Source organism: Humulus lupulus, chromosome 4 (assembly GCF_963169125.1).
Source record: "Humulus lupulus chromosome 4, drHumLupu1.1, whole genome shotgun sequence".
Taxonomy (NCBI): domain Eukaryota; kingdom Viridiplantae; phylum Streptophyta; class Magnoliopsida; order Rosales; family Cannabaceae; genus Humulus; species Humulus lupulus.
In genome coordinates, this window is record NC_084796.1 from 199,833,498 (window position 1) to 199,905,586 (window position 72,089).

Below are 72,089 nucleotides of genomic sequence, written 5' to 3' on the forward strand. Positions count from 1 at the left end.
CAGCCAGGTAGGCCAAACATGTACGCGTCACTCCATGCCCTCCAACTCATGTTTCGTCGGGCTTTCCTTTGCCATTACCTGCACCATAGAGCACCCGTGCGCTGAGGCCCAACAAAAAAACTTCACAGCACAACATACAAGAATTTTATTTCAACAAATCCATATTTAATAAAACACGTGAAACAATCTACAAGTTCATATTGGAATTCACAATTGCAGAATACGCCGAGCAGGGTGCGTTACCAGGCACCAAGTTCACGGTCTGCACCGAGCGGGTGAGTACAGCAGCCTTAGACGGTCTCGCCCTAGCAGCTTGCATTTAGCATGCTTAGTGCCGATCCCGACCTTTGTATTTCTCAACCTTTGCCATTCCCGACCTCTGCCGATCCCGGCCTTTTACGTTCCCGGCCTTTGCCGCTCCTAGCCTTTGCCGTTCCCGGCCTTTGTCGATCCCGAACTTTGCTGCTCCACCACAAACACATGTATGACATAATAGTTACAAACAATAAATATAACACTAAGCACAATATAGCTCTTCGGGTACAGAAAAATTTCTTACTTGAGTCACGAGCTGAAGGTATAGTTCAGTCCCGAGCACGATCCCATAAACTCGAGCCTGAACGGTAAAACCTAGTCACAAGGCAATAATAATATATATCCATCAAACCCTAAACCAATTAATAAATTTAGAAAAATATTCTAGCCTCCGCGACCTTGAATTCTACTAAACTGGGTAGTAGAATCATTCCCAAGCCCTTAAGTTTGAGTTCCCGAGCTTAAAAATCTATTTTGGCCATTTCCCTCAATTAGAGCCGTGGCCCAGCCCCCTAGGGCCGCGACGAGCTACAAGTAATTTCCCGAGCCCTTAAGGCTCTCTTTCTTGGGGGACACGGGCCACGCCGCTCCCTAACTTGTGTAGCGGTGCTTGGGCGTTTCAGAAATCCTCCTAGGCCTTTTGGGTTTCTTCCTACATTTTCTCAAAATCACCTGTTCACACCCCAAACTTGCTCCAAACTCAGAATTACATATCAATCTTATAACAACATAATATAGCCAGCATATAACCATTAAAAACTAAGCTAAAACCTCTGCATAACTTAGAATCCCAACCCTTAAGTTCAAAACTCTAGAACACCCGAAAGACTAGATCAAAGCTTAATCAAAACAACACAAAGGCTTACGTCAACTGGGATTACACCCCTGAGTCGAACCTACACCAACCCTAGCCTCCAGTCTTCAATTCCTAAGCCAATTCCTCCAAAATGATGCAAACCCCATGCAAGGCTCAAGGAAGAGAGGGGACCGAGAGAGGGAGAAGAAGTTTTTGTTTCTAGAGTTATTTGAAAGTTTCCCACAGATTCGAAGTCTATCTATGGTTAGGGGAAAAATACTAAAACACCCCTAGCCTCAATCTTAGTTCTTTAATGCCTCCAAGGGCAAAATCGTCATTTTCCCCATTTCCCGTTAATTCCTCGACTATTCCTATAAATCCCCAATTAATCTTGGTATACCCTAATAATCGCTAAATAGCTTCCTGCTACCCAATATTTCCGAGTATGTACTACATTCCCAAAATACTCCTAGGCTCACCCCGAATCGGGTATTAGAACCTCGTTGTGACTATTCCACTAATTCGCTCACTAGGATTGCCTCCGACCACACATCTCAAATAAATCCCCATAACACTAAGGTCTCACTCATAACACATACGTAATTATATTTATTCCCTAAACGGGCCAAAATTGCAAACATGCCCCAATTTACATAAATGAGACCACATGCATATCTAGCCACATTACCACAAAAATCATTTATACCGCATAATCACACATATGTTCCACTAATCCCACCTATAATTTCGATTATGCCCTCCAGACACGGTAATCAAGGCACTTAGCCTTAATAGCAAATTCAGGACGATACACTAACTTTCACTAATTAGAAATGCCATACATAAGGATAGCACAAGTTCAAAAGAGACATGAAAACAAGAAACTCTAGTGTTTACACAATGTTATAAGTATTTAGGTACAATAAACATTTATACATTGATATAAGTACTTAAGTAAGACAGTCTAAACATTAATACATTGACATAAAACTAAATGAACTTAAAAACAAAATAGGCTTTTTAATAAATGCATGTCATCAATCGGCCTAGCCAATCGTGATGGATTGACAAAAGGTCTGCAATCTCATAGTATTCCTTTTCCCCATCAAATTGTAAAATTAACGAATGTAAATTAATAACAATATTGATTATTTTATAGTTTATACAATACCTAAATAAGTTAGAGTAAGTACTCATTTGGTACCGTGAGTTTTATCGAAATACAAACTTGGTACCCTCTGTTTCTGATAATTATCAATCGATATCCTCTGATTGTAAAAACTACATAGATTGTTACCCTTTATGCGTTTAAATTTTTAATATTCTCATATTACCTATCATTTTAGTGATTTATTTGATTTCCAATTGTTTTATTATTTTAAAATGATTTAAATAAATTATTAGAATTCATAAAATAAAATAATTGTTTAATTAAAACTTTAAAATAATTGTAATAAACAAATTTAAAATAAATTTACTTAATTAAAAATTGGAATTAAAATAATAAAAAAACTAATTTAAATCTTATTAATTAGCTTTAAATAAACATAAATTTTAATTTAATTAATGAAAAAAACACTCATAATTTTCCCAATCTCACCCTCACCATTTCAGTTCCCCACTCTCTCAAACTCACCCACATTTTTTTGTTTCAAAGTTGGATCGATTTGCTAATTAAATTAAAATTTAGGTTTATTTAAAGTTAATTAATAAGATTTTAATTAGTTTTTTTAATTCCATTTTTTAGTTAATAAAATTTATTTTAAAAATAATTTTGTTCATTAGAATTATTTTAAAGTTTTAATTAAACATTTTTTATGAATTCTGAAAATATATTTAAATAATTTAAAAATAATAAAATAATTGAACAATCAAATAAATCATTAAATGAGGGGTATTCTATGAATATTAAAAATCTAAACGCACAGAGGATACCAAACTATGTAGTTTTTGCAAACAGAGGGTATCGATCGATAATTCTCATAAACAGAGGGTACCAAGTTTGTATTTCGATAAAACACCCGTACCAAATGAGTATTTATAAAAATAAACTTACTTTTTATTTTAGGGTTTCTAATACATTTGATACCCGTACAAGATCTCTAATGTACTTCAACACATAAAAACCACATTCATGACTTTGTGATTGTTTTGGACATGCAACACTGAATAACATTGTATGATTGCCGAGTAATTTATTGGAAGAAGCCTTATAATATGCACCATATAATTTTTTTTTTACAAAAGTTATTAAAATGTAGTCACATGTAATAGTTGTTGTGTATTAAGAAATATTATTTCAATTTTAAAACTTACCTAATTATCATTGAATCAATTTCTTTAGGACATTTGTGTGTTTTGAGTGGGTCGGAGATTAAGATTTTTCCTTTTGGCATAGCAATCACCAACATTCAATGTTCATTAAAATAATACGCATGTTAAATATAATAATTAAATTTTTAATATGAATAATCAAATAAGAAAAGTTTCAAGTATTCCAAGGTATAAAGTATAGTTGACCAACTATATTCATAGTCATCAACCAATTTGCCAAGTCCTTGGTTGATTGTTCTATATCTTGTTGTAAAACGCCCTAATCTAGTACTTTATAAAATATTTGCATACTCATAAGTTTATAGATGAAAAGCACTTATTATAGAGATTCTAGTGGGGCCTTGCTAAAACATGCAAGTTGGGCCCAATAGTTTTAAAAGGAAGAATAATAGTTTTCATGCAACGTTTTAAAAATAATTAAAGTTCAAGTCTCACTGATAAGTCCTGAAAGTTAAAAATAAATATAACATTATTCTGTAGAAAATGGCGTTTAAACTGATCGTTTCTCATCCATAGGATGCCCCCATGCCATACACACCCTGACGATAGAGCTCCCCACATCACCACGCGTGCCAAAGAGAAATCCTATTTGCTACCGAGAAGGGAATCACTACAAGAAAAAATAATATTCATAACACTTAAAAACTGCTAACCGGGACTATTGATAGCACTTCTGAAAATGCTAACATAGCCCCTGTTATTAAAAGTCCAGTCTTTTCTATAACAGTTTTTGAATGTTATGTTCGGTGTTATCTTAAACTATTCAATAACACATTTTTAGGTGCTATAATATTCAAATAATAACATTTAGATAGAGTTTTTGGTTATAAATTTGAAGTTTAATCCTGTACTTTTTTTATAACACTTTTCAACTGTTACATTTGATTATTTTGATAACATTTTTAGTTTGTTATATTATATAAACCATAACGATTTTTTACGCTTATAATATGTTTTTAAATCATAACATATAGTAATAAAATTTTAAATTTTATTTTGATAAGTATACTTATATGGTTTTTTTTTAATTAAAAGATTTTCATTATTGTATTTTGATAAAAAAAAAATTCAAAATTAATCATAAAATGTAATTCTCAATAGATTGATAAACCATAAGTATTACATTAAACAATAACTAATTCAAACCATGAATGTGTCTACTTCATGAGATCTTAGTTCTAACTTAAGTTTGAAAGCATAACATAATAAAGTTATATAATCTTGAACAATTTTTGCTTCAAAAATGAAAAATAGAAACATTACAAGATACACAAAAGTAAACCATGCGTGAAACTTGCTCCATCCTTCAATTCATCATCCTTTGTGCACTTGTCTTTGTTGTGAGTCCATTTGTTTAGCTACAACAAAATTTAAATAAGTAATGCTTCAACTTAAAGTTATAGTAAACTAAAAGAGTACATAAAAAAAGTTAATTACCTAATTATAACTTTATCAGCTGGCCATGCAATTATACTACCTACAGCATCTTCTATAGTAGACATAATTGTTGAAGGCCTCCACAGAAATGCATCATTCTTTCTCACAAGATCTATCCCCACTTTCATAGCACTAGGCCCAAGAGGAACATGGTGAACCTCATCCTTTGGGTCACTTGAGATAAAATAACCTTCTGCAATAATTTCTCCAGATTCAATCCAATCTAATATTTTGCATTTTGAGCCAAATGTGTGGTTATTGACACTCTAACAATATATCAATATAACAAATTCAGCAGCAGTAAATGATTTTATATTGAATATTATATGTTTTACATTTTATCATTTTCATATAATTAGTATCATAATTACCTGAGTGGAATTAACATGAGAATTTGATTGAACATTGACATTTGATTGCTCCTCACTCTGAGTAGATGTATTCTATTTACAAGTAAGATAGAAAGACATGAATTCAACATCAAAATTTAAAAAAAATACAAAAGTAAAGACTAACCAAAAAATTAAACATGAATCTTAGTTATTATTGCAATTCAGCCACATGAAAATATAGTTTCAGCATCAAAATACTTACTTGATTTTTCATTAAAGAAACAATGAGTTGCTCTATGTGTTGCATTTTGTCTTTCAAATATAGTACCATAAATGGGCCAGTAAACAATTAAAAATGATAAATAGTGTTATAACATATATCACTTTTTGAATTATATGATTTTTTTTTTCTAACAAGTACTAATACGTATACAATAGTACAATAACACCTACATTGTTACTCTGTTTTTAACCTTTAAAACAATTTTTTGTTTGTCAACCAATAAATCGTTAAACAAATTTAGAATGAGTAGAATTTGCCTATTTTGATGCTAATTATTACGAGTCAAATTACACTTATTACTCTTTAGAAATATTTTGTTAAGAAAAGTATTTTATGTGTTTTATGATCAACTATTAAAGCTAATGTGGCAATATAAATAGTGTTGAAAAAAATATAAAAAATAGTGAGAAAAAAAATAATGAAATCTTCTACGGAAGAGGTTTTCTCCAAGCTCATTTATTTAGTCATTAAAAATTGGGAGGAAAATTAAAAAAAGAAAAACTAACAAAGAAAAGTCAAGAAACACTCTGTTTTCCTCTTCTCTTTTCTTCTCTTCTACATCAAAGAGAAGACAGAATTCAGTTTTCACTAGGCCGAGGGATTCATTTGATAGTTGAGGTTGTTTGTGACCAGTTTAGCTTTACTGGGTGTGTTTAAGAGTTTAGAAGAAGTACTCATCTTAGTTCGTTAATTCTGTTACATAATCACTCCATTTTCAACCAAAAAATGCAAATAAATCTTAGAATTTTTAAATTAATTCATTTTTTTTCCAAAAACATCAAACAGTGCATATTTTATATTCAAACTAAAAAATTTTATGTACTGGCCTTGCACTAAAAAATGTTTTACATTTTATTACCCAAGTTTTTGAATTACAAGAAGCTATTTCTATAATTATTCTAATATATTTCCCCACATGGGTTTCAATTCTACTTTCAAATTTCTATGGCTTTTGAAGTTTATTAGATATACATCAAATAACTAACAGAAAATCAGAAAACATTCCAGCCATATTTATTAACCAACCATCAATCATTATCAATTCAAAATATTCAATCAACACACAAGTTTTCTTCCTTATCTCGCCGCAGCACACAAATTTCTCAGAACCTACTTCACTAATACACACAAGTTCTCAACCTTCTGTTATCACCGCAACACACAATAATAATAATCTCATAACCTACTTCACTATGGATGAATATCTAAGATATTCAAACTTCTCTAACATTTGCAAAGTATTTTAACAAAAATAAAAGAAAACATACCTCTTGCAAGTTATGATTAAACGAGTTTCAAGTATGGTTCATAGTCTCTCTCTTTGTTTCTTCTTGGCTGGTTGTTTATCGAATACATTTTAGCGCCCCCTACTATTTAAAAGGTTCACTTTCATGAAGAATAATAATAGTAGGTTATTTTTTTAGCTTCAACTGTCCACTGATGTTTTTATTTTCATGTCATTTTATAGAAAGAACTAAATCAATAGTTTATTGGCAATAGGGATGGAGGAACTGTCAATTTTTTTTAACAAGAGAAGGTAATATTCTGGTAGGAAACTAATTTACGGTCATGAGATATTGTTTCTGTTTTCTATTGTTTTGAAAGCAGATTTTTTAAATGGATTTGGTTAAGAATTAGCCTTAATATTAGTACTAGTTGGAATTGTTTTAGTGGGACACTCTAAATTCCAATGAATAATCATTCCAGAATCCTTGCTTTAATTTATGCATCACGTGTAGGACAAATCATGATGACTAATTATATATATGCTATAATGATAACCAGATGCTATAGTGATTCAATGATAAGATCATCTCAGTGATTCATTCATTCTAAAGTTTATATATTCTCTTTTTCTTTTTTTACCTATTAAAATTCATTCCTTATTGCTCAAATGGTTTTGATTGTTCTAGTGCTGAGATTTTTAATTGTATGTTATAGCAGTTACTTGATTTTCTAGTACCATGATTCTTAGTCCCACTAAAGATTTCTTGGTCTAAATCTATTACTAATTTCTAGTACTTTAGTTTCATTAAGCTTTCAATAGATTCTAGTGTTGTTTTTAATTTAAAAATCAGATTCTAAAATGGTAGCCACTAACTAATTGGGTTTGGATCAAAGACAAGATTTTAGCTTGGGTTGTGGCAATTAAATATAATCTATACATATGGAAATAATGAAAACAATATGACTAAATGAAAAATTTAATCTATACGTATAATGAAAAATCTAATCCATACATATAAAAGCTTACTTAACAATCTATCAATACCAAGTCAAAAAATTCAAACAACACACAATAAGTTTTCTTCCTTATATCACCGCAGCAAACAAACAAATTTTCCAGAACCTACTTCTCTAATACACACAAGTTTTCAATCTTCCGTTGTCACCGCAGCACACAATTTTAATCTCAGAACCTACTTCTCTATGGATGAATATTTAAGATATTCAAACTCCTCTAACATTTTAAAGATATTAATAATAAGAGTTAAAAGAACAAATTCCGTACCTCTTGCAAATTACCTTTGCAATGCTCCTTGCCAATTCGATCCCCAACCTAAAGAATATAATCAATACTTAAAAGATTAATACAAAATTAAAATTTGTCAATAGATATTAAACAAGCATGTATGATAAACTAACAAACTAAACAACATGGCAAGCAAGCTCAAACAACCAAAAATAAAAGTTGGAATATGGACAATCAGAATAAGGCTTAACTGTACAGTGGATGGGTTTAAACTTTACAAGAGTGATATTGCATTGAAATATTGGGCTTTCTATTTTTCTTACTGTTTTCAGAATCTGAAGAGATTTTTCTTACTGTTTAAACTGTTCAGTGGATGCTTTCTATACGTGTTTAGTGTAAAGCAGACCCAAAGTTGGGTTTAGTCTAGATCAGCATTCCTATAAATTAAGATTAAAGGTACATATTATTTTGTATTAAATTTTCATGACCTTTACCACTTCCTCAGCCTATCAACTCTATTTGGTAAGATTGCTGGTTTTTAGACTTGTCAGTAATAAATTGTAATACTAGATGGAATACACTGTTGCTATAACGAGTTTTAAATTAACAAGTGCTCCTCATTTATTTATTATTGTCAATATTTATAGGAAGATCATTTAAAGCCTAAAAATAAATAATTTTTATTTATTCAAGAAGTAAAGGAATATTTTAATCTTAAACATTAGATTATAATTCATGGTTTAGAAACAATGTTGTTACACGATTTTTTTACGATCAAATGACCCATATATAAAAATAAAAATGTGTAATATATTCAAGAAAAATTATAGGAAATAAATAATTTTTCTTGAATATATTAGTAGCTGGCTTCCATGCCATTATATGAGATTAAAATTATAATTTTTTTGGAGTTATCCTCTCTATTTTATTAGTTCTTTGGATGGAGATCTGGGAAAAGTAGCAAAATGTTGAGTGTTTGTGCTGAGTGTTGTGTTTTGGGATTCTTGTACAAGTCTGGAAAGACAGGTTGCTAGTTTATGGTGCTATTGAGACTAGGTACTATCTGTGGTATATTATGACTAACCTTTCTTCTGTTTCTTCTTAGTGCTATTGATTCATCTAGTTAGTGGTTTTATTTGTTACCTCTAACTTAGTTATAAACATCCTAAATTTATTTGATTTCAGTCTAACTTAGTTATATACGTATATTGTCTTTTGTGCTGCTGCTTAATTATATATTGGTTTCATTGGCTTGCTCCAAGTGTGCTGACTCTAACATTTACTGAATTGTTTTATGCCAATTTATATGGACAAAAACAGTAGACAAAAAATTAAAGTGATGAATTCAATGGTTATATGCTCAGAGTGGCCATGTCATTATGGTTTGTTTATATATATACACACACACAAACATAATGGCCAACTATTGAGCTAAGCTAGTCATTTACTCAAAGTGATGTGTATGTGAGATATTAAGCACCATGGTGTCCATTAATTCTTTTCTTAGTTTTTATGATATTAATTAAAAAAGTTTTGAGAAAGTACTGCATTTTCTACGTTTTTGGATTATATGTGCTCTGTAATTGCATTATCAACCTGTCATGAAATTAATATAATCCTAATACATATTTAGTTTTAAATAATTAGAATACTATCTTTTTAACATAACTAGGAGGAGCCTTTATATTTATTTGGTACCAAATTATTTCAGAGCTTGTCTGTCTGCTTATTTTACAGTGTGTTACTTTATTTTAGTACCAGTTTTTTGTTGGTTCCTTGATCTGTAATGGAAGTGAAACAAGCACTTTTGTTAGGAAAGGTCATAAAACAGTAGACATGCCTCTTGACAGTGATGTTTTCCAAGTTTTTCTTGGCTACAATGATCCTTAACAGGTATATGCATTTGTCTATATGTATATTTTTTTTAAAAATGAGTTTCAATTCTTAGTTATAAATTTTGCTTGTATAGATAGCTATTGGTTTATTCTACATTGTTCCTGAGATCTGAAGCAATCATGATGTTGGGTTTTCTATTTGGTGAAATTAAGTTAAAGAATTTGACTTGAAATTTATGAAATTGTTCAAATGGTTTCATTGTTTGATGGCCTGAAATTAAGGTTCATATTGCACTAGGATACTAACTTGGGAAGACATAAATAGTGTTCATGAGTTACAATGGCCTAACCAGGTTCAAGTAAAGTGTTTTACTGCATGTAAGTTAGCAAGAAATAAAAGGTTGTCGAGAGCAAATTAGTAACTTATAAATTCATCAACTGTACTTCTGGTTTATAAGATAAACATGTGTCAAGTAGACTTCTGTAACTTGTTATATTTTAATTGCTTGGTTATTATTTATGTATACATTTGTTGGCATTATGTGGTCATTAATACATGAGATATACAAATACCACTATCTTTATTCTAGACATAATAGTAACTTACAAAAACTGCAATATTATAGAGTTCCAATTCTAGTGAAAAACAAGATTAGCTGTACCAAATTTGCAGAAGAATAATGAAACAACTACTTGATTATATGCATATTATTCATATGTTTTTCACAATTTAAACACTATACTTTCATGAAGTCTCAATTATATTCTCTTAGAAGAACTGTATTCTCGTCACATTTTTAACGCCTAGAATCAAGACATAAAGCATTTCTAGACATCTTTTTCGATGAATTATATGGTAGAAGTTTTAATATCCTTGCAGCACACACACACACTCACATGCATCCACACAGTTGGAACTTTCCTCACAGTGCTTGTGAAGCAATAAATATTATAAGTTCCAGAACTTACACTCCTGCCATTCGTGGCTGGAATAAGATTTCTCTTGTTTGAAACCGCTCTTTTGATAGAGTGAACTGACCTTCTCCTGCTGCGTCAGATGATGCTCGTGTATCTTTGAGTACCTCAGCCTCATAATCATAGGCAACATAACAAAGATTCTGTATAGAAATAAGGTCATAAATAGAACTCAGCTTCAGCAAGGTCTCCTTACAAAAATGAGAGAGAAGAGCAGTAGAAAACAAAATTGAAACATTCCACTAAAACACAGGATACTAATGGTATTAGTAGTTTAATGTACCATGAGAAAAATATTTTCTTTGAGGGTGCAAAGCTGATAGTATTAAAACAGAATAACTACAGTCAGGAAAAACGAGGATAAATATTCAACAACAATATTCTGCACTCAAGAAACAAGCAACACTTGTACCTCTTTCAAAGTGCGAACGGTGTATAGTGTTTCAAAACTAATATTGTTCTACTGCATCAACTCCTTAAGAAACCCGGTAAGTTTTAGTGCTCCCAGTCCCACAACCTCCACACCCACTTTGCGCATTACTTTACCAAGTAAAACTAGAAGCCGAAAAAGAAAAGAAAAGAGTATATTTCAGATCCCCAAACATTGAATGCAACCAAGATATGATATAAAAGAAAGCACTGGAAAATCCATAGAATGAAAAATAAAAAAGAAGAATAAAAGCAGCAAGGCTGCATGGAAAGTTAAAACTGTAACTTATACTGCAGGGCTAATCAGTATATATCATAGGTAAATGAAACCTTGTTGATAGTTTAAGGAAGCATAAAGCATATAAAAGAAAAAAGAGAAACTATCACTCCTTACTTGGAACAACTGATGTGATTTGAAACCCAATATTTACAACAATTCCTAAAGTTCTTCTAGTAGCATACAAAGCTAAAGTTGCCTACATTTTCAAAAGCAGAAAATGGATAAGATCTTACAAATAAAAAACATCTATCAAAGAATCAATCGAACATTTTAAGCCAAAAGCAAAAGGTCCAAATTACTCATAAACAAGCATAAGTACATAAAGCATCTCAGCTTATAGTGTTAATAAGTAAATTTGGTGCCTGTTCAGGATTGTCAACCACTCAAGTCACAGAAGCTTGCTTTACAAAAGGAAAATGAAGAATGAAAATTGGATCAAGGCCTCGAAATCTATATCCAATGGTAAATGTCATTTTTTCATGAAACAAACTAATCTTAATTCTTTAACAAAGAGGGGTAGCTCAAATGATAAGGCATATGGCTTGCTATATCACAAGGTATGAGGTTTAAGTTTCTCTTGGATACCTACATAGAAATTGTTAACGGAATCCTAGTTTTAAAAAAAAAAAATTACTCTTATTTCTTTTAGTATTAAATATTTTAGAATATTAAACAACAACGGAAAGTTAAGGCTTAGAGAAATTTACCTGATTAATTGCACAAACAGCAGGAACATTCATGTTAAATAATGATGTATATATAGCTTCCTTGAGTTGCCGTCTTGATGCTTTTGCAGATTCAGTATTTGCAATAAAAAGACAAAAACCACATCATAAGGACAGAAAGTGTCTCAAACAAGAAAAACACACAATTCTCAAGTGTCTCACTAAGGAATTACACGACCAAACTTCAAAAAAATTGAACTATCTAAATTACAGAAAAGGCAATGAATATATAGAAGCTGACCATCATAATGCAATATTGGTGTAGACACAACCACTGGCTGTGATGGTGCTCTTACCTGCATCCTGTAAAAGACATATCAAATATACATATGTGAGTAAAGAAGTTCATTTCATGAAAGCCAAAGCAAAGAAAAAGAGAGGAGCTACTTGCTATAAATAGTGGAAAAAACTGTCTAAGTCTGGTATACATTGGAGACTCAATGTTACCAAATTCCTGCATATGAGAAAGTGACAATTGGGATTATACACAGTTGTGGTTAATGAATGAATGAATGATGAAACTTTGAAGCCGGTAGTTAAAAGGTGACCAAGAAAGTAGCAGAGCGCACAGAAGGAGCAGCATACTTGCTCCAACCGTATTTGCAATAGCCAGAGCCACCTGGTCAAAGGACAGAGAAGAACATAATAATAGAAAACAAGAAATGGGTATTGACTAGTGTTCCTTCCTATATAATAACACCACAAGGAGCATATAGTTATATTTTAATTGCCTGGTTATTATTTATGTATACATTTGTTGGCATTATGTGGTCATTAATATTATTGATTAGTTGTAGATATCAGACTTAAAGGAAACCAAGAACCCGTGCACACGTGCCTTACACTAGAATATCATGTATACATTTATGAGGTGCATGTACCAACACAGATTTAATACATACTTTAAGCATAAACCTTCCCCTGTTTTAGCAAAAGACTGAATTGTTCGATCACATCTTAATATTTTATTAGGATCTGGAAATGAAAAGAGACCATTTTTCTTCTAGACCAGATTTAAAAAGGTCAAATAAGAAAAACCTAATTTAAGAATACCATCATATGATCAGTCATCATATAGCAAAGCAATTACGACACGCTACTAAATTCTGAGACCACCTGATTCATTTACAAGAGTGCAATTTTCTTTTTCCATTCAAGTAAGACTGTATTCTATCATATACAAGATTTACAACACCAAAGAAAAATGTGAACAAAGTAAAAAAAAAAACATAAAAGAAGTTAATTAAGCAAAACAAACATGAAAACAGTAAAGGTGCCTAATTTGTGTACCTGAGAATGAGTGAAACAACTGGTGGGTTTGAGGTATTTCTCAGTATAGAAGAGGCTCCTCCATTGATAGAGCAAAGGAGAACTTGGTACAAAGAGAGGGCTGACCTGCAAGAGCAAGCTACGGGACCTGCAAGACTGAAGAAATGTAGAAGAAATGCAGATTAGAAACAAATGTTCGATAAAACAGAGCAACAATCAACACAAAACCCACACTGCAATAACAAAAACAAAACAAGCTACGGGAAGACATGCAAGAGGGCTGACCTGCAAGAGCAAGCTACGAACGGACCACGAATGGAAACCGAGAGACCGAGAGAGAGACCGAGTCTACGGGAAACCGAGAGAGATAGACCATGAACGGACCAGGAACGGAAAGACAAAGAACTATTGAAGATTGAAGGGACGGAGAGACCAGGAAGGGGAAGACCGAAGAATGATTGAGGAAATGGGTATAGGGGAAATGGGTACACGGATCAAAAAAAGTTAAGTCATTTGGCATTTGGGTACACGGAGTGAGTCTTCGTGAGGGCGGAGAGGGCGTAGTGAGTCTTCGTGAGTGAGAGATGGAGGTTGAGAGAAAGGGTAACTTAGAGAAAGGCTGAGGAGAGAAAGGCTGAGAGAAAGGGAATTTGGCAGAAATTCATTTTGGCGCCTGAGTTTTAGTCTTATGGCGCCAAAATATGTCTTATTCAGACCGTGTGTTTTTAATCCCCCACTATTCAGATCCGTGTGTTTTTAATCCCCCACTTAACAATAGCACTTCTAAATATATGCTATTCTTTAATGTAATATATACTAAATATTGTTGTAGTGAATGTAAGGGGGTGTGTTAAAAGCCTAGTAAAGAAGTACAAATAACACACAAGTAAAACGCAACAAAACATATCCATATTCATACATCGTCATACATCATAAGCGTTATTATCGTAACCATCACCATCATACACATAAACATAATCATCATAACACAAACATCATATACATAGTCATCATAAACATAACATCATATCTTTGTGAATATAGCCCGCTAACTTGTCCATGTCATATCTTGAGGTAAACATGATTCTGGTCCTTGAATAACCTCAGCACATCCGCCCTATGAGTTACGTCTTCATATCCTTAGTAACTTGGGTTACGTCTTCATATCATTAGTAACCCCTTTGTTGTGTCGAATTCATCGCGCTAACAACCATTACATAACACACATCATTCAAATCACATACCAACCAGTCATATCAATACAGAATAGCATTTTGTAATTCATATCGCAAAATGTATCATCATACATAACTTTAATATCCTAAATATTGACTATAATTGTAGAAAATAAAAATGTTGGAAACTAAATGTACTAAATCGTAAAAAGTGTTGTCTTATTTATTTATAATTTAAAATAAACATAACCCGGGTTTAAGAAAAATAAATAATAATCTTTACAATAAAATTAAATTAAAACTAGGCAACATTTAGTCATAAAATTCATAATTTCCCAAGAAAATAACACGCGGCTATACGGCCCCCACATATTCACACCAGTCTTGCTATCGGGAATCCGCTCGCCACCGGTCATCTAAGGTTAACGTATTCTGAAAAAATAAAAGAAAGGAATGAGATTCTAAGCCCAGTAAGGAAAATAAACAGAAATTCATACATAAATCAATCATAAACTCACAACAAATAATTTCACATGCAATACTATATTCATAACAGAAACCAAGGTCATAATCTATCCTATATCACCGTCATACTAAAAATCACACATAGATCTAGATCATAAATTATATCCTGCAATCACAACATTAGTCATAAACACATCATCAATAACAAATCATATAATCACATAGTCATAACAATCATACCATCAGTTCATACAAGGGTTCATAACAACGCTAATTTATACTATTCATAAAAGATCAAAATATATCCTAGGTCATAGGTCATAGTCATAATAACAAGACAGATATAATAAAAATATTAAGTGCTTATACAGGGGTGGCAATTAAGCCCCGGAGATAAGCCCGTCATACAAGTTTGGCAACCGAGCCTATCGGACACAACTTAGGTCCATCATACAAGTTTGGCAATTGAGCCTACCTGACATAAGTCCATCATACATAATTGGACACCTTAGGTCCAACCACACTTACCCCTTTATTGTACCTGAAATGTTAGGTCATACAAAACATAAACTATGTCATAAACTAAGCTACCTAATTTTCCTTACCTTGAGTGTGGTGCACATAAATTATATGTTAATCCCGCTTAAAAACCTAATTCATAAACATAATATCATTAATAAAACATAAACAAATAGATCTAAAACTCAAAAACAATCAAAACTTAACTATATCTCAACCTTGATCTTGAAGAAAAACTCTAGATCCTTAAATGCTTGCTTGTAGGTTTTTGACAATAAGAAAGATAACCTTGGTCGTGTGGCCTCTTCGGGTACTAGGGTTTCAAAGATATGAAGAGATGATGGTGATGATGATTTTGGACTTAGGGTTTGCGTTTTGATGGTGGTGCACGACAATAATATGGAGAGAGAGAGAGTGTGTGTGTGTGAGGGTCTCAAGAAGAGCAAGAATGAAAGAAAAAAAAAAGAGAAGGAATAAGCTCTATTTACAGGCTCTCAAAAATCTTAATTTCATTCTAACTATAATCCAAATTTAAATTTAAATAAAATAGAATCCTAAGTTCTATAGAAAATATCTCTAAATTATCTTATTAATATTTTTATTAAATAATTAAGGAATAATCTAACATCAAATACCTAGGAAAAATATCTCAACCTCTAACTACCTAAATCTCGTAACTCTGGGCTCACCTGTAGTAAAATCAACATAATTGAAGCTATAGAAGTCCAATTTAAACAATCTTTATATCGTTAGAAAGCTAATTGAATTATCTATAACTTTTTAGAAATACTTTTTTTTTTCCAAAATCATAATATATATTTGTCAAAAATGGGTCCGAAGTTATAGTATCCTAAAGTTACGAAAATTATATTTAATTATATAAATAACAACCTAATCCACAAATATCTTAACTAACCATAAAATAACAAACTCTAATTCTCTAGCCTGATTTTGAATTTACTAAGTCCAAAATCTTATTGGGCTTTAGGGCTTTATGTAGACTCGATTCATAACAATCTTAATAATACTATAATTAATTTATTCTTACACAATCACCCATTTTCCCACAAACAAGGCTTCTAATATCATAAAGTTATACTATACTATAATAATGATAACCACTAAATATTAAAAAAACTAAACCTTATTCTATCACCACAACTCAAGTTAAATCTATTCTATGGAATAAAGACAACCTATAATCACATAAATAAAGAGGTCTAAGAGAAAGGTAACCTCGGTTACTACAAATCTCCCCTCCTTAAAAAACATTTCGTCCTCGAAATTTGACTTACTAAATACCTCAGGATACTGTTCCCTCTTATCACCCTCTAATTCCCATGTTGTCTCTCTTCAGTGCTATTGCTCCACAAGTTTTTAACTATAGGGTAACTTTTGGACCTTAACTCCTTAGTTCCCCACTCTAGAACGCATATTGGTCATTCTTCATAACTGCGATCTTGTTTCAACTCTAGAGCCTTGTACTCGAGCACATGGGATGGATCTGATACACTTTCTCAACATAAATATATGGAATACATTATGCATTTCAACTAATGATTGTTGTAAAGCCAAACAATATGTTATTTTCCCTACTTTGTCCAATATCTCAAAAAGAACCTATAAACCTCGAGCTTAACTTGTTGGCATGTAAGCCATTTTGTTGCAAACTCTACTATGTCTTTCTTCATTCTCGGGCACCAGTACATTGTCTTGATATCGTTGTACATATTGGTCGATCCTGGATGAAGTGAATACGGAGTGGTGCACCCTTCTCGCATGATACTTTCTCTTAATACGTCCTGATTCGGCACACACACTCGGTTCCTATATCATAGCATACCTTACTTTGTTATCGAAAAATCAAAATTTTCTGAGCTTTGTAGTGCTGCCTTTTTCTTAAGAAGAAACTCGTCCTCTTGTTGTTTCTCCTTAATTTCCTCCATAAATGCTGACTTGATTGTGAGATCAACTAATCGTCTCGTTATCAACTCGATTTTAGATTTCTTAATATCATCTTGTAAGGGTTGTGCAATCCTCTTAAGCGTCAATATGCTACAATAAATCTGTCTACTAAGCACGTCTGCCACGACATTAGCCTTTCCCGGATGATACAAAATCTGACAATAACAGTCCTTAAATAGCTCAAGCCAACTTCGTTGCTTCATCTTGAGCTCTTTTTGCGTAAAGAAATACTTTAAACTCTTGGGGTCCGTATAAATCTCGCACTTCTCTCCATACAGATAATGCCTAAAAATCTTTAAAGCAAAGAACACTGCTGCCAAGTCCAAGTCATGGGTTGGGTACCTTTGTTCGTACTCCTTTAGTTGTCTCGAGGGGTATGCGACCACCTTTCCGCCTTGCATCAAAACGTATCCAAGTCCTTGTTTTGATGCGTCGCAATATACTTCATACTTTCCCTTGTCATTTGTGATGCATAGAATTGGGACTATTATGAGCTTTTCCTTTAGCGTTTGGAAGCTTTCTTTGCACTTCTCCGTCCATACAAATTTACGTTGCTTCCTTGTCAAATTTGTTATGGGCGTAGCTATTTACGAGAACCCTTCAACAAATCATCTGTAGTATCCTGCTAAGCCCAGAAAACTTCTCACTTCGGTGGTGCTCTTAAGCTTGGGCCAGCCTTTCACAACTTTTATCTTGATTGGGTCTACTTCTACGCCATTTTTGGATATAATGTGTCCTAAAAATGTCACCTTCTCTAGTCAGAATTCGCATTTCTTAAACTTGGCATATAATTGGTGTATCTTGAGCCTTTCTAATGTTAGTCTCAGGAGCCGTTCATGTTCAGCTTCCGTCTTTGAGTAGATTAATATGTCGTCAATGAATACCACCGTGAACTTATCGAAGCAATCCTTAAATATTTTGTTCATAAGGTCCATGAATGCGGCTGGTGCGTTTGTCAATCCAAATGACATTACTAAGAACTCGTAATGTCCATATCGAGTCCTGAAAGCCATCTTTGGGATATCCTCCTCTTGTACTCATAGTTGGTGATATCCTGACCGTAGATATATCTTTGAGAACACTGTTGATCCTTGCAATTGATCACAAAGATCGTCTATTCAAGGAAAATGATACTTGTTCTTAATCATCACTTTGTTTAGCTCTTGATAATCTATGCACATCCTCATGCTCCCATCATTATTCTTGACAAAAAGCACCGGTGCACCCCAAGGAGAAAAGCTTGGTCTAATGAAACCCTTGTCTAAAAGCTCTTGCAGTTGTATCTTTAATTCCTTAAGCTCTGTTAGTGCCATTCTGTATGGAGCTTTTGATATTGGTGTCGTTTCTGGTACCAACTCTATTTCAAACTCGATCTCCATACACAGAGGTAATCCAGGTAGATCTTCTGGAAATACCTCTGCAAATTTGCATACTATGTGCACATTCTTTGGTTCGAGTTGTGTCTCTCGTGACTTGTCTACTATGCTAGCTAGAAATGCCTGGCAACCGCTATAGATTTAACATTGAGCTTTGAGAGCTGAGACTATCTTATGCGAGTTCTAAAAATTACTCCTCTGTAAGTGAACTTCTCGCCATCTTCTGTTCGAAAATTGATTGTCTTACCCCTTACAGTCAATTGTTTCCCCATATTTTGCTAACTGATCCATTCCTTATACCGTAGTCCTTAAGGCCTAACTCGATCAAATCTACCGACAATTCTCTTCCTTCGATTCTAACTACAATGCTACGCACCCCTCTACTAGATAGCATTCTTTCCCCTGAGGGTAATTCCGTGACAAACTTATCTCTAAAAAGGTCGCATGGCTTATCTAAGTTATCAATCATATTCATAAAGACAAATGAATGTGTCGCTCCTGAATCGAATAAAACATTGAATTGCTTGCCAGAGATTGTGATCTGACCCGATACTTCTGTATTGCTAGTTTCTACCTCACCTTATGTAAGAGTGAAAACTCTGGTTGGTATTAATGTTTCGTCCTTCTTGAGATGACCTTCGTTTCCACAATTGAAGAAACCTCTAGTCTTATATCGACATTCTCTTGAATATTTTCTCTACAGATTGGGCATTGAGGATATTCTACGTAAGGCTTCTTATTCCTATTTCCTTTCGACATAGTTTTCCCTTTCTTGTCTGCCTTTTGGTCATGACCACCATCGTGTTTCCTTTTGTGGTTGTTTTGTTCGTAATTGCCTTTCTTGGCGTCTTTCCGACCGCTCCTTCTTTCCAGATTTTATCCTCCGCCTGCTCGGCTTTCCGAGTTATTCCCAATGTTTCTGCGTATGTGGTTGTAACGCCCTGGTTACCCCAGAATAGTTACGGTGATCGGTGAACTGGAAATTTGACCCGCTACCCGAGTCCTTTGGTTTAAAACGTGTTCTAAGTGTTATTAGCAGGTTAAGGTGAAAAACAATAAAGAGGAAAGGATATATTTTATTAAGTATATAAATTGCTCATGAGCCTGTTAAAACATTTACAAGTTGTTCATTATACAAAATTGCCACTACTGTTTCAAAATACATAACCCCGCCGGCCTAAGCGGCAAAAATAGGGTAAACCTCCTAGTCCCTTTGAGAACTCCTTGGCCGTGGTGGTCAAGCGGCCGCATATGTACACATCACCACCTAAGCTCTCCACTCAAGGCTGGGTGAGCTTTTCTTTCCCTTTACCTGCACCACATAGCACCCATGAGCCAAGGCCCAGTAAGAAAACACAATAAAGCATGATATAGTATCAACAATGATCATAATAATCATTCAGGACTATCAGTCCAAAACAGATAGGTGATAATCGCAAAAGTGACTAAGATGGGGACAGTTCCCTTTAGCCTTGTGACGATAGGGTCACCGGGGCTTAACAGGTAAGTAAACCTTTCATTAGCTTAACCAGGACAGGTGCATGGTGATTGGTCACCAACATAATCTTCCTCATGACCGTAGAGTCATAACCCTGGAACATCGTTCCCTAGCCATGTGACAAGCTGTCACCTGGACCTTATGCCCTGGCTCTCAGTAACTAGTCTTAGAGTAGCCAAGCGCTTATAAGTTCATCGACCTTAGGGTCGGTCCAGTGTTAATGCCTTAGAGCCATTCAACACTAATATCAATTAGATCTAATCTTCATTCGGCCCTGTGTTAAGGACGCTTATGCCGTTTCTGACACTTAGGTTAGTGTCCCTGACTAGTCAGTGCCATATACAAATAATCAACATTCACTAGTATTTAATATGTAATCCCTGTCCACATTATCAATCAACATGCCTCAATAGCAAATACGCATGTCATATATACACAGGGTGCAGTTTTATTACCTCAAGTTCGAGCGAGGAATAATATAAGGATGACCCCTGAGAACGATCGATCTTTTAGTTCCTTAGTGGTTACCTAATCACAACCAATTATAACCTCCATTAATGAGAATCAACATAGATAGGGTCTTAACCTAAGCACCACTCTCGGGACCTTGAAACATGCCCACACGGTGAGTAAATTCGATCCCGGGCCTTAAGGATTGAAACCCCAAGTCAAAAACCCTTAAAAACACTCAAAACGGGACTTTGAAGGAACAGGGCACTACTACAAAAATGGGATTTCCCGAAATTTTTTAACTATCGCTATTGAGCAACGACGACAGTCGACTAACTGTCGTATTTGCCTATGCCGGCGTAGGGGTTGCTACGCCGACAGTTATTAAGTGTCACCGTTGCAGGCTATGCCGACAGTTATTAGGTGTCGCTGTTGCTGGCTACGCCGACAGTTATTAGGTATTGCCGTTGCTGGCTACGCCGACAGTTATTAGGTGTCGCCGTTGCTGGCTACACCGACAGTTATTAGGTGTCGCCGTTGCTGGAAATGCCGACAGTTATTAGGTGTCGTCGTTGCTAGCAACGTCGATGAATTTTTTTAGTACGCACAATGCGTGCTCTTAAAAGTTATACTTTTAATTTTTAGAAAATTAATTTATATTTATTTTAAATTAAATATTATGATTTAAATGTAACATTTGTATACAAATCTAAAAAATTATAAATTATAATAACAAAATTTTTACAATGAGTTAATTATATTAACAATTTAATTGTCTTCCTTTTAAAAAAAATCTAACTTTTACAATTGAAATTAATCTATCTATTACATACAATGGTAGAACACAACAAAAATATATACATAAATAAAAACCTCACTATACATAATTCTTACATGCATGAAAGAAAATAATACCCAACAACTTGAAGAAGAATTTCTTGTTGCCTTGGTTCTCTTATATAATTGTCTTGGTTCTCTTAAATATCAAAGTAGAGTTTTAGCCTACAATACAGAATAAACACCATTAAAGTCAAACCGAAACTAAAATAAATAGAAAACTTGAGGTTGTTAAAGAAATAAAAAGGATGACTATGGTTTTCAGTCACAAAAATGATTTATATAAAAGTTATATTTTTCTTATCAAATTGGATAGCCTTAAACATAAAAGACCAAAATTTCTACATTTCTATTAAAAAATAAAATAAATTAACAACATTAAACAAAAACAAAAAGGATCGGACAGAGTTAACCTATTCAAAATTGAGTCTTACATTCTAAGCATTTAGTGCTAAGAATATCAACACTTTCTCATGGCTTAAGTAGTTAGTCTTAGTTCTTTAAACTAAGGAATACATACTAGGAATGTAAATGGGGCGGATCTGATCTGTCTCAGTAGTGATCCAACCCGATCCAAATAGACTCTCACCCCACCCCAATCCGACCCGATAGGTGTTTGGAGCGGATCAAATCTGATCCGACCCAGTCTATCCAGGTCGGGTCAGACCCAATCTGACAAGGATTTTTTTTTTATATATAATCACATCATAGTACTATTAAAAAATCCTAAAATCAACATCATCCACACAATTAGACTCGGTATCATCTTGGGTAAACATACTTATAGTTTGATTTAACCTACATTACATCCACATTATAAAATATATCAAAATAATGATGCATGCAAAACTTTTAAAAAATGATAACTAGATCTATAAAACACCGGGCACCATTTCCCCTATTTTATTGACCTAACCATATGTCAATATCAATTAAAACAATCAAACACACAAGTTTTCAACATTATGTCACCACAACACACAAATTTGTCAGAAATTCTCAACCTTCCATTATCACCGCAACACACAAAAATCTCATAACCTACTTCACTATGAATGAATATGTAAGATATTCAAACTCTTCTATATTTTATAAAATATTAACAAAGAAAATTAAATTATAGAAATAAAATCATTTAAATCTCCATAATAAAATTTAATAGTAAAATCTCCATAAAACAATACAAAAGCATAAGATTAAGACATAATGGTATCTTAGCATAAGACAATTAATGGGAATATGACAAGAGAGCATGAGTTAATATATCAAGCATAACACATAGACTTTAATGGGAATATGTCAAATATCAAGCATTTGAATCAAGCAAATAGAATATCAAGCATATCAAGACAATTAATGGGAATATGTCAAATATCAAGCATTTGAATCAATATAATAATAAAAATTTCAATGGAGGCATAAACCTTTACTTCAGATGCATGCTATCATGTGAAAAGCAAGTACTCTTTGAATATTATTATAATCCAAGTACTCTTTGGATTCCAACCCAGTTGCTGGGCACGACAGAACTTCAAGAAAGTGTTGGAAAAATAAGAATTAAAACCCATCAAGACATGCCACAGAGCATGACCCTGGCAGTACTATCATTCTACAATATATACACTCCTTCTACAATATATACACTCGCAACCCATCAAGACATGCCACAGAGCATGACCCTGGCAGTATTATCCTTCTACAATATATATAACCACTATTAACTAAAACATCTTTTTAAGTTATTTTCTTGCATGGCAACTCATACCAGCTGAAATGAGTTGATCAAAAGGTTTAAAAAGGAATGAAAGCCTTTTTTATAAAAAGTTTTGGTAGTGATTGATCATAACAAAATCAAGTTTTAGATTCTTTAATGTGGTAGAACTACAATATTCAATTCAAGAACTAAAAGTTACACCCAAAATTGGGAGACTAAAGTTAGACAGTATACTCTTTTATACAAAAACATAGTGTACAAACCAAGGTATTTTGTCTATTCAAATACAATCCAGCAATAGATTTAATATATATTTATATCAAATGAAGAAATATCAATCTTGGGAACACAATAAGAGTTGAAATAAAGATCAAATATAACCTAAACAGAAACCAGAAAGAAGAAAAGTGATGAAGTGAATGTCCAAAAATCAAATTCACAGATCATGACATGGAAAATTCTTGGAGTGAATTGAATTCAAAAGCATAACAAAGCTAATAATTAAGAGTGGGAGAGTTTATTACATAACTAATAAATGTCTCAACTTAACTAGATTCCAAAGAACTCAACTCATCGGTCCGATCCGCTTGTTCTTTCTTGAACTTTTCAATCTTTCATAACCACTACATTCATAGTATATATAACCACTATATATATATATATATATTAGTATGCAAGTTCTCTCTTATTATTTTTATACAATCAGATGTAGATGTAGTACATGCAACAGCAGCGGTAGCACAGCAGCAGGGCTGAGTTATTAGAACACTATTAATAATTGCAGAGTAGATATTCAATATATTTATATTAAATGCATTAACATATACTTCATTGAGAATTGTAAAGAACCTCAAAGAACTCAAAAGACTATAAAAGATGAAACTCCTATCATTATATTGGCTACCTAAAAGACTATTATAAATAGACATCCTTGCATGGGTCTTTGACAGTTTCATGGACTATGGCACAAACTCAATAAAATCATATTATATATGGCATATCTACATGCATTATCATTATTTACAAGATGTAAAAATAATTGATCATCAGCCAAAACACTTGCTTGAATTTTCTACAGTAACAATGTAAAACAAGGACATATCATATATGGCAGCAAATAAAAGTATCACAGATTCAAATAAAGTTCATCATATCCCTCAAATTATTTGTTAATAAATTTATTTATTCTAATCATTGATTTATAGATCTAGTACTGAATGTGAGAGATTTATTTATTATAAAAAAAGAAGACACATTATTTAAATTAAGTTATGTCACAAGATTAAGATCTGCAACAAATTTAGTCACATCACTATAGCAATTTAATAATCACTGCAATAGAAAATGATCAATATCCTTAATGGATAAATGAATGAACGAATGAATCAAGTCTATATGCGCCAGGCCTTCATATGATTATATATATTAATCAAGTGTACCAGCTTTAGTCTTTTCTTTCTATATATGCAAGTCTTTTATATGATTATATATACATATCATATGTACATATCTAATTCACAGTATCAAGAATTGTCTATGACTACAATATTCTAATAAAACATAAAAGAAAGAAAAATCACTCATAACAATCCATCAGCAGTATAAACTAAATTAAAATAGTGCATTAATCATGTCAGGTCAAAATAGAATCTATTACCCCTTAAATTCAAATTAATAATCTCCCTTGATGATATTTGTTTTCCAACATAATAATTTGATCATTGAAGTCCAACCCAGTTTCAGTTGCCATCTTTTGAACCTACGAAATACATAAAATTAATCATGCTATTGATTTCCATCAAAATTCTAGCAATGACCACAACAAGACAAAAGAATATAGTCCTAAAACGTACCTAGTTGAGAGAAAAAAAGGCTGACTATGGTTTACTACCATATGAAATTTCTTTGCATAAATCCATTCTCTTAAAAAATTCTGGAACCCAGCAGAAGCACATAGAGGAACTTTGGTCATGGTGAGGCACAAGTAAATTTCTTAAAGGGTTTTTCAACTCTTAAATCTTAGAGAAGACCATAAACAATGGTAATATATAGAAACATAAACAGAGGGAGTGAGGGAGATGAAAACCCCACATCGAGTATATTGAACATCTCAGCTTAGCTATATTACATTTATTTAAGTGAATAATAACACCCAACTTTCAAAATATATATACGAATATATATATATAATAAAAAATAAGTTGTTTCAAGGGGTTCTTCAATTGTTAAATCATAGAAAAAGCAATAAACAATGGTAATACACATGAAATATAAACACAAATATATATATGGAGAGAAAGATGAAGACCTCGCCAGTGTGAATAAAGCAGCTATTCACGTAGTTTTCGTCGACTCAATACTGCAAATCCCTAATCCAAAGGGTTCTGAAAGGTCGTTGTTGTCACCATTAGAGATACCTATTATACTTTTTTTAAACTTAGACCCAGAAAAACCCATTACTCAATATCGTAGATAAACAATAGTCAGATCAAAATAGAAATTTTATCAATAAAAAAAATATTCAAAAAGTAATTTGCATTAGATTGCTTCTTAACCCAAGGCCATCATCACCTACGAAAAGCTCGAGTCACCGCCGCTGAGAAGTCGAGACGCCGTTGCCAGTCTCGCGTCCATGCTTTGAACCGGGCCTTGTCAATTTCGTTGCCGCTGGGAGGCGAGAGGAGAAAAGAGAAGTCATGAGGTAGCAGAAAGAGATAAAGAATCGAAGAAAGGAGGTTGAAGGGAATCGGGAAATGAAGAAAAACAGAGAAGAGTCAGAGGAGGGGAGGCTAGCGGCTTAGGGTTCTTTCTCCTTTACGGAAGATAAAAAAAAAAGTTCAAGTATATTTTGGCGCCTCATTTTTGCCCTCAGCGCCTTTTTTTTTTTTTTTTTTCATTTTCACACTTTTTTAATAATGTATTAATAAATTATATATATTTTAAAAATTTTCAATAATGTAAAAAACCAATTTGAGTAATTTTAATAATATAATTTTATAATAACATAGTAATTTTAATAATATATTTCAAATATAATATTATAAATTTATAAAATATAAAATAATAAAAAAATTACAATTATTAAATTTATACAAATTTTAAAATTATTTTACAATATTTAACCAATTAATAAAATAACTCATTTCAATTAATACTAATTTTATAAACATGTTAAACAAATTAAATTTAATAAGCATTATTTTTTATATCATAATAAGTTGAAATTTTAATATAAAAATTATTATAAAAACATATAAATACAAAAATTAATAATATTAAAAATTTAGAAACAAAAGAAAATCTAGTTTTTAATTAATACATAATTGTTCTAATATATTAATTTTTTTAACAATATTTTTCCAATTAATAAAACAGCTCTTTTTTAACTAATACAAATTTTATAAATATGTTAAAGAATAATATAGTTAATTTTATAAATATGTTAAAGAATAATTAATTTAAATTTTAATATAAAAATGATTATAAATACAAAAGTTAATAATATGAAAAAAATTTAGAAAAAAAAAATCTAGTTTTAAAGTTTTGAATAAATACATAATTTTTATAAATATTTATTTACATAATTTAGTTTATTTTTAAAATAATACTATTCATTAATTATAATTTTAGATTTTTTATTTGAATTTTGGTGACATTTTATGACTGTCGGCATTTGACTTTTATTAACTGTCGGCATTGGGGTCAATAGTGACAATATTTAACTGTGGCATTGGTCTTGAATTAATTGTCGGCGTTGGGGTCAATAACGACACATTTTAACTGTCGGCATTGGGGTTAATAGCGACAGTCAAAAGCAACGATGACAGTTATTAGCTGTCGGCGTTGGTCTCTATGCCTACAGTTTTTAACTGTCGGCGTAGAGTCCCGCTAAGCAATTACGACAGTCAACAAAGTTGAATGTCGTGGTTGGGTGTCGGGAAAGCCTAGTTTTGTAGTAGTGGAGTAGCGCTACAGCTCTGACCCCTAGCGCCCCAGCGCTATTCTCAGAACCCCCAACATGCCCATTTGCCTCCTGAGTAGCGCTGTAGCGCCCTAGGGTGGGCGCTATAGCGCTACCTCCAGACCAAAACTCCCCTGAACCGACCTTCTTCATCTCCTTCGATTCCAACCTGATTCCAAAGCTTCCAAATCCCATTCTTGATGCCAAATGAACCCAAAAACCATCCTAACACATTCCAAACATCCCAACCATAGGAACCCTAGCCAAAACTCCCAACAAAACCAAGTTCTCAACCTAGAAAACTCAACTATAAAACAGAACTTAAACAGGGCAAACCAGAGAATTCTATGGTTAGAAACTTACCCATTGCTCAGCTTATGATTCTCTTCAATGGGGAAACACACTCCCAAACTCCCAAGGCTTGCTTCCCAAGCTTGAATCCTCAAGAATGGTTCAAAAATCTCAAAGAAAGATGAAGGGGAAGATGGTATGGGAAGGCTCTCCAACAATGGTTATATCTATCCTAGGGGTAAAAAGACCAAAATACCCCTAGGTCAATTTAAAGTTTCTAAAGGCTCCCAAGGGAAAAATTGGTATTTTCCTCCTATCTTGTTAATCATAATTAACGCTCTCCAATTCCCGCTATTCTCGATAATCTCAAACACCAATAATTCATATCCCGTTACCTGTTAATTCCCGGTAACGCTCTAATCATTAAAATCACCCCGAGACTCAACCCGAGCTCCGAACTTAAACCTGTTGTGACTAAACCGCTAATCCATAATCCAAGATCGTCTCATGCCGAATAGCTCGAACAAACCCACATTATAATGTGGTCTCAAAATATATCACCGACATGCATACAAATATACAATTATACCCTCAATGAGCCAAATTACCATCATACCCCTGTAATTAAAATGTGGACTCACATGCATGCATTTAACATCATATTATAATATAATTCACACATACATGCATAATATCATTTAATGGCATGATTAAAAAAATATGGCCCTCCCGGCCTACTAATCCCGCCATTAAACCACATCGGAGAATTCGGGGCATTATAGTGGCTATTCCCCGAACCAACTTTACATCTTGGGCTATCATTGGCTTTATCCCTTTTACGAATCTTTGAATTCGTAACGTCTCAGTGGGTACCATGTCCGCTGCGAACTTGGCCAGTCTGTCAAATTTTCTGGAGTATTTCGTCACAGTCGAATTCCCTTGAGTAAGCCCAATGAATTCGTCCACCCTTGTGGCTAGAATCGTAGAGCTGTAGTATTTTTTGTTGAACACCTGGAAAAACTCGCCCCATGTCATAATGTTTACATTTCGGGTTTGCTTCACTGTCTCCCACCAGATGCGGACATTTTTCATGAGTAAGCTTGAGGCGCAAGAGAATCGGTCCTCGTTTCCTAAGCGCATATGCTTCAATATGGATTCTACCGAACGAAGCCATTCTTCGACTTCTTCCTTGTCCTCTTTCCTGTTTGATTTCTTGTTCGTTTAGTCTTTAAGATCTTCTTAGTTCCCGCTCCATTTTATTTTTTGTTTCCCCTGAAAGAGAAAATTGTAAAAACTAAGACAAACAAACAAAAAAATATAAAACCTAGCCTATTGTGCTAGTGTCTATTAGGTTCATCTATTTATTAAAACTATCCTATTTCAATTAAGTCCAACTCGGGTAAATGGTCCTTAACAATTGAATCTTCCATGGAGGAGGGCTGGGTTTAGTATGTCGTACCCACTACTAATGACCCCCTAACTTCCACTTCGACCCAAAAGACATGAATTTGAACCCTCTTCTTATTAATTGTTATTCATTAATTAAGCCTAATCTAATAATGCAAAGCAAATGGGCCTTTAAAAATGGGCTAACCCATAAAAGAGGAATTTAAACCTTGCATTTTCAACTGAGCCCAAAATAAATTTTAAAATCATATTAATATTATAAAAATTCATAAATATCCAAAAAAAAAAAAAAAAAAATTCAAAATTTATATAAAAAATAAACACTTTATTTAAAATAAATAAATATCCATAACAAACTAAAGGAAGTTATACTAAAATGTATTATTTTATGAAAAACAATATCTACTAAACTAAAGATCTATTCTTCTATATGAGATATGACTCTAATCACATTATGATTCATTGTTCTAGACCCTGAAATCAAAATAAACTTTAAATTACTAGGGTTATAAAATAATATAAACAAAACACGATATTTACTTGGTAACGAGACGACCCCTTTTTCTGACTTCTATGAATATGTGAGAACATTTTGGACCAGTATAACCGTGGCTCTGGTACCACTTGTAACAGCCTAAATATTGACTATAATTGTCGAAAATAAAGATGTTGAAAAAATAAGCATACTAAATCGTAAAAAGTGTTGTCTTATTTATTTATAATTTAAAATAAACATAACCCGGGTTTAAGAAAAATAAATAATAATCTTTACAATAAAATTAAATTAAAACTAGGCAACATTTAGTCATAAAGTTCATAATTTCCGAAGAAAATAACACGCAGCTATACGACCCCCACATATTCACACCAGTCTTGCTATCGGGAATCCACTCGCCACCGGTCATCTAAGGTTAACTTATTCTGCAAAAATAAAAGAAATGAATGAGCTTCTAAGCCCAGTAAGAAAAATACATAGAAATTCATTCATAAATCAATCATAAACTCACAACAAATAATTTCACATGCAATACTATTCATAACAAAAACCAAGGTCATAATCTATCCTATATCACCGTCATACTAAAAATCACACATAGATCTAGATCATAAATTGTATCCTGCAATCATAACATTATTCATAAACAAATCATATAATCACATAGTCACAACAATCATGCCATCAGTTCATACAAGAGTTCATAACAATGCTAATTTATACTAATCATACAAGATCAAAAACTATCCTAGGTCATAGGTCATAATCATAGGTCACAGTCATAATAACAAGACAAATATAATAAAAAGATAAGTGCTTATACAGGGGTGGCAATTAAGCCCCGGACATAAGTCCATCATACAAGTTTTGCAACCGAGCCTACCGAACATCAACTTAGGTCCGTCAGACAAGTTTGGCAATTCAGCCTACCAGACATAAGTCTGTCATACATCATTGGACACCTTAGGTCCAGCCACACTTACCCCTTTATTGTACCATAAATGTTAGGTCATACAAAACATAAACTATGTCATAAACTAAGCTACCTAATTTTCCTTACCTTGAGTGTGGTGCACAGAAACTGTACTTGAGTCTGTTATATGTTAATCTCGCTTAAAACCCTATTTCATAAACATAATATCATTATTAAAACATAAACTAATAGATTTAAAACTAAAAAACAATCAAAACTTAACTATACCTCAACCTTGATCTTGAAGGAAAACTCTAGATCCTTAAATGCTTGCTTGTATGGTTTTGACAATAAGAAAGATAACCTTGGTCGTGTGGCCTCTTTGGGTACTAGGCTTTCAAAGATATGAAGAGATGATGATGATGATGATTTTGGACTTAGGGTTTGTGTTTTTATGGTGGTGCACAGAAACAATATGGAGAGAGAGAGTGTGTGTGTGAGGGTCTCAAGAAGAGAAAGAATGAATGAAAAAAAATGAGAATGAATAAGCTCAATTTATAGGCTCTCAAAAATCTTAATTTCATTCTAACTATAATCCAAATTTAAATTTAAATAAAATAGAATTCTAAGTTCTATAGAAAATATCTCTAAATTTTCTTATTAATATTTTTATTAAATAATTGAGGAATAATCTAACATCAAACTACCTAGGAAAAATATCTCAACCTCTAACTACCTAAATCTGGTAACTCTGGACTCACCAGTAGTAAAATCAACATAATTGAAGCTATAGAAGTCCGATTTAAACAATCTTTATATCGTTAGAAAGCTAATTCAATTATCTATAACTTTTTAGAAAAACTTTTTTTTTTCCAAAATGATAATATAAATTTGTCAAAAATAGTTCCGAAGTTACAGTATTCTAAAGTTACGAAAATTATATTTAATTATCTTAATAACAACCTAATCCACAAATATCTTAACTAACCATAAAATAACAAACTCTAATTCTCTAGCCTGATTTTGAATTTACTAAGCCCAAAATCTTATTGGGCTTTATGGCTTTATGTAGACTCGATCCCTAACAATTCTTAATAATACCATAATTAATTTATTCTTACACAATCACCCATTTTCCCACAAACAAGGCTTCTAATATTCTAAAGCTATACTGTACGGTAATAATGATAACCACTAAATACTAAAAAAACTAAACCTTATTCTATCACCACAACTCAAGTTAAAACTATTTTGTAAAATAAAGACAATCTATAATCACATAAATAAAGAGGTCTAAGAGAAAGGTAACCTCGGTTACTACAATAACATTCTTATTCATACAAGCCAATCTTACCGTTCACAACATAAATAACCAAAATTCTATCTAACTTTCTTACGTCAGGTCAAAACAAAGAAAACTGACAAACTTCACAACGAGCCTATACAATAATCAAATAATATCCTTTAGCATCACATAAGACTTTTTAGTGCCCAACTCATATATCTCATGTGTGCATGGGCCATGTACACATGGTGAAAAGTACTCATAATTTTCCAAATAGGCATAATTACACATAAAATCATCAAAAGAACAATGCAAATTATATCTATGTTACATGCATGGTTTTTAAATAAAAATCATATTTTGTTGAATATTAGAAACATTTTTTAACGTAAAAGTGAACATTGTTAAAAGTGGCGTTAAAAACGATAATTCCTATGCACTTATTTCTATCGTTTTAAAATATTGATTTAGTAACGTACTTTTATAACCATATTTATCTCTTTAAAATCTCTAAGTTGATTAAACATCTAAAACAATATTTTTATTTCATAAAAATAATTTATTTAGATATTTAAAAACATAAAAGTTCTATTTATTATTGTTAAATCACATAGAAATAATAAAGACTAGAAATTATTTAAAATACTTATAATTAGCATGTTTCCTTAGAAAATAACAATTTAATCCAGTTTAATAAAATTACAAAATTAGTGTGAGAAAAATATAATTTTTAGGTGTGGAAAAATATATTTTACTTGTATTATTTTAAGACTCAATTTTGAGTAGAATATATTCATAAGTGATAATCTAATAATTATTTTTAAAATATGTTAACTAAACTTTCAACCACTATTTAATTTATTTAAAAATCACAAGTGAATTAATCTCAACATTTTTTTCTTAATTAATTAAAGAAAAATCATATCTATTAAAATGAACACTCATGGTTATATTAATAATACAATTTTTAATATTTTCATAGCTTAGGGTACTAATTTATTTCAACATACACACAAAATTCGTTTTATTTAAAAATACAACTTCTCATTTTTACTAAAATTCCAGCAAAATATATACCCTCAAAATCACCATTTTTTATATTTAAAAACTCATATTTTCTCTAAAAATATAAAAAAATTGTAGGTATTTATTTGAGTGAAAATATCATTTTAATGTATATTAAAATTTCCATTTAATTTCTTAAAACATCATAGCACTTGCAAAAATTATTTAATCATGCAAAAACACTATTTTCATCATATTCTAAACCATTTAAACACCCAAAATAAAAAATCTTAACAAATCAAAAATCCATCTTTTACATCATGCTTTACAAAAATTCATACATGTTTAATTAAAAAAAATTACACAAATATTTACCAAAAAAATTATAAATTTAGACATAAACCCTAGAATTTTTTCTATTTATCATGCCAAAACAAAACCCACATACACACCTATGATTCACAACAAAATATATCACAAAAATTCTCATAAACATATCCATCAACTTTCATGGACTCAAACTAGAAATTCAAACTATTTATCATGCCAAAATTTACATAGGATCCTAGAACATGAGTCTAATGTAAAAACACAATAAAAATAACAAAATATAAAGGGGGTTCCTACACATGCATAAGCCAAAACCCACATACACCCAAACATGAAATATCATCATACTCAGCAAATGACCAAATCCCTTCATGCACTAAACCACAAACCCATCATCATATTTAGTAGTTCACAAACTAAAAACCTTGCATGCTTTTACACAACACCTTAAAATAAACCATAGCATCATCTTATAGGGAGAAAACATAGGTGTCACAACATAAATTATTTCCATGCTTCTTATAACAAATCTTCTCACCCAAAATCAACAAGCAACAAATCATTATACCATCATCTCATGTAAATCAAGAATACAAAAAAGAAAAAAAACAAAAAGGCTAAGGGTTCATTACCTCTCTTGATTGTAAAATCAAGAATACCCAAGTGACCAATACTCAACTATATAACCCCTTGTTTAAGCCTAGGGTTTTTCAAAAACCCACATGAAGAGAAGAAGAAAACCAACAACACAAACAAACTGTAATCAAAATACTAGAATCAAAAGAAGGGAAATTATAAAACATAAACATAAAGAGGCATACCCTAGAATTGATCCCTTCTTCCTTTTCTCCTTCTTCTCCTCTTTCTCTCCTTCTCTCTCTAGAACACGCCTCTTTCTCTCTCTCTCCCTCTCTCTAGGCCGACGACACCAATGGAGAGCATAATGTTCTTCTTTCTTTTTCCTTCCCTCTTTATTCTAATCTACCCATAATAGCCTAAAGAAAATAATTGGTAAGTTTCCCCTTTTTTATTATTTTCTTTTAATTTTTTATTTAATTTGGTTTTGTTTTAATTGGTATGAAATAAAGAGGACAACATCTCTTCCATTTTAAACTAAAATTCACCCAAATAAAATAGGAATGAAATCCCCCTTTCCTTTCCCACTATGCTCACACGTCCAAGCCCCTTCCCCCTTTTTTTTTTCAATTTAAATATTTAAATAATCTAATAAAAGGAAACTATAAAGTGTGTAGAAAATTCTACACAAGTGCACCATGCAACCATGCACACACTCAATAACTAGGGTGTATAACTACCTACCATGCACCTTGGTGGATTCAATCAAAACTCAATTATTCACATATTAAAATAAATAAATAAATAAACAATTAACAAGTAAATTCACCAAAAATTGTACAAAACAATTCTAACAATTAATTTAAACATATAATAAAATAATTCACAACAATTAACAATTAAATAAAATAAAGCACAAAATTTGAATAAATAAAAAAAAAATTTGGTGCGCTACAATATACTCTCCTTAAAAGGAATTTCGTCCTGAAATTCTTTCTTACCAAATATTTCAGGATATCTTTCTCTCATGTCTTCCTCCAACTCCCATGTTGCTTCTCGTTCCGTACTATTCTTCCACAAGACCTTAACTAGTTGAATCCTTTTGGATCTCAATTCCATGATTCCTTTTTCAATAACATGCTCTGGTTGTTCATCATAACTCAGGTCCTCCTTCAGCTATAACGGCTCGTAACTTAAAACATGAGAGGGATCTGACACATACTTACGCAACATCGAGATGTGGAAGACGTTATGTTTTTCGGCTAATGCTAGGGGCAGTGCCAAACAGTAAGCAACTTGCCCTACTCTGTCCAAAATCTCAAATGGACCTATATATCTGGGGCTAAACATCCATTTCCTTCCAAAATACATAACACCCATCATCGACGAGACTTTCAAGAAAACAAACTCGCCCACTAAAAACTTGATGTCCCTTTTCTTAAGGTCAGCATAGCTCTTTTTCCTACTCTACACGGTAAGCATCCTTTGGCGAATCTTCTCGATCGCCTCACTAGCTTCCCTAAAATCTGCTTTTCCCCAACTCCATCCTAGTGCAAATGAGATCTATACTTGCGTCCATAAAGCATCTCATATGGAGCCATCCCAATGGTAGATGGTAACTGTTATTATAAGAGAACTCCATTAGGGGCAAGTATCAGTTCTAAGACTCTGAAAAGTCCAAAGTACAACAACTCAACATGTCATCTAGAATTTGTATAGTTCTCTCTCACTGCCCATCAATCTAAGGATGAAACACGGTGCTAAACTTTAACCTTGATCCCATAGCTCTATGTAGTCCCTTCCAAAAGTTCGATGTGAATACTGACCCTTGATCAGAAATTATCGACTTTAGGACCATGAAGTCTCACTATCTCATTTACATACAATTTTGCACATTGGTTCGCCAAGTATGTGGTCTTAACTGGCAGGAAATGGGCGGACTTAGTGAGCCTATCCACTATTACCCACACAGAATCATGCTGCTTGGTGGTTCTGGGTAGCCCTACCACAAAACCCATTGCTATATCTTCCCATTTCCATTCAGGAACATAGAGCGGCTGATGTAACCCTGCTGGCCTTTGGTGTTTTTCTTTGACTTGTTGGTAGGTCAAACATCTGGAAACAAACTCAGCAATATCCCTTTTCATTCCATGCCACCAATATAGCGCTTTAAGGTCTTGGTACATCTTTGTGGACCCTGGGTGTAAGAAATAGGGAGTTGTATGTGTCTCTTTCATAATACTTTCCTTAATCACAACATTATCAGGCACAAAAATCCTATCCTTGTATCTTAGCAATCCACCGTTGGACATTGTCAAGTCACTACTCCCATTTTCTTGTACCAAGTTTGATGCCTGCATTTATAATCTCTTTCGGAAGAGGTATCTCTATTGTATGTAGTGCTGAGACACTACCATGTCCCCGCCTACTTAATGCATCTACAATCACATTGGCCTTGCCTGGGTGGTACAGAATCTCATAATCGTAGTCCTTCACTAATTCCAATCACCTTCGTTGCCTTATACTCAACTCCTTTTGCATGAATAAGTATTTCAGACTTTTGTGGTCAGTGTATATTTCACACTTGTCCCTATATAGGTGATGTCTCCATATTTTCAGTGCGAACACCACTGCGGCCAACTCAAGATCATGAGTGGGATATCGTTGCTCATAGTCCTTAAGTTGTCTGGAAGCATAAGCTACCACCTTCCCATCTTGCATCAGCACACATCCTAAGCCATTCTTTGATGCGTCGCAATACACCACAAATTTCTCGCCCTCTGTGGAAACACAAAGGATAGGCGCTGAAATTAACTTATCCTTCATGGTCTGAAAGCTTTCTTCACATTTCTCAGTCCATGCAAACTTCTGATGTTTGTGGGTTAAGTTGGTCAATGGTGTGGATATCTTTGAGAAACCCTAGACAAACTTCCTATAGTAACCCGCCAATCCTAAAAAGCTTCGAACTTCTGAGGAATTCTTTGGCTGGGGCCAGTCTCTAATGGCCTCAATCTTTGATGGGTCTACTGCTATTCCATTATGGGACACTGTATTCCCTAGGAAAGTTACTTGTTTTAGCCAAAAATCACACTTAGAGAACATAGCGTATATCTGATGTTCTTGCAGTCTTTTTAGGGTCAGCCTCAAATGCTCCTTGTGCTCCTCCTTGGTCTTCGAGTAAATAAGGATATCATCTATGAAAACTACCATAAACTTGTCCAAATTGTCCTTAAATACCATGTTCATCATATCCATAAATGTCGTTGGGGCTTTAGTGAGTCCAAAAGCCATCACTAGAAACTCATCGTGGTCGTAGCGAGTTCTAAAAGTCATTTTCGGAATGTCCCCCATCTTTTACTTTCAACTGATGTTACCCAAATCACAGAGCAATCTTCGAGAATACTGCTGCCACTTACAGTTGATCAAAAAGGTCATCTATCCTAGGCAAAGGATATTTGGTTTTAATGGTGACCTTATTGAGTTCTCGGTAATCAATGCACATTCTCATGGTCCCGTCCTTCTTTTTCACAAATAGGACTGGTGCTCCCCATAGCGAATGGCTAGGTCTTATGAACCCCTTGTCCAACAACTCATGTAGCTGGTTCTTAAGTTCCTTCAACTCCGTTTCAGAGATCAGTGCTGTTTCTGGTGCAAGCTGTGATACCAACTGCAACGACCCGGATTTTAAAGACTCGATAATGCGAAATATAAATGTTTTCATTTGACAAAATGTCTCGAAAACCCGTATAAAAATAAACTTTTTAAAAAGTCGTATGGCCATACTTAACATTTAGTTACAACATATTTTTTAAACAGTAGAATGAGCCTAGTTTAGGAAAATTACACGACATTTCCAAAAATAAAACGGGTTCCCAAAAGGTCAGTCCACATGTACATTTGCAAGGTAGACTCTAGTGCTCACTGTTATGCCTTGCCCTTGTTCTTACCTACAACAAGAAACAACTAGGTAAGCGAATACACTTAGTAAGTTCAACTTTAAAACAAAAGCATGCAGAGAATTAGGGTTTCAGATCCATCCGAACCCTACACAATCAATTTCAAGAACGCAAAAGCGTCTTGGCAAACGTATGGTCATGCCTGATAACCAATGACAAATTATTTCATATAACCAGATAAATTCCTCCACTCAGAAAATTCCAGAACAAGCAGATATATTATATCACAACTATATCTTATCAACAAATATATATCCCTACACTCAGAAAATCCCAGAGCAAGCAGATATAGTATATCATAATATAATTCGAGACCAACGCTCGACAATTTCCAATAATTCGGGCATAACACACCCTCCAACATAAATGCTAATTTGTAAGAGAGAGTCGAGTCTCAACACTGAAATCTAGCCAATAAATATCCCCATCAAGGGTAACTATCATGTTACCTAGGGCATCGCTACTTCTCCAAGAGTAAATCCCTCACAAGGGTAACCATAAAGTTACCTAGGGCATCACTACATATCCAAGAGTGTAATCGAATTTACACGGTTTTATAGAAACTTCTATGTTAATCAGTGGTGCTAGTGAGTAGTTGCCCCTAGGGTGTTCAGCCTCACTCAAACTTGGCAACCCCTAGTATCTCTAGGCACTCTCAGTGAATGGCCAATATTCACGGCTGCTAACCAGGAATAACTTATCAAAGCACTTGCTTGGGTTCTAACCGTTCACTAATTAAGTAAGCATGAGGGCCCCTAGGACCCATTCATTTTGGGCGCCCCTAGGTTTAACCAGCAATCCTCACCTCTTAGCCACTCGTCGCGGTAATGAGCCGGACATAATAAAATCAAGCAGTGTGACGGGGATTAGCTGTCTAGGATATGACAGATATCTACTGTTCATATTTTCTAAATCAACACTTACTAGAATAACGACTCTAACCAACTTTCTACGACAATGTGTATATGTGCATGTGTCCCTATACTAACATACAATACATAGTTTTCATGTTGTAGCCACACAATACAAGTTGACTTACTTGGAGTCCTTAGCACTCAGCAAGGTTTCACCCTCCAACGTTCAATCCAGTTACGCTAGCCAATACTGTAGTTATCCATACAGTTTACTCGGATTAATTATGACCCATAATTCATTATTATTATTTTGGGCAGTTTGGTCATTTTAATAAAAATCATTTGTAAGGATTAATGATCCTTATTTGGTTTTAAACCCATTAAGGAAATTCATACAAAAATATTTGAGACTAAACCCTAAGTCTCGGGGAGACCTATCCTATGGTTTCGATACCTAGGCTCGGGTATTACAATAGTATTTTCCCACAATTCGCTAAATATCTTATTCTTTAAAGGTATCACTATTAGCCCGTACTTTCAACAAGTTAGTTAAAATAAATAGAAGATTTTAGCCGGTATTATATCTAGAAAATACTAATTAAATTCCTTAGTTATTTTTCAAGAAAATAAACTCTTAATTTCCTCTTTATTTTTCTTAAGGTTTTAATCTCTAAAAACTGCTTTAAGAAAATTGCCTAATTTGTCTTAATTAGGAGAACTGTTAAAAATTTCCCATCATGACTAGTTAATTTTTCAAAATCAATTAATCAAGTTTACTTACTAGAAAAATAATTCACTTGATCATTTTCTCAAAATATAGGGTTTTAAAACCTCTTTTAATTTATTAACTAATAATAAATTAATTCTTTTATTTTTAAAAAGAATAAAAATTATTTCATAAAAATAATTCACACTCAACTCAAAGTGGTAAATTTTAGTGACAATATGTGTTCAAGACTTACAAAGTTTATATCTTGCAATAAGCAAAATTTTACTTTTTACCTTAAATTCCAAAATATCATTTTTTTTACAGTAAGTGTGAAAAGCCTATTTTTCATATTTTTAACTACATACTTTGTTAGTTCATAACTTTAAATTTACTTACCCAATTGTTACCAATATTTTCCAATTCTATTTTTGGTATGATATTTAGTAGGTCTCTGTAAAATCTTAGGTCAAAATGAGCATTTTTTATTGGTGAAATTATTTTCCAACAATGAGGTAAAAAATGACCTTATTTTCAAGTCCTTATTTTTTCCAAAATTTGACAGTTAATAACTTTCAAACCGTTGGGTATTTTATTGCCAAATTTTACAGTGGACTACTAGGTTATGCCAATAATATGGTCACAAAATTTTAGAAAAAACTAGGTTCATTTGCCCTATACAGTGGCTGTCTAAACTTGGTCCCGAAATTAAGAATACGAAAAAACAGTTTTTTTACCTAAACTTTGAAATAGCATAACTCACTCATTTTTAAACATTTTTGAGTGTTTCAAAAGCTCAATTTTATCTACTCAATCTCAACAACATCACAGAACAAAAAAAATTTACAAAATAAATATACAGTGAATGCTTGACCCCTTGGAAGTCACAGCTCAAAACATGTATTTTGTTTTAAGGTTTCTAACAAATCCCTTGGGGGTTTTGGTCCCTATTTTCAAAAATCGACACACAAGCATCATAAAAATTCTAAACAACTACCATAACCTTATTACATCACCAATAAGAAAATTTAAGCATTAAATATACAAAATAATTCTTAAAAATAAAAACCCTAGAACAAAATCATAAAGAGTAAACTTTTTACCACTTTGTTGTTCTAGCTTAAGGTTTGGATCTTCCTATTAGCTTTCGCTCCTTCGAAAACCTTTCAAAACCTTAACCAACTCCCTCAACAACATAGATAATTAGCTATTTGAAAATATATGGTTAAAACTTTACAAAAGTCTAGTTTATTGAAACTTTACCTTACGGAAAACTCTTCCTAGACCAAAGCTTAAATGCTTGCAAGCCTCCTTAGTGTTCTTGAGGTTGAAGATGGAGAGAAAACTTGAGAGAGTTTTCAAAAAGATGATAGTGAAAGAGAGAAAGAGAGTGGTCGGTTTTTTTGGGGGGGGGGGGGGGGGGGGAGGTTAGAAGAGTTAATGCTACTCTAAAATATCTCCTAAAACACAGTGTTTTACTACCCACTTGACATTATCCCTAATATTTAAAATGGGATTAAACTCAATTAAAATTTTGTCATCCCCATTTGATTCTTCACATGGCCAGCAACCATATATATTATATATGTGATATTTTTTTTTTTATATAAAGATTAATTAATAATTCTTAAGAAGAAAAATCCAATTTGACTTCCTATAACCTTTTTCACTCCTAATAAGCTTTAAACACAAAACTTAGCACATAATAATTAAATTAAACATCTCTCATATTTAATTTAATTAATTACATAATAAAATTTAACCTAAGGTCCATTCATGGAATAAAATTCCCCATTTCAGTAACATTAAGCATTTAACACAAAATGCCCTAAAATTTCCATTTTCCCTTAGGTTTATTATTTTTGACCATACTGTAGTTTTTATGAATGTATTTTATGCCCAAAATATATTTTCCATAGTTTTTCATTTTATTTTCCGAGATTTTTACCCGATTAGGGTTTTTGTGTCGGTCCAAGACTGAAAGTCTTATCTTGACTTTTAAATCACAAAATTCATATTTTGGCTAGTAATACCTCATGGAATAATTTCCAAAAAAATATAATATTATTTAAAATAATATTCTTAACTCGGGGAAAAATCTCGACCCAAGTCGTTTAAAGGTACTCGAAACGCAGGACGTTACAATCACAAACTCGATTTCTCTGTCTGGGGGTAATCCTTGTAATTCCTCTGGAAACACCTTCGGGAACTCACAAAACATATGCACATTTTTCGGTTTTAACTCTGAATCCTTGGATTTATCCACCACACTAGCCAGAAATGCCGAACAACCATGTTGCATCATATTCCGTGCTTCTAGTGCCAATATTATGGGTGTTTGAAAACCCGCTACTTCTCCTCTAAAGGAAAATATCTCTCCTTCTTTTGGTCTGAACTCCATAGTCTTCTTTTGACAGTCTATTGTTGCCCTATGTTTGGATAACAAATCCATGCCAAGTATGACAACATAATCTGTATACTCAGTTCTATAAGGTATGCTAGGCACTCCCTACCCTCTATCGTTATAGGCATTGACGACAACCACCTAGTTGACAACATCATGTCTCCCAAGGATAACATTGTACTAAAGCTCTGCTCAAACAGTTTGCAAGGCATACTCAACTTATCAATAACATTTATGGAAACATAAAAGCGAGTCGCTCCAGAATCAATGAGGACTCTACACATCATACCAAATATAGGGAGCTGACTTGTGACTACGGTGTTGCTGTTGGTTGCTTCATTCTGAGTTAAGGCAAAAGCTCGTGCTGGCACCAGATTGTTGTTACTATTCTGTCCCGCCTTCCATTGTGGGCAATTCTTCCTCAGAAGTCCTTCCTAACCGCACTTAAAACATTTATTGGTGCCGGGCTGGCATTCTCCCAGGTGTCTTTTTGAGCATTTAGGACAGATGGGGTGCTCTACTCGGATGCCTTGATGATTCCCACGGTTCTGGTCATTAAAGCGATTATTGTGGTTGTTGGGGTTCTGAGTGTTGTGACTGTTTTTTTTCGTGGTCAGAGGTCTTGGTCTCTTATCAGTGCCACTGTTCAGCCCTTCATTAGCTTTCCTTTTGTTACCCTCATTGAAGCCTTTATTTTGGTAGTTCTCCATTCTGGCAGCATTATCCTTCCATATCTGATCTTCCAAATATTCAGCTTCAAGTGCTTTATCAAGTACTTCTGCATAACTGACCACTTCATCACTGGTCATCATAACATCCCTAGCGATCATCGACTTGAGTCCCCTCACGAACCTTTGGACTCGTAGAGTTTCCGTTGGCAAAACTTCCGGAGCAAATTTTGCCAAACTATCAAACTTCTTTGCATAATCAGTGACAGATAAGTTTCCTTGTACCAAAGTTACAAACTCATCTACCTTGGTTGCTAGCACAGCCGCACTGTAATACTTCTTGCTAAAAGCCTGGACGAATTCAGCCCAAGTCATGGTATTCAAATCATGGGTCTGTTTAATTACATCCCACCATATCCGTGCATCCATCTTGAGTAAATAAACTACACAAGAGACTCTCTGGCGATCATTCAACATAATATGATCGAAAATGGCCTCGACTGATCTTAACCAATCCTCTGACACTATTGGATCATCTTTCCCTTCAAAGGTTGGTGGGGCTTGTTTTCTAAAACGTTCATACACTATCTCGAACCCATAAGTTACAGGCAGTGATGCAGGTGGTGGTGTTGGCGGCTGAGGCTGCGATACTGGCACTTGAGGCACTTGGGGCATTCGGGGCATTTGTGGTGCTTGCATAGCATGTGCCAATTCCTCATCTCTCAGCCTTAATTTTTCTCTCAACCTTGCTACCTCTGCGGCCAGGTCCACAGATGGTGCTGCTGGAGCTGCAGGTTGAACTGATGGCATTTCTATGTCAGGGGTTGTCGTGGTTTTAGACCTAGTGGAGACACCCTTTCCTCGACCTCCTCCTCTTCCCTCGCCTCCTCTTCCTCTAGTAGATATTATGAGATTCTAAGGCATCAAAAGAAAATCATATGGAAGGAAAATTCGCATAATGGTTTGATAGATATTTGAAAAATCATACATTCAAACCTCATCATTTAGAGTTTGCAAAAAATATATTAAACCATAGCATTCAAAGTGTTGAAATTATTCCAATAATTTAAACAATCCCATAACGTGTTTAATGACCAAAACATAAATCCTTTAAGGTCTTAAAAATATCCCATCTTATTTATTAGCGTTTAATGGAATGATTTACGTGACAGACTCTAGTCCTCAACTGTGGACTCGTCCCCTGAGCTGTAATCAAAGACGTCTTCTTGGATGTGAAAGTAGCCGGGAGTGCTTGTCATTATCCTCATCCTAGCGGTCACACGTGGTATAGCTTGAGTTACTTCCTTAATTGCCAAGGCTCCTTCCACATCGTGAACTGTCTCCAAATGTTCCTCTATCTCTCTGTCATCCGTCTTCACCAATACCAGCTCCTGATGACTAAAAATTGTAGTTGTCTATAAGATCGTAGATTATGTATTCCATGGAACTAAACTCCAGGTCATCTTGATCTCTTGAATACGTTCACAAACCACCGTTTTTGTCTTTAATACCACAATCTGCCAATTGTAGGGATCCTGTTGGACCTTGGGTATTACACAGATCTCCTTGATTAGTTGTTTCTTAGTAGTTTTCAAAATGAGTGGCTCTTATTATACTGCAGTTACAAAACTATAAAATTAAATAAATCAGAAACAAGTAATTGCACATAAAACAAATACTTACGACGTGGTGAGGTAAGATTTTCCCATCTTTAGTGTGTATGGAGAGGGTCCTTGGAAACATGGACGACCGTCTCTAATACCATTTGTAAATGCCCTAATCTAATACTTTGTAAAATATTTGCATACTCATATGTTTATAGAAGAAAAACCACTTATTATAGAAATTCCAGTGGGGCCTTGCTAAAACTTGCAAGTTGGGCCCAATAGTTTTAAAAGGAAAAATAATAGTTTTCATGCAACGTTTTTAAAATAATTAAAGTTCAAGTCACATTGATAAGTTCTGAAAGTTAAAAATAAACATAACATTATTCTGTAGAAATTGGCGTTTAAACTGATCGTTTCTCGTCCATAGGATGCCCCGATACCATACACACCCTAACGATAGAACTCCCCTCATCACCATGTGTGCCAAAGAAAAATCTTATTTGCTACCTGGAAGGGAAGGTAAGGGGGTTCGCTAAAAGCCCAATAAGGAAGTACAAATAACACACATGTAAAACACAACAAAACATATTCATATTCATACATTGTCATACATCATAAGCATTATTATTTTAACAATCATCATCATACACATAAACATAATCATCATAACACAAACATCATATACATAGTCATCATAAACATAACATCATAACATAAACATCATATAAATAGTCATCATAAATATAACATCATGTCTTTGTGAACATGGCCCGCTAACTTGTCCATGTCACATCTTGAGGTAAACAGGATCTCTGGTCCTTGAATAACCTCGGCGCGTTCACCCTATGAGTTACGTCTTCATCTCCTTAGTAACTCGGGTTACGTCTTCATATCCTTAGTAATCCCTATGTTGTTTTGCGTTCATCACGCTAACAACCATTACATAATATAGGGATTACGCACACCGCTAATATCATCTCTCAAAGCTCAAAGGATGATAGAAAAAGGATGTCAAGCATTCTTAGCCAGCATCACAGATGTAGTAAAGGAAACACCGCTTAAAGTTTGAGACATCCGTGTTGTAAGAGAATTCCCAGAAGTATTTCTTGATGACTTACCATGGTTGTCGTCGACTCGGGAAATTGACTTCACAATTGAATTAGTACCGGGCACCGAGCCTATCTTCAGGGCACCATACCAGATGGCACCTATAGACTTAAGGAGTTAAAGATGCAGCTACAAGAACTCCTAGACTTAGGTTTCATTAGACTGAGCCATTCTCCATGGGGAGCACCGGTTCTATTTGTGAAGAAAAAGGACGGAAGCATGCTGATGTGCATAGATTACCGCGAGCTAAATAAGGTGACAATTAAGAATAAGTACCCGCTACCCCGGATTGACGACTTGTTTGATCAACTCCGAGGTGTGACTGTATTTTCAAAGATTAATTTACGATCCGGGTATCATCAGCTCAAGGTGCGGGGAGAGGATATTCCTAAGACAACTTTTAGAACTCGTTATGGGCATTACAAGTTCTTAGTTATGTCTTTCGGTCTTACCAATGCTCCAATTGCGTTTATGGACTTAATGAATAGGGTCTTCAAGGACTTCTTGGATATATTCGCCGTAGTGTTCATTGATGACATCTTGGTGTACTCAAAGGACGAAGTCGAGCACGAGGAGCATTTAAGAATGACTTTGTTACGACTAAAGGAGCATCAACTCTACGCCAAGTTCAAGAAATGCGAGTTTTGGCTTTCTCAAGTGGCGTTCCTCGGGCACATTATATCCAAGGATAGAGTTGCAGTAGACCCATCAAAGGTAGAGGCTGTGAAGGATTGGCCAAGACCAAAGAATGCATCAGAGGTAAGAAGCTTTCTGGGATTAGCAGGTTTTTATCGGAGGTTCGTAGAGGGCTTTTCTAAGATAGCCACTCTGCTCACCAACCTGACCCAGAAACAACAAAGATTCTACTGGACTGATAAATGTGAAGAAAGCTTCCAGTTGCTTAAGGATAAGCTTTTCTCAACACCAGTACTCTGTGTACCGACACCCAACGATAAGTTTGTAGTATACTGAAATGCGTCGAAGCTAGGGTTGAGTTGCATGCTGATGCAGAATGACAAAGTGATAGCCTACACCTTAAGGCAGCTGAAGGAGTACGTTCAACGCTATCCAACTAATGATATGGAGTTGGCAGCAATGGTCTTTGTGTTAAAAATCTGGCGCCATTATCTTTACAGAGAGCGGTGTGAGATTTATACGGACCACAAAAGTTTAAAGTACTTCTTTACTCAGAAAGAGCTCAACATGAGGCATCGCAGGTGGTTAGAGCTAGTGAAGGATTACGACTGTGAAATATTATACCACCCGGGAAAGGCAAACGTAGTTGCCGATGCGCTAAGTAGGAAAAGTTATGGAGGTATACCTACACTAGCCGGAATAGAAAAGTCGCTACAGCAGGAGCTGATCAGTGCAGGGATATAAGTAGTTATCGGTAAGCTGGCTAATTTGTCTATCCAGTCAAATCTGCTAGAAGATATACAGATTGGGCAAGGGCATGATGACACACTACCGGCACATATGGATGCAGTTAGAGAAGGCAAGGCCACAAATTTCTCAATATCAGGTCGAGGAATATTGAGAAACAAGGATTAGGTATGCGTGCCAAATGATTAAAGGATTAAGATGACGATTTTAGAAGAAGCGCACAATACCCCATACTCAGTTCACCCAGGTCGACAAAGATGACTCACGACATCAAGGCAATATATTGGTGGCCAGGGATGAAGAAGGACATAGCAAAGTTTGTGTCTAAATGCTTAGTATGCCAGTAAGTGAAAGCAGAACATCAGCGACCTGCAGTCTTATTGAAACCACTTAGCATACCAGAATGGAAATGGGACGATATAGCTATGGATTTCGTGACGGGTTTTCCACGAACAAGTAAGCAGCATGATACAACTTGGGTAGTAATAGATAGACTAACCAAGTCCACTCATTTCTTGCCTATTAAGACTTCATACACAGTGGATCAATACGCAGACATCTATGTCCAAGAGAAAGTACGGTTGCATGGAATTCCCAAGACAATAGTGTCTGACAGAGGATCGGTGTTTACATCGAGATTTTGGGGAAGTTTACAGTAAGAGTTAAGTCTTAGTACAACTTTTCATCCTCAGACAGACGGTCAGTCCGAGCGTACAATACAAATTTTAGAAGATATGTTACATGCTTTTGTACTAGATTTTGGAGGATCATGGAATAAATACTTGCTGCTGATAGAGTTCTCCTACAACAATAGCTACCAGTCAACCATCGGGATGGCACCATATGAGTTACTTTATGGAAGAAGGTGTTGATCACCGTTACATTGGGATGAGGAAGGAGAAAGGTAGCTCCTTGGTCCAGAAGCTGTTAGAAAAGCTCAAGAAGCAGTAGCGCTAATTAGAAAGAATATGCTCGCTGCTCAAAGCCATCAGAAAAGCTATGCAGATGCCAAGCGGCGTGATGTGGAATTCAAGGTCGGAGATCATGTCTTCTTGAAGATATCTCCTATGAAGGGTGTGAAGCGGTTTGGGAAGAAAGGCAAGCTTAGTCCCCGGTTTATAGGTCCTTTTGAGATATCGGACAAAGTGGGAGCAGTTGCATATAGATTAGCCCTACCACCAGCACTAGCAGATAGCCACAATGAGTTCCACATCTCAATGCTACGAAATTATGTGTCAGACCCATCTCACGTCCTCAAGTACGATACGATAACACTCCAGAATGACTTGAGTTACGAGGAATGACCAGTTAGCATCCTAGATAGAGGGATGAAGCAGTTACGGTCCAAGAGTATTCTGATAGTCAAAGTCCTATGGAGTAATAGTTCTAAACGGGAGGAAACGTGGGAGTTGGAGGAATACATGCGAGACCGGTATCTGGAATTGTTTAGTAAGTAAATTTTGAGGACAAAATTCTTTTTAGTAGGGGAGAATTGTAGAGTCCAAGAACTTTACTTAGCCAGTTAGATAGTAGTAGTAGTAGCAATAGCTAGTAGTAGTTATAGTATGTTTATTACTGTGGATTTTGGTTAAAGTCGGGACTAAGTTGGACACTCGTAGCAACACTTGTAGATTTTATAAGTTTAACCTATAGTTTAAGAATATTAATTATAATCTAAGGTTTGATTAATATAATTGATTATGAAGATAATATTTATTATACTATAAGGTTTAGATAGACCCTATAAGATAATGACACTTGTCGTGTGTATGTTTATTAAGAAATTAAGTATTTTTGAGGAATAGTTTTATAAGAATAATATTTGAAAACCCTAGAGTCTGCCAGTAGCTTTGAAATTGTTATAGGACTTAGTCAAAGCTGTTTACTCAATTCAAATTAGGCTGAAAAAGTGCAAGTACGTGTATAATATTTCAGCGTATGTCGATATATCGCAGCTCTAGGGGGCGATATATCGCCACTCGAGGAATACGAAAAATACGTAACTTCGCATGAACACTTCGATGCGCCTTGGGAATATGAGCCCAGGGGATATATCGCCTACCATGGGCAATATATCGGCTCTAGGGCAAGTTTTTCAAGCAATTTTGAAACTGAGCTCATTTTATTCAATAACCTCTTGATAAGCCTCAGAATCTTTTGATCGAGTCTTAAGCCTTTGCTGAAAGATTATTCAAATATTTTTCAATTAAATGGTCATTATTTTATTCAAGCTAAAAGAAGATCTTTTCATTCTTGAACTCTATAAATAGGACCTAGTACTTAGCCATTTCTTTCATTCTTCAAGCTGAGTTCAGAGCCTTCAAGCTGCTGTGTTTACTTTAGAGTGTTAAACACTTGGGTTGGGGTTATAAGCTTTATCATCTTAAGCTTATTAAACACTTGGGAAGTAAGGTTAATAGTGTGTATTTCGATATCGAGGTGTAGTTCGGTTATAGTGCATTCAAAGGTATTCCTATTCCTAGTTCATTTATGTATGTTTCGCTAGTTTTTATAGTTTTTCTCTACTCAAATCCTAACTCAATATTTTCCAATTCTTGGTTAGGCATCTAAGTTATTTGAACTTGAGGTTTCTTTTCGGTAAGTTCTTCTTCTCGGTGGTTTAGACTTATTTCTTTTCATCTCCTTCTTTTAGAAATACTCACCTTTCTATTATTGGTTTTAGGAGTGTTCAAAAACTCCGTCCTTGTTCTCACATCCCGGTATTTGGTAAGGAAAATAGGATAGTTATTATATGCTTATATGATTATCTTATAATATATTTTTATATGTTATGATTTATATATTTTTTGAGGCTTATAGTTTCTTAAATAGCAAACCCCAACCCTTTTATGTTTTTGGGGCTTATAGTTGCTTAGCTAGAAAACCTCATTGTATTTTGAGGCTTATAGTTGCTTAGTTAGAAAACCCCAATGTTTACCATGTACATGGGTTATAATTGTGATGTATGTTATAATATATTTTATAAGTTTATAGTTTATAGTTTATGTTTATGTTTCATGCTTTTAGTAGATTTTTCCTTGCTGGGCATTAGGCTCATTCCTTTATTTTATATGTGCCGGAAAATAGTTATTGCGGCGGAAAGATTCTTCATGGCTTGGGATTGTGTATTGAGGGAGAATGGATTCGGTGGACTGCGTGAACGATCCGAGGACGAAGTTGTTTTTAGTCATTTCAATTATGCTTTATATGTATTTTTCCGCACCCGATTTTGTAACGAATTTGTTTAAGATTTAAGATATGTTTTATTTCAAACAATGGGATCCCATATCCGACCCCAAATTTTTATGTATTTTAACCTTTGCTTTACAGTTTTTAATAAAGTTATGACTATTTCGTAAGTATGTTTTCTTAAGATTAGTGTCTTTGTATAGTAGTTATTAATGGTCCAAAGTCTAGAATTAGTTGGGTCATTACACCTATTTAGTATATTCTCATCTTCAGAAGTTGTCAGGTGCACATAAAAAAGAATTATCATTACTTTATTAAACATATATATTATTATGACATAAATAAATACATATTTAACATAAAAATTAATACATTACACATTGGACATGTTTTTCTTTTCTTTTTTATTACTTTTTTTGGTCGATTCACAATCAACCAACATTTCGTCTTTAACATCATTTGTAATGTATTCATGATCATCATCATCTTCATTGAAATAATTAATTTGCTCAACATGCTCGTGTATCGGTTGTCCAACAATAAAATTGTCATGAAATAAATCATCATTTTCATTTTCTAAAAGCTACCTCTCTAGGGTTCGTAAAACAACTGACCATTTATCATTAACGGAATCAGTTATATAAAATAATTTTTTTTCTTGGGTAGCCATGATGAAATGATCATTCTTGTGACCTTTCTTACTTAAATCAACCAAAGTGAATCCTAGTTCATAAGTTCTAAGCCCAACATTGTGGTCTGCCCAAGAATATTTAAGAAGCAGAATTCAAAAAAATGAATAATCAAGCTCTCATATTTCTTCAACAACCCCATAATATGTCATAGTGCCGGATACTGGATTATTTTCTTTTACACTTGCCAAATACATTGCTTCTGCAATAATACTTACTCCTCTATTTCAAACCATTCAAGCATCATCTCATGACTTTGTGTAAACTATTTTTCCACCAACAATGTAAGCATGGTGCTTTATTACATCAATTCTTGATCCAAATGATATGTGATTTAACTCTATCGACACTCCATGATTTTTTTCTCCCAACTTTGCTAGAATGATATTTTTCACCCATTGACTAAATATTTTATGATGTTCTTCTATAATCCATTTCTGTTGATTTTTAACCTTGTTTGGAATCATTGATTGTAATAACTCCATGTGCTCACTGCAAATACAAATTACTACATTAAAATTTAAATTATACATAAAAATGAGCATAATGTTTATTGAAATATATAGCTTACGTTAAATATGGTTGAACCTCAAGAATATTTTCCAGCACAACTAATGAGCTTGATCTAATTCTTCACGAGATATGTCCACTATTGTTCCTTTCTCCTGTAATCCTGTCTCAACCCCATCTCAGTTATTTCGTGGTTTGCTAATTTCGATTGTTCCGACTCCATCCATGTACTTTGAACAAAATCCCACTGCTTCTTCTACTAAATAACACTCAACCATACAAGCTTCAGGGAGATGGTGATTACGTACCTATCCTTTCAACACCTTCATATTTCTTTCAAACGGATGCATCCATCTCGCCCAAATTGGCCCACACAACTTACCTTCTCTTACTAAATGGACCATCAAATGTATCATGATGTCAAAAAGGTAAGGTGGAAAATATTTTTCAAGCTTGCATAAAATTTCAACTATTTCATCATGTAATGCATCCAACTTCTTCATTTCCAGTTCTTTTCTACATAATTGATTAAAGAAGATGCACACACTTGTCAGACTATCTGGAACTAATTTTGGTAAAACTGATGACCGAATGGAAATTGGAAGTAATTGTTACATTATTGTATGACAATCATGTGATTTCATTCCAATTAACTTCAAACCCTGCATTGACCCCAAGTTTCAAACATTAGATGAATAACCATTAGGCGCTTTCGTCTCCGCAAATGATTTACATACGACTTGCTTCTCTAGACAATGTAAAACAAGCAGGAGGCAAATATGTGCGTTTACCTTTTTCTTCAGGTGCCAAGCAGTTTCTTATACCTATCTCAACAAGATCTAAATGACTAACCATCTTTGGTTTTACTTGGGATATCAAGTAATGTACCAATTATACTTTCACACACATTTTTTTCTATTTGCATGACATCCAAGAAATGTCTAACGAGTAAATCTTTCCAACAAGGAAGTCGAAAGAAAATTGATTTTCTTTGAAAACATCCATCGACTTTTTTGTTTTTATTATTCTTCCCATACTTAAATTCAACTTTTTTACTTCTAAAATAATTTTTAAATCTGATAATGGCAAAGGAGCAAGGTCTCGTTCCATAGTACCGTCAAAAGCATTTTTTTATTTCTATGAGGATGACTTAAAGGAAAATATTTTCTATAACCCATGTAACATATTTTTTGTCCATTTGACAAGCGATGGGCCCTTGTGTTGGTGCAACAAATTGGACAACTGTAATGACCCAAATTTTCTAACAAGGCTTAGGGCCTTGATTAGCGTGCCTAGAGGGCAATAAGTGAATTATTGTTATAATATGTGAATTTGTGTGAAAATGTGATTAGTGATGCATGTTTAGGCGAATTAAATATGCATGTGGGCCCCGTTTGGTTATTAGGGGCATGATTGTAATTTTAGCCCGTTGAGGGTATAAATATGATAATTGTGATATACTTGTGATATATCTGTATTACACGATCCGAGACAGTTCAAGGGAGCAGTTAGCTCGAAAGTCACAACGGGGTTGAAAATCCGCCTCGGGCGAGTCGAGGGGAGTTTCAGGTATTAGGAATTTTATGGGGGTTATCGGGTTATGGAAATAAATATTTGGAGATATATTTGAGGTTAGAATGTTTAGAAAGGAATATGGGGGAAATTTACCATTTTTCCCTCGGGGAAGTTTTTGGTACCCTGAGCCTTGAGGTAACCTTATATATTTAAGTTAAATAAAACAAATATGGGAAACCCACAGAAAGCTCTAAGCCGACCCTGTCTCCTTCTCTATCTCTCTTTTGTCTTCTCTCCTTTGGAAGCTTGGGGAAAACCTTGGAGAATTACTCAAAGACTAAGGAAATTAAGCTAGGATTTTGGGAGCTAAAGGCTTGGAGCTTAGAGAATTGATTTAGGGATTCACTTCAGCTTATGGTAAGCTTAAATTTCAGTATATTATATTGAGTAATTTCTGGTTTTTCTTAGAGTATGCATGTGTGTTGGTTTTGCATAGAGTTGTAAGAGTCTTACATTTTTCCATTTAGGCAATTTACATATCTCTAAAATTCAAAAGCTTATTCCTTGTCTGTTTCAATGGAAGGTGAGACTATCAAGAACATGAATCAATACCTAGTGAAGTTGGATAGGTTTGATGGATCCAATTTCACTAGGTGGCAAGACAAGGTGAGATTCCTCTTGACCACTCTCAATATCGCCTAAATCCTAGTGTCCATCCTTGAACCTCTCCCAGCGCCATCCGTCAAAGATACTCTCGAGGAGGTGGAGAAAAGAAGGAAGAGAGAGGAAGACAATCTTCTTTGTAGGGGTCATATCCTTAACGCCCTATCTGATAGGTTCTATGACCTCTATACCGAGACCAAGTCCGGAAAGGATATTTGGGATGCACTTGAGACAAAATTCAAGGTGGAAGAGGAAGGTACCAAAAAGTTTTTGATAACTCAATACATTGATTTCAAATATTTTGGTGATATACTTATTCTTCCTCAAATTCATGAGCTTCAAATAATTGTTAACAAAGTGCAAATTTTGAAGATTGAGTTTCCCGATGCCTTTCAAGTTGGTGCAATAGTGGCAAAATTATCACTAACTTGGAGGAGCTATAGAAAAAGAATCCTTTATAAAAATGAGGATTATTCTTTGGAGGAAATCAAAAACCTTATTCGAATTGAGGAGGAATCGATGTGTAGAGATAAACTTATGGAGGAGTCTAATGGAGAGACTTCCAAACAAAATGCGATGTCACAACCAAAACATCCCAAAAATAAAGGGAATGGCAAGAAGGGTAATGAGAGATCTTTGGGTCCAAAAACCAACCCAAATAAGTTTAAGGTCGAGATAGGTCCTTGCTTTGTGTGTGGGAAAAGTGGTCACTGTGATAGAGAGTGTAGACATAGAAAAGAACAACAAGGACCTAAGGTGAATGCAACTCAAGAGGAGAATATAGTTGCTGCCCTTAGTAAGGTGAATGTGGTCCAAGGAAAGGTGAAAGGGTGATGGTATGACACATGTGTCAGCATCATTGTTCAAGACCTTTGAAGAGTCAAAGGGCAACAGTGAGATTCCAATGGGAAATGAGGGCAAATCCAAGGTACTTGGCAAATGTACCATTGGAGTATTTATCTCCTCCGACAAGAAAGTCACATTACTGAATGTTCTTTATGTTCTTGAAATGAGTATAAATATGGTAATTGGAGATTTTCTTGGCAAACCTGGCATTAAGGCCGTTTTTTAGTCTGGTAAACTTATTCTTACCATGTCCAATGTATTTTTGGGAAAGGGGTACTCTTGTGAGGGTATGGTTAAGTTGTGCTCCAATGATGTAACTTTCAATGTTATCAATAAAGATGTTAATTTGACTTATATTGTTGAGTATGGTTCTTTATTTTTATGGCATCTTAGACTATCTCTTATAGGTTATTCAACCATGTAAAGTGTAGCGCCTCAGAATTTTACTTAGTTAGATAGTAGTATCTTATGATGTAGTATTTTAGTTTTCGTGGATATTGCTTCAAGCCAATAATTTTTTTTGGAAACTCATAGAGATAGTTATGGATTTTATAAGTTTAGCCTATAGTTTAGAAATATTAATTTTGTCATAAGGTTTAATTATTGAAGTTGGTCCTAGAAATATTATTTATTATAACCTAAGGTATAGTGTCTCAAATTTGCTAATAAGGCTTAAGGCCTTGATTAGCATTTTGGGAGGGCAATAATCGACTTAATTATGATAATATGTGAATTTAATGATTATTTTATTAGAAATTCATACTTAGGTGAATAAAATATGCATGTAGGCCCCATTTGGTTATTAGGGGCATATTTGTAATTTTATCCTGTTGAGGGCATAAATCTGATATATGTGTATATTGTGATTGATACCATGAGTGAGTGGTGATATATTTCTGATACACAATCTGAGATGGTCCTAAGGAGCAGTTTATTTAAATATTCATAACGGAGTCGAATACCCGGCTGTGGATGAGGCTAGGGGTATTTTGGGAACATAATGTTTTAGCGAATTACCGAGTAACGGGTAGTAGTGTAGCAATTATTTGGACATGTTAGGATTAAACGTGGATTTATAGGAACACTCGAGGATTAGCGGGATGTGGCAAATGATGGGATTGCCCTTGGAGGCATTAAATGGCCAAGGGTAGACTTAAGGGCATTTTAGACATTTTGGAGGCTGGGGGATAAACCTGAGCTTAGACTTAGGCAGCTGAGGACACTAGAACTAAGGGGAAACATTTAGACAATCCTCTACTCAACACTCTCTCCCTCCCTCACGTCTCTCTCTCTTAAGGAAAAGGGGAATTTTGTTGTTGAATTCAAAGGAAGGAGGTTTGGGGATTCAAGGAAGGTGAAGCTTGAGTTTGTTGGGGTTTAATATAGCATCATAATTTTTAGTAAGGTAAGGGTTTATATTGATTTTTAAGTTAATTTCTAGCTGTAGTTAGGAGTTGTTCTTAAGGTTTGAGTTTTGTTTGGTTGTTTAAGTTTAATGGGTTATGAGCTAAGAACTTAGGGGGGAGGGGGGGTTAGTTATGCTGCTGTGATATGAACTGTAGGCTGAATTTTTAGTACAAGGGTTGAATTGGGTGAGGATTTACAGGTTTCGATGGGAAAAACACAAAAGAAATGCATGGATTTTTGGGTTTTGGAGGCCCGAGGCGTGGCCCTGTTCTTCAGGTTTCGCGACTCGCGCGTTTGAAGAGGCAGGAGAAGCCTCTGGTTTGCCCAGGCGCTGTGACCCTAAGGGGGCATGCTGCGTGTAATGACCCAACTACTCTAGACTTTGGACCATTAATGACTACTATACATAGACACTAATTTTTAATAGAACTCGCAAGTGAAATAATTATAACTTCATTTAAAACTTGTAAGACCAATGTTAAACTACATAAAATTTAAAGTATGATATGGGATCCCATTGTTTTTAAAATAAAAACATAACATAATTCTAAATAAATGGATTACATGACAAAGTGCGAAAAATACATATAAAATTTAAAGAGACTTCATCCTCGAATCAAACGCTCGGTCCATCGATTCCATCCCGCCTCAATACACATCCCCAAGCTTCCAAGAACCTTTCCCGCCACCAAAGCTATTTTCCTGCACATATAAACATAAAGGAGTGAGCCTAATGCCCAGCAAGGAAAACCTAACACGTAAACCATATACATAAAATTCATAACGCAACATATAATAAAACATATCATAAACATATGTCACACATACTATAATGGCCATTATTACTTGGGGCTCGTAAACTAAACAAGTCATATGCCCATTAGATTTGTGGGGCTTGCTAGCTAAGCAAGTCATATGCCCATAAATTTATTGGGGCTTTTTAGTTATACAAGTCATATGCCCAAGTCTACAACATACATAACATAACACATAAATCATAAGTTAACATAACATATAAATCATAAGATAACATATAGCACAACATATAATATCCTATCCTATTTTCTTTACCAAAAATACCGGGATATGTGAATAGGTTTGGGATTTTGGGACACTCCTAAAAACCATCAAAGAAAGGAGAGTATACTTAAAGAAAAAGGGATGAAAACAATGAAAGATCTATACCATCGAAAGATACTTACCAAGAACCTTATGTTCAAGATCTTAGATTTCCTAACCAAGAATAAAGAATAAAGTTAGGATGTTGAGTGGAAAACTATAAGACTTAAGGAAAAAAATACCAAAATGAACTAGAGTTTGGAATAACTAGAATGCTTCTATGACCGATCTAAACCTTGAATCGAAATGTTCTATAAACCTTACTTCCCAAGTGTTTGGTAAGCTTGTAATGATTAAGCTTATAGTCCCCAACCCAAGTGTTTAAGCACTCAAAAATAACCTAGCAGCTTGCAGCCTCTGAACTTAGCTTGATGAATGAATAAATGGCTAGGTACTAGGTCCTATTTATAGAGTTCAAGAATGAAAAGATCTTCATTTAACTCAAATAAAATAATGGCTTTTTAAGTGAAAAATATTTGAATTATCGTTTAGCAGAGGCTGAAGATTCAGTCAAAAAGATGCTGGACTTATCAAGAGGTTAAGGAATAAAATGAGAACGATTTCAAAAACATTCAAAAATCCATCAAAGGAGCCGATATATCACCTGGGCTAATATGCCCGAGGCTCGCGGAGTAGGTCGTGCGAAGTTACGTGTTTTTCGTATCCCCGTATTGCGATATATCGCCCCCTATAGCTGCGATATATCAGCATACGCTGAATATTTAAACACGAAATTGCACATTTTCAGCTTAATTTGAATTGAGTAAATAGCCTTGACTAAGTCCTCTAACGATTTCAAAGCTGCTGACAGACCCTAGGATATTCAAATATTGATCTTAATAAACTTATTCCTCAAAAATACTTAATTATCATTAAACATACACATGACAAGTGTTACTTTCTTATTGGGTCTTTCTAAACCTTATAATATAATAAATAGCACCATCAATATCAGTCATATTAATCAAACCTTAGGTTAAAATTAATATTCTTAAACTATAGGTTAAACTTAGAAAATCTACAAGTGTTACTACGAGTGTCCAAATAAATCCCGGTCTGAACCAAAATCCACAGTCATAAAAATACTACAACTATTACTATTGCTACTACTATCTAACTAGCTAAGTAAAGTTCTTGGACTCTACAATTATCCCCTACTAAAAAGAATTTCGTCCTTGAAATTTACTTACCAAATAACTCTGGATACCGGCCTTGCATGTCCTCCTCCAACTCCCACGTTGCCTCTCATTCAGAACTATTACTCCATAGGACTTTGACTATCGGAATGCTCATGGACCGTAATTGCTTCACCCCCTATCCAGGATGCTAACTGGTCGTTCCTTGTAACTCAAGTCTTTCTGGAGTGCTATCGTATCGTACTTGAGGACGTGAGAAGGGTCTGACACATATTTGCGTAGCATCGAGATGTGGAACACGTTGTGACTATCTGCTAGTGTTGGCGGTAGGGCTAGTCTATACGCAACTGCTCCCACTTTGTCCAATATCTCTAAAGGACCTATAAATCGGGGACTAAGCTTGCCTTTCTTCCCAAACCATTTTACACCTTTCATAGGAGATATCTTCAAGAAGACTTGATCTCCGACTTTGAATTCCACATCGCGTTGCTTGGCATCCGCATAGCTTTTCTGACGGCTTTGAGCAGCAAGCATACGCTGTCTAATAAGAGCTACTGCTTCTTTAGCTTGTCTAACATCTTCGGGACCTAGAAGCTTCCTTTCTCCTACCTCGTCCCAGTGCAACAGTGATCGGCACCTTCTTCCATATAGCAATTCATAAGGTGCCATCCCGATCATTGACTGGTAGCTATTGTTGTAGGAGAACTCTATCAGCAGCAAGTACTTATTCCATGATCCTCCGATATCAAGTACACACGCGCGTAGCATATCCTCTAAAATCTGAATCGTACGCTCGGACCGCCCGTATGTCTAAGGATGAAAAGCTGTACTAAGACTTAACTTAGTACCCATAGCTTGCTGTAAACTTCCCCAAAATCTCGATGTAAACACTGATCCTCTATCCGACACTATTGTCTTGGGGATTCCATGTAGCTGTACTATCTCTTGGACGTAGAGTTCTGCATATTGGTCTGTTGTGTAGGAAGTCTTAATAGGCAGGAAATGAGCCGACTTGGTTAGTCTATCTATTACTATCCAAGCGAAATCATGCTGCTTATTCGTTCGTGGCAAACCTGTCACGAAATCCATAACTATATTGTCCCACTTCCATTCTGGTATGCTAAGCGGTTGCAATAAGCCTGCAGGCCGTTGATGTTCTGCTTTCACTTGCTGGCATACAAGACACTTAGAAACAAACTCTTCTATGTCCTTCTTCATCCCTGGCCACCAATAGATTACCTTGATGTCATGAGTCATCTTGGTAGACCCTGGGTGAACTGAGTACGGGGTACTGTGTGCTTCTTTTAGAATCGTCATCTTAATCCTTTGATTATTTGGCACACATACCCGATCCTTATATCTCAACAAACCTTCACTAGATATTGAGAAATCTGTGGCCTTGCCTTCTCTGACTGCATCCATATGTGTTGCTAGTGTGTCGTCATGTCCCTGACCAATCCGTATATCTTCTAGCAGATTCGACTGGATGGAAAAGTTAGCTAGCTTGCCGACAACTACTTCTATTCCGGCATTGATCAGCTCCTGCTGTAGCGTCTTTTCTATTCCGGCTAAAGCTGCTAAATTTCCATAACTTTTCCTACTAAACGCATCGACAACTACGTTTTCTTTTCTCGAGTGGTATAGGATTTCGCAGTCGTAATCCTTCACTAATTCTAAGCACCTGCGCTGCCTCATGTTGAGCTCCTTCTGAGTAAAGAAGTACTTTAAACTTTTGTGGTCCGTAAAAATCTCGCACCGTTCTCCGTAAAGATAATGGCACCAGATTTTTAATGCAAAGACCACCGCTGCCAACTCCATATCGTGAGTTGGATAGCGCTGCTCGTACTCCTTCAACTGTCGTGAAGCATAGGCTATCACCTTATCATTTTGCATCAGCACACAACCCAATCCTTGCTTTGATGCATCGCAGTAAACTACGAACTTATCGTTGGGTGTCGGTACACAGATTACTGGTGCTGAGCAAAGCTTATCCTTAAGCAACTGGAAGCTTTCTTCACATCTATCATTCTAGTTGAATCTTTGTTGTTTTTGGGTCAGGTTGGTGAGTGGAGTGGCTATCTTAGAAAAGCCCTATACAAACCTCCTATAATAACCTGCTAACCCTAGAAAGCTTCTTACTTCAGATGCGTTCTTTGGTCTTGGCCAATCCTTCACGGCCTCTACCTTTGATGGGTCTACTGCAACTCCGTCTTTTGATATAATGTGCCCAAGGAACGCCACTTGCGAAAGCCAAAACTTGTATTTCTTGAAATTGGCATAGAGTTGATGCTCCTTTAGTCATGACAAAATCAACCTCAAATGTTCCTCGTGCTCTACTTCATCCTTAGAGTATACTAAGATGTCGTTGATGAACACTATGATGAATTTATCTAAGTAGTCCTTGAAGATCCTATTCATCAAGTCCATAAACGCGGCCGATGCGTTAGTAAGACCAAAAGAAATAACTAAGAACTCGTAATGTCCATAATGAGTTCTAAAGGCTATCTTAGGAATATCTTCTCCTTTTACCATGAGCTGATGATACCCGGATCGTAAATCAATCTTTGAAAATATAGTCGCACCTCAGAGTTGATCAAACAAGTCGTCGATCCAGGGTAGCGGGTACTTATTCTTAATCGTTACTTTATTCAGCTCACGATAGTCTATGCACATCCGCATGCTTCCGTCCTTTTTCTTCACGAATAGCACCGGGGTTCCCCATGGCGAATGGCTCGGCCTAATAAAACCCAAGTCTAGGAGTTCTTGTAGTTGCGTCTTTAACTCCTTGAGTTCCGTAGGTGCCTTCCGATACGGTGCATTGGAAATAGGCTCGGTGCCCGGTACTAATTCTATCGTGAAGTCAATTTCCCATGTCGGCGGCAATCGTGCCAAGTCATCGGGAAATACCTCTGGGAATTCTCTTACAATACGGACGTCTTCAACCTTAAGTGGTGTCTCCTTTACCACATCTGTGATGCTGGCTAAGAATGCTTGACATCCTTTTTCCATCATTCTTTGAGTTTTGAGAGATGATACTAACGGGGTGCGTAATCCTGAAGCTTGTCCCATGTAGCATAGTTTCTGGCCATCAGGAGTCTCGAACATCACCTTCTTGCGTTTGCAGTTGATGGTTGCACCATGCCGTGCTAGCCAGTCCATGCCTAGTATTACGTCAAAGTCCTTGATTACCAATTCTATCAGGTCTCCTTCTAGTTCTACGTCCTCAATCTTGATCGGTATGCCTCGTACTATCCGTGATGATAGAACTACTTTGCCCAAAGGCAACTCGATTACAAACCTAGTTCTAAATCTTTCACAAGGTTTGTCTAGCTTTTCTATCATTCCTAATGAGATATACGAATGAGTGGCTCCCGAATCAAATAATACATAGCATATATTATTTAGGATAGAAACCTGACCTGTGACCACCTTATTGCTAGCATTGGCCTCACCTTGGGTTAAGGAAAAAACCCTAGCAGGAACCATCTTGTCGTCCTTCTTCCCTTCTGGCTTGCACTGAGGACAATCTCTTTTTCGGTGTCCTTCCTGACCACAGTTAAAACATTCCTTGGTGTTTGCGTGACATTCTCCACGATGTTTCTTTTGACACTTAGCACATGGCGGGTATTCCACATAACCCAGCCTATTTCCCCCATTATTTGTCCGTGCCCTCTTATCGCTGTCGAATTGCTTATTATCCGGATGCCTTCTTTTCTGATCGTTACCATTTTTTTCGGACTGATTGTTGCTATTATAGTTGTTGTTTCGACTAGTCTGAGGTTGACCCTGCTGTCTAGGCTCAGCTTACTGGCTTCTTCTAACACTTACATTAACTTGCGACCTCTCTACTTCTATTGTTGTCTCTAGAACGTCGGCATACGTAGTATTTCCTAGGTTTGCTAGCTTAACCACCAGCTCGATCCTTGGTTGAAGTCCTCTAACAAACTTGGACACCCGCAGATAGTCGGTTGGAACCATTTCCGGTGCAAACTTATCTATTCGGTCAAACTGCCGAGCATACTCTGCCACTGATAAACTACCTTGCTTCAAGTTGGCGAACTCCTCAACTCTTGAAGCGATTATAGTCGAATTGTAATACTTCTTGTGGAACAACTCCATAAATTGAATCCATGTCATGTCGGCAACATCATACGATTGCTGGACAAAGTCTTACCATATCTTGGCATCCTTCTTGAGCAATGATGAGACACAGGATATATGGTCCGCATTACTGAGATTCATGTGTGTAAGAATTGGCTCCACATTCCTTAGCCACTCTTCTGCCTCAAAGGGGTTTGTAGTCCCTTCGAAGTTTGGAGCGTGCAGCTTGCAGAACCTCTCATAAACTGGCTCCATGTGCTGTACTGGATACGGCGCTTAGTTCGCCACTGGCCATCCCCCATATGGACCAACTTGTTGGGGTGCTGAGGCCATTTGCTGTGGCTGTGGCTGCGGTAGAGGCCGAGGCTGAGTCTAAGGCTGAGCCTATTGTCGTTGTTGCTGCAAAAGTTCCTCGACTTGTTGTCACATTCTGGTGATCTCCGCAGTGTTATCAGCTGGCGGTGCCGGCGCGTTGCGTCTAGCGGTAGCACGCACTCCCCTTCTGCGAATTGGAGGGGCTTCATTGTTCACTGGAGCAACGTTGGAGGCATTTTCGTTGGTGCATGCAGATCTTCAGAGTGACATCGCAGTAGAGTTCTAACAGTTGAAAGAAACATGTTAGAACTTTACCTAATAGGCTCTAAGGAAAAAATTAATTATAAAACAAACATATCTCAGACCAATTGATTATGACTTCTTATGAAAATTATATAAGTCTTCTTTATTTTTACAATGGGTTTCTATACTTGAAAAAAAAAACAAGCCATCTTTATTATTTCTAACTCTGTTTCTAATCATCCTATATGACTTAATTCTCAGGCTCGAAACTCATCTTTGTTCCAAAGTTAACCATATTGAGGGAGGGCTAGGATCAGTAAAATCGGTCACACTACTATGGCCCCCTAACTCTCAATATAGAAACTTGGTTCATTTATTTGTATCCACCCTCACCGAACATAGTCATTATTTAGTTTATTCATTATTTAGTTTATTCATTATTTATTATGATTGCGAAATAAAAATCAAGCTCATCCATGATAACAAAATAACATGATATTAATTTGGAAAAGAGTTTTCACTAATTACAACCATAAAACAAACAATAAATAAAACAAACAATGAAATTAACTATTCTAAAAATCAGGATCTTCTACATCCGATCATTCATCTAGCATATCATCTTCTAACTCTTCATAGTCTTCATTATCATGTGCCTCAAAATATCCTCGAGGAAGGATATTAAAAATCCTATGCTTTTGCTCATTTGTAAACTGAAATTATGATTTTGAAGTGAACCTAATTAAGAGAAAGTAATATCGCATTGCTATTGGCAGTTCATCTTCATCATCCATTGTTTCCCATATCTCCACTAAGGCTGCAATTACGGGATGAAAATCTCTAAATAGTCTAATTACTAAAACGTACTGCTCCATTGCTCTCATCATGATTTTCTTAGATTCTTGAAGGTGACCTATTTCTCTGTGGAACAAAAGCAGTCTCCGAGTGATTCTCTCTATTGTTCCTATGGTGTTTCTCGGTTCTCTTATTCTCTTTAAAGCCTTAATGGCTCGGATATCCTCATAGGTTAATGCTCTGTTCATACTTAACTGAAAACATAAATGCTAAAATCGTTAGCTATACACATAAGCATAATAACTATAACTTAAATACTTACCTGGCGGTCAGATTCAGAGCTTTGATGTGTGTATCGAGGAGAACATCATGCGGATGAACCGTTTCTCTGATAGCAACAGTAATGACCCAACTACTTTAGACTTTGGACCATTAATGACTACTATACATAGACACTAATTTTTAATAGAACTCACAAGTGAAATAATCATAACTTCATTTAAAACTTGTAAGACCAATGTTAAACTACATAAAATTTAAAGTAGGATATGGGATCTCATTGTTTTTAAAATAAAAACATAACATAATTCTAAATAAATGGATTACATAACAAAGTGCGAAAAATACATATAAAATTTAAAGAGACTTCATCCTCGAATCAAACGCTCGGTCCATCGATTCCATCCCGCCTCAATACACATCCCTATGCTTCCAAGAACCTTTCCCGCCGCCAAAGCTATTTTCCTGCACATATAAACATAAAGGAGTGAGCCTAATGCCCAGCAAGGAAAACCTAACACGTAAACCATATACATAAAATTCATAACGCAACATATAATAAAACATATCATAAACATATGTCACACATACTATAATGGCCATTATTACTTGGGGCTCGTAAACTAAACAAGTCATATGCCCATTAGATTTGTGGGGCTTGCTAGCTAAGCAAGTCATATGCCCATAAATTTATTGGGGCTTTTTAGTTATACAAGTCATATGCCCAAGTCTACAACATACATAACATAACACATAAATCATAAGTTAACATAACATATAAATCATAAGATAACATATAGCACAACATATAATATCCTATCCTATTTTCTTTACCAAAAATACCGAGATATGTGAACAGGTTTGGGATTTTGGGACACTCCTAAACACCATCAAAGTAAGGTGAGTATACTTAAAGAAAAAGGGATGAAAACAATGAAAGATCTATACCATCGAAAGATACTTACCAAGAACCTTATGTTCAAGATCTTAGATTTCCTAACCAAGAATAAAGAATAAAGTTAGGATGTTGAGTAGAAAACTATAAGAACTTAAGGAAAACAATACCAAAATGAACTAGAGTTTGGAATACCTTGAATGTTTCTATGACCGATCTAAACCTTGAACCGAAATGTGCTATAAACCTTACTTCCCAAGTGTTTGGTAAGCTTATAATCCCCAACCCAAGTGCTTAAGCACTCAAAAATAACCTAGCAGCTTGCAGCCTCTGAACTTAGCTTGATGAATCAATAAATGGCTGGGTACTAGGTCCAATGTATAGAATTCAAGAATGAAAAGATCTTCATTTAACTTGAATAAAGTAATGGATTTTTAAGTGCAAAACATTTGAATTATCGTTTAGCAGAGGCTGAAGACTCGGTCAGAAAGATGCTGGGCTTATCAAGAGGTTAAGGAATATAATGAGAACGATTTCAAAAACATTCAAAAATCCATAAAAGGAGCTGATATATCTCCCCTAGTAGGCAATATATCGCCTGGGCTAATATGCCCGAGGCTTGCCGAGTTGGTCGTACGAAGTTACGTGTTTTTCGTATCCCCGTATTGCGATATATCGTCCCCTATAGCTGCGATATATCGGAATACGCTAAATATTTAAACACGAAATTGCACATTTTTAGCTTAATTTGAATTGAGTAAACAACCTTGACTAAGTCCTCTAACGATTTCAAAGCTGCTGACAGACCCTAGGATATTCAAATATTAATCTTAATAAACTTATTCCTCAAAAATACTTAATTATCATTAAACATACACATGACAAGTGTTACTTTCTTATTGGGTCTATCTAAACCTTATAATATAATAAATATCACCATCAATATCAGTCATATTAATCAAACCTTAGGTTAAAATTAATATTCTTAAACTATAGGATAAACTTAGAAAATCTACAAGTGTTACTACGAGTATCCAATTAAATCTCGGTCTGAACCAAAATCCACAGTCATAAAAATACTACAACTATTACTATTGCTACTACTATCTAACTAGCTAAGTAAAATTCTTGGACTATACACTGTGGCCCGCATCCTTCAGTAGAGAGAGTTCTACTCTCTAACCTGTAGGCGCGCCATGGCTCTAGAGGGCATGCCGCGGCCAAAAATGGAGGGGAAGGGAAAATGAAAATTTTTGCTGGGTAACTCGAATGTTAAGGCATGGGAAGGATTCTACTGCCCGGTATAGTGGAATCCAAGGTCTTGGAGGCTAGATTAATATTATGAAGTTATTTATTGGTTTAGGACTTCATGGATGGTTATTATGAATGCGTTGTGACTAGGTTCTCAACGAGTCTCAAATTAGGGGATTGTGCTCGGGATAACATTGGTTTATCAACTCGGGACACAGGTAAGAAAACTATTATACTAGTAGAGCACGGCATGACCCTATTGTTTGTATTGTAGGGCGTGACCCTAATGTTTATGTTTAATTATGTGTGTAAATATATATGAATGTTATGAACTTTTATGAATGAATGGTGAGGGCCGAGAACGGCGAAGGCTGAGAACGCTGAGTGCAGGCCGCTAGGGCAAGACCATCCTAAGGTGCTGAAAACACCCGCTCAGTGAAGACTACAAACTCAGGGCCTGGTAAAGCGCATGGCGACGGTGTAGGCCATTATGTGTCTAGCCTGTTGGTTGTTTACCTGTATACTGTGGATTGTTATGCTGTATATTATATGTTGAGTTTTCATGCTGGGCTTCGACTCATGGGTGCTCTATGGTGCAGGTAAGGGCAATGGGAAGGTCGACCAACCATGAGTACGGAGAGCGTGGAACGACGAGTACATGTTTGGCTTACCTGGCTGCCACGGCCAGGGTTATTTTGGAGAAAGTACTGTTGCGAACCGCTTTGTCGCCTAGGTCGACCTTAGTTGTATTTTTGAGTTGTAACGTAGTTTCTAAACAGTATTTTGGGATACCAACTACATAACTTTTTATGATTTCAATGAATGTCCAAATTTTTATAATTAATGTCATTAAACAAGTTTTATTTAAGTTTAGTAACAATTTTAACATAAAACCTCTATTAGCGAGCTAATGGCACATTTTTTACTCACATAGTAACGACTTAGTATCAGAGCATGCCAAGGTTTATGGTTCCTGGAGATCGACCAAACTTGTACGCTCACTGCTAGTGACAAGCTCTACTTAGGTTTTTTTTGGTATTTAATTAATTATATGCTTAATTTCTTATTTAAGTGCCCTACTTGCCTGAATATATAGATAGAGCATTATGAATGTGTTGATATATGCATGATGCTTGTGTATGGCCCCCTTGATTATTATATGCTATGTGTTATCTGTGGACTTGTTGGTTGTGGTTGATTGATGAAATTGCGAGGTGGTTTTGGATGCTGTTATCATGCCTGATGTGCGGCGTCATTGATTGCAGGCATATTGTAGTAATTCCTCGGCGATCAATCAGACTTCGCGGCAATAGGGTTGAGGATGAAAACTATGGTCAGGACCCTCCACCTGCCCCACCGAATTGGAAACAGATGTTTGTCAAGATGGAAGCTAGAATTCATCGAACAGAAGAAGAGCTTCGATAGTTGAGGCAGCAAGCCCCTCCTCAAGGCATTGGTTACAGGTTCCACAAGCTGTGGCACCAGTGCCAGCCCAGCTTGCTATAGAAAATAGGTGGGAATCTTTGTATGAGAGGTTCAAGAAGTAGAATTCTCCCACTTTTGAGGGTGGCCCAGACCCACTGCGGGCAGAGCAGTGGATGAACATGATTGCCTCCATCCTGGATTTCATGAGGATGGAAGGGAATGAGAGAGTGGCTTGTGCCAACTAAATGTTTAGAGAAGATGCCTACATTTGGTGGGATGTTGTGTCTTAAAGAAGGAATGTTGGAGTATTGACTTGGGAAGAATTCATAAACATTTTTAATGAGAAGTATTATAGTGTCGCAGTCTGAGCTGCGAAGTTTGATGAGTTTACTAACCTGACTTAGAACCGGATGATGGTTACCGTGTATGCCTTGAAGTTTGATCGGTTAGTGAAGTTCGCGCCGACTTTGGTACGTACTAACATGACACAGAGAGATAGATTTGTGTTACAATCGCTTGTGACATCAAGAAAACTTTGGATCAGGGAACTACCACTTATGCGCAGGTAGTGGAGAAGGCCCTTACTGCTGAGGGGGCCGAGGATCAGATTTCGCGATAGGGAGCCGCTTGGCGCGATGCTCGGAGGATGATGCCTCCTTTCACTGGATCTAGCTGAGGTAGTGGCCCCAATGAACAGAAGAGAAAGGCCCCAGATTATTTTGTCCCTCCTAGTTCAGATAGGAGGGCACGAGGCAGTTTTAGTGGCTGTCAGAGCGGGGGAGACAACTGGAGGAGTTTCCCATGGATTTAATTGTTGTTAAAAAAAACTTTTTAAAAAGTCGTATGGCCATATTTAACATTTAATTACAAAAATATTTTGTAAAGAGTAGAGAGTGAGCCTAGTTTAGGAAAATTACACAACATTTCCAAAATAAAACGGCTTCCCAAAAGGTCGATCCACATATACATTTGCAAAGTAGACTCCAGCACTCACTGCTCTGCCTTACCCTTACTCTTACCTACAACAAGAAACAACTAGGTAAGCGAAAAAACTTAGTAAGTTCAACGTTAAAACAATATCATGTAGAGAATTAGGGTTCTAGATCCATTCGGACCCTACATAATCAATTTCAAGAACTCAAAAGCATCCTGGCAAACTTATGGTCATGCCTGATAACCAATGATAAATTATTTCCTATAACCAGATAAATCCCTGCACGCAGAAAATCCTAGAGAAAGCAGTTATATAATATCCCAACTATTTTATAACAACAATTAATTCCATACACTCAGAAAATTCCAGAGCAAGCAGATATAATATATCACAATATTAATCGAGACCAACGCTCGACAATTTCCAACAATTTGAGCGTAACACGCCCTCCAACATAAATGTTAATCTCTGAGAGAGAACCGAGTCTCAACACTAAGATCTAGCCAATAAATATCCCCATCAAGGGTAACCATCATTTTATCTAGGGCATCCCTACTTATCCAAGAGTAAATCCCTCACAAGGGTAACCATAAAGTTACCTAGGGCATCACTACATATGCAAAACTGTAATAAAATTTACACGGTTTTACAGAGACTTCTATGTTAATCAGTAGTGCTGGTGAGCAGTTACACCTAGGGTGTTCAACCTCACTCAAACTTGGCAACCGCTAGTATCTCTAGGCACTCGCACTAAATGGCCAATATTCATGGGTGCTATGCGGGAATAAGTTATCAGAGCACTCGCTTAGGTTCTAACCGTTCACTGATTAAGTAAGCATGAGGGCCCCTCGGTCCCATTCATTTTGGGGCCCCTAGGTTTAACCAGCAATCCTCACCTCTTGGCCACTCGTCGCTGTAATGAACCGGACATAATAAAATCAAGCAGTGTGATGGGGATCAGCTGTCTAGGATATGACGGATATCTACCGATCATATTTTCCAAATCAGCACTCACTAGACTATGTCTCTAAGCAACTTTCTACGACAGCGTATATATGTGCATGTGTCCCTATACTAACACAAAATACAATAGTCATTTCATGTTGCCGCCACACAATATAAGTTGACTTACTTGGAGTCCTTAGGTTTTCACCCTCCAACGTTCACTCCTTAGGTATTTTAGGTCAAAATATGTTTTCAAGACTTGCCAAGTTTTTCACATTTTTAACTACATACTTTGTTAGTTCATAACATGAAATTTACTTACCCAATTCTTACCAAAATTTTCCAATTCCATTTTTGGTATGCCTTTTAGGTCTTTGTAAAATCTTAGGTCAAAAGGAGCATTTTTTATTGGTGAAATTATTTTCCAACAATGAGGTAAAAATGACCTTATTTTCAACTCCTTATTTTTTTCCAAACTTTGACACTTAATAACTTTCAAACCGTTCAGTATTTTCTTACCAAATTTTACAGTGGAATACTAGGTTATGCCAATAATATGTCCAATAAATATTAGAAGAAATTGGGTTCATTTTCCCTATAAAGTGGCTGTCCAATCTTGGTCCCTAAATTAAGAATTCGAAAAAAACAGTTTTTCTTTTTTTTACCTAAACTTTGTAATAGCATAACTCACTCTTTTTAAAAAAAAATTGAGCGTTTCAAAAGCTCAATATTATGTACTAAATCTCAAAAACATCACAGTACAATTAAATTTTACAAAATCAATGTACAGTGGATGCTTGACCCCTTGGAAGTCACAACTCAAAACATGTATTTTGTGTTAGGGTTTCATACAAAACCCTTGGGGGTTTTGGTCCCTATTTTCAAAAATCAACACACAACCATCATAAAAATTATAAAACAACTACCATAACCTTATTACATCACCAATAGGAAACTTTAAGCATTAACTATACAAAATAATGCTTAAAACTAAAAACCATAAAAGTAAACTTTTTACCTCTTGTTGTTCTTGCTTAAGGTTTGGTTCCTTCAAAACCCTTTCAAAACCTTAACCAACTCCCCCAATAGCATATATAATTAGCTATTGAAAAATCTATGGTTAAAACTTCACAAGAGTCTAGTTTTTTGTAACTTTACCTTAGGGAAAACCTTTCTAGACCAAGGCTTAGCATCCAAGCCGTCCTAGTGTTCTTGAGGTTGAAGATGGAGAGAAAACTTGATAGAGAGTTTTCAAATAAGATGAGAGTGACTGTGTGAGAGAGAGGGTCGGATTTTTGGGGGGGGGGGGGGGGGGGGGCGGGGGGTTAGAAGGGTTTAGACTACTCTAAAATATCCTAAAACACTTTAGTATTTTTACTATCCACTTGCCGTTATCCCTAATATTTAAAAATGGGATTTAAAACTTAATTAATTTTTTTCACACCATTTAAAACCCCACATGGCCAGCCACCTCTTCCTATATATGCATTTATATTTGTTTTTTTTTTTTTTTTTATAAAGGTGAATACATATTTCCTAAGAAGAAAAATCCAAATTGACTTCCTATAACCTTTGTCACTCTTATTAAGTTTTAGAAACAAAACTTAACACATAATAATTAAATTAAATGTCTCTCACATTTAATTTAATTAATCACACAATAAAGTATAACTTAAGGTCCATTCATGGAATAAAATTCCCCATTTCGATAAAATTAAGAATTTAACACAAAATACCCTAAAATTTCCATTTTCCCTTAGGTTTATTATTTTTTACCAAACTTTAATTTTTATGAATGTATTTTATGCCCAAAATATATTTTCCATAGTTTTTCAGTTTATTTTCTGAGATTTTTTACCCGATCAGGGTTTTTGTGTCGGTCCAAGACTGAAAGTCTTATATTGACTTTTAAACCAAAATTCATAATTTGGCTAGCAATAACTCATGGAATAATTTCCAAACAATTACAATATTATTTAAAATAATATTCTTAAGTCGGGGAAATAATCCCGACCCGAGTCGTTTAAAGGTACCCGAAATGCAAGACGTTACAATTCCTACAATTTATAGAGGTTTCGTCCTCGGAACTTAAAATAAATGAGGATACAACTCCCTTATCTAGTCTTATGCTTCCCAGGTTGCCTCTTCAATGCCATGGTTATACTACTGCACCTTTACCAACAGCACTGTCTTGTTCCTCAACACTTTTTCCTTTCGGTCTAGAATCATCACCGGCTTCTCCTGATAGACGAGTTAAGGATCAATACTCAGTTCTCATAGCTGAGTACATGCGAGGGATCATGCATGTATTTTCTCAACAAGGAAACATGAAACACGTCATGCACCTTAGATAAGGTGGGCGGAAGAGCTAAACGATAATCTACTTCCCCGATCCTTTCTATGATTTTGAAAGGTCCAACGAACCTTGGGCTAAGCTTTCCTTTCTTACCGAACCGTATAGCCCCTCGTAGCAGAGCTACCTTCACCAACACATTATTGCTAACCTCAAACACCAGGGGTCTCGTGCAACAGTTAGCATATTTGCGTTGTCAATCAACCGAAGTTTGCAAGCGTTGCCTTATCTGTTGGATGTCCTCGATAATCTGATCAACCTCATCCGATCCAAGAAAATTTCTTTCACCAGCCTCATGCCAATGAATAAGTGATCGACATTTCCTTCCGTACAAAGCCTCATACGGAGCGATCTTGATGGAATCATGATAGTTGTTGTTGTACGTGAACTCTTTAGTGGAAGCTTCTCATTCTAGGACCCTTTAAAATTGAGCATGCAGGCTCTTAGGATATCTTCCAGAGTCTGAATTGTTCGTTCACTTTGACCATTTGTTTGCGGGTGGAAAGAAGTGTTGAACTTCTGTTTAGTACCCAACCTCGTTCGGATTCTATTCCAGAATGTCAAGGTAAAACTTCTGTCGCGATCTGATACGATGGAGTTGGGTACACCATGCAGTCTCATTATTTCTGCAATGTAAATATCTACTAACTTATGTGCCCCATAAGTTACCTTGATCAGCAAGAAATGAGCAGACTTAGTCAGCCTATCTACGATAACCCAAATGGCATCGTGCCCCTTGGGAGTGGTTGGTAGACCTGTGACAAACTCCATAGTGACAATCTCCCACTTCCATTCTGGAATTTCCAAGGGCTGTAACAATCCATCTGGCCGTTGATGCTTGGCCTTTGCCTGCTGACAAGTCAAGTAGTGTGCCACATATTCTACTGTCTCCTTTTTCATCCCTAGCCACCAAAAGTACTTTTTCAAGTCTTGGTACATTTTCGTGGTACCCAGTTGCATGGCATAAGGAGCATTATGTCCCTAAAAAAGATTTTTTTCTTGATCTCATCATCATCTAGAACACATATTCTGCCCTTGAACCCCAATA

General features: G+C 35.2%; 1 pseudogene; it reads right to left on the minus strand.

Moving 5' to 3' along the window:
• Nucleotides 1-10,770: 10,770 nt before the first annotated feature.
• Nucleotides 10,771-37,097, minus strand: LOC133832795 (actin-related protein 8-like; annotated as a pseudogene).
• Nucleotides 37,098-72,089: the final 34,992 nt, after the last annotated feature.